At 44.6% G+C, this 72089-nt stretch overlaps 4 protein-coding genes and 2 pseudogenes across 5 annotated transcripts; 3 read left to right on the top strand and 3 right to left on the bottom strand.

Moving 5' to 3' along the window:
* Positions 1-26991: 26991 nt before the first annotated feature.
* LOC123441086 lies at positions 26992-27980 on the bottom strand. Its single transcript, XM_045117607.1, has 2 exons — positions 27537-27980; positions 26992-27388 (listed from the first exon to the last, which is right to left on the bottom strand). Exons 1-2 carry the CDS (start codon positions 27558-27560, stop codon positions 27080-27082), a joined length of 333 nt encoding a protein of 110 aa, XP_044973542.1. The 5' UTR covers positions 27561-27980; the 3' UTR covers positions 26992-27079.
* LOC123442263 lies at positions 27883-29795 on the top strand (annotated as a pseudogene).
* Positions 29796-32526: 2731 nt separating this feature from the next.
* On the top strand, positions 32527-34112 carry LOC123442262 (annotated as a pseudogene).
* Positions 34113-36026: 1914 nt separating this feature from the next.
* Positions 36027-37556, top strand: LOC123442261. The gene has a single exon (XM_045118296.1). The coding sequence runs from the start codon at positions 36027-36029 to the stop codon at positions 37554-37556; it is 1530 nt and encodes a 509-aa protein (XP_044974231.1).
* Positions 37557-39526: 1970 nt separating this feature from the next.
* Positions 39527-44295, bottom strand: LOC123441085 (glutamate decarboxylase-like). The gene is made up of 7 exons (XM_045117606.1): positions 44100-44295; positions 43784-43988; positions 41277-41477; positions 40972-41186; positions 40542-40795; positions 40406-40458; positions 39527-40286 (listed from the first exon to the last, which is right to left on the bottom strand). Exons 1-7 carry the CDS (start codon positions 44183-44185, stop codon positions 39807-39809), a joined length of 1494 nt encoding a protein of 497 aa, XP_044973541.1. The 5' UTR covers positions 44186-44295; the 3' UTR covers positions 39527-39806.
* Positions 44296-49491: 5196 nt separating this feature from the next.
* On the bottom strand, positions 49492-52164 carry LOC123441084 (F-box/FBD/LRR-repeat protein At1g13570-like). Of its 2 annotated transcripts, XM_045117605.1 has the most exons (4): positions 51922-52164; positions 50325-51170; positions 50074-50229; positions 49492-49969 (listed from the first exon to the last, which is right to left on the bottom strand). In XM_045117605.1, the coding sequence occupies exons 2-4, from the start codon at positions 51147-51149 to the stop codon at positions 49694-49696; spliced, it is 1257 nt and encodes a 418-aa protein (XP_044973540.1). In that variant the 5' UTR covers positions 51150-51170; positions 51922-52164; the 3' UTR covers positions 49492-49693. The 2 variants fall into 2 exon arrangements, with proteins under 2 accessions (XP_044973540.1, XP_044973539.1); XM_045117604.1 differs by lacking the exon at positions 51922-52164 and having other exon boundaries at positions 50325-51245.
* Between the last annotated feature and the right edge of the window lie 19925 nt (positions 52165-72089).

The following is a 72089-nucleotide window of genomic DNA, read 5'->3' as shown; positions in this document are numbered from 1 at the left end:
ACTGATCGGCAGGGTCGTAGATGTACCCAGCAGCAGCGTCAGTCTCGGGGTCTACCGGTAAGAAGAGGGGGAAGAAACAATAAATAATAGCACCGATACAACACAAAGCATGACATGGCAAGATGCAGGCTAGACATGAGCTAACGCAGCAACATCCGTCATAGACGGGTCGGAAGAATATCTGACGATATTTTCCGGGTCTCGGGCTACTACTGGTTATACAGGAAACGATGGAAAAGTTCCAAATTTGCTATGCTAGGGACGCGTGACACACGAACGGGCCGTGTATCCGGGTTCGTCTCGTTTTGCTGATCAACTTTCATGTTAAAATTATTTTGATCTGACTTACGGATTATTTAATATTAATTTTTAAAGTTTTATTAATTATTTAAGAATTAAAAACAGATTTAATTATTTTAATAAGATCCTATTATGACATCATCACGATGTCATGCTGACATCAGCAGTTGACTGGTCAACTGACCAGTGGGTCCCGAACGTCATAGGCACAAGTTTTAATTAAGATTAAATATTAATTAATCAGATTAATTTAGTGGGGAACCCACGTGTCATCCTCTCATTCTGCTAATTAATTAATTTAACTAATATATCTATTTATTTATTTAATAAAAACATTAACATTATTTTTATTATTATTATCTTTAGGGACATGAGGCCCGCATGTCATCGGGACAACGAGCACACAAACACTACACACACATACACAACACACAAACTCACACATCTAGTAATATCTATTATACGTATATACATGCATAAATTCATACATACATGATTTTTTATATACATACATATGCATTTTATTATTAACTTTCTCTCTTCTGCATCTCTCTATACAACTCTCACTGCTCCTCTCTCAACAGAGAGGAGGAAGGTGACAACCTCATCTCCACCTGCACGACCCTAACGGCGTCGGAATGCGGCGACGTTCGTCGGAATGGATCCGGAGGGCAGAGAGGAGAAGAGGGGTTGTTCTCACCGAGCCCGTAGAGGTGCAAAGCGGGCTCGAGGGAGGGCGATGGCCGACGTGGTGTTGCAGTCCGGCCAGACCGATCCGGCGGTGGTGAAGTTCCGGCGACGGAGGCGGTCGACGCGGGTACAGCATGGGCCCGGTGCGGTTCCAGCGCGAGGGGGAGCGGAGGCGTCGCCGGAGTGGTGGGGCTCGGGCCGGAGGCATGCGGCCGTATGGGGGGTCAGGGCGCCGGAGGGGCACCGCGGTGTAGGGGCCGGCCGGCGCGGGCTTCGGCCTGGGCGAGCGGAGGGAGGCCGAGGCAGGGCCGCCGTGGCCGGTGGGGAGAGGCGGCCAGTGAGGGCGGCCCTAGCGACGGGGGTGCTCGGCGAGGGAGCAGGAGGCGACGGGAACGGGAGGTCGCCGGCGTGGGGTGAGCAGGGAAGGCGAGATGGGGGCCGCCGGAGTGGAGAACGGAGGGAGAGAGCCGGAGGGGGAGGGTGCCGGCGGGAGGAGCGCAGGGGGGGTGAGCTCGGCGAGGATCTGGGAGGGAGAGACGGGAGACCAAGAGGAGGGAGGATCGTGGGGGAGGGAGATGGGGTCTGGTGCGTGGGGGACTCTCGTGGGAAGGGGGGTGATTGCGAGAGGGGAGGGAGAGGTGGCGGCGGGGTGGGGGAAATCGGGAGGAGGCAGTGGGAGGGGCTGGCGTGGTGGCTGCCTAGGGTTTCAGGGGAGTGGGGGGGGCGATGCGGGAGGGCCTGGCCAGCTAGGCCACTTGGCCTAGCTCGGCCAGGGGGGGGTTAGCTTTGCTTTTTTTTTTAATTTCTTTTCTATCTTTTATTATTTAATATATTATTTAACTTTCTTTTTAAATACTTTTTTATACTTCCTTTTATCACTATGATTTTCTTAATACTTTCTTTTTACATATATATTCTTTTGATATTTAACATGAATTTATAAAATACTTTTCTTTTGTTTTCAAATTTTTGGATCCGGACAGACTCGAATCAACGCGGGTCTGAGATGGGAATTCGATGACGTGGCATCATTAGCGGGTGATGACTGTAGCTTAATCACAATAATTACTGTTGCAAAAGTCGAGAATGTCACAATTCTCCCCTACTAACAAGAATTCTCGTCCCGAGAATTAAGAGGTAGAAGGAAAAAGCTCGGGGTATTCATCACGAAGATGATCCTCGCGTTCCCAAGTGGCTTCATCTTCAGAATGATTTGACCACTGCACCTTAAGGAACTTGGTGACCTTGCGACGAGTCTTACGTTCAGCTTGGTCGAGAATGCGGACCGGATGCTCTTTATAAGAGAGGTCTTGTTGTAGTTCAAGCATACCGTGATCCACTGCTCGAATAGGGTCCTTGAAGCAGCGACGGAGCTGAGAAACATGGAAGACATCGTGAACCTGAGAAAGGTTCGCCGGCAGTGCCAATTGATAAGCCACTCTTCCACGCCTTTCGAGAACAGTGAAAGGACCAATATAACGAGGAGCTAACTTGCCCTTGATTCCGAAACGGTGTGCACCTCTCATTGGTGTGACACGAAGATAAGCCTTTTCGCCAGGTTGATAGACCATATCTTGATGATAACGGTCATACTGACTCTTCTGACGAGACTGAGCATCCTTCAGATTCTCATCAATAATGCGGACTTGATCTTCAACATGTTGGGTTACATCTGGACCACAGAGTGATCGGTACTTTGAACGGTGGCTCGGGAATTTCATACGAAGCCAAGTATAAGGGATACGTGGGAATCAAAGATGTACAGGAGAGTCAGGTTTCAATCCTGTGGAACTTTGGGTTATGGGTCCACCATGTGGCCCGAGAGTAGGCCGAGGGATGACATCTTACATGGTCTTGGTAGCAAGACATGTGAGAGGATAGCATGTCAGTTATGTTGGTAACAAAATCGGTACCAAGGGCGGAGGACGACTAGAACCATTTTACTGCTCGTTGAAACGAGACGGACCGATAGGCAAGGTTCTCGTCCACCGGCAGCTACCAGAACGTTACCCACAATAGTAACACGGTCTTACTGACAGAGTTGTACACCAAGAATTTTACCTAAACAGGGAATTAACACTGCTTAGATAAGTTATGCCACAATAAAAGTCAAACAGGCCAATGGGAAGGAAAAATGTATTCACACACACAAGTATTAAAGTATACCATTCCCGAGGAAAACATAGAGTATGGTATACATGATAGGTCATCCAGTACATAACCATTTTGATAAAGAGTTAAGAAGAATCATGATGTTTACCCATACCACGCGGTCTGGATAATTGATCAGGAACAATCTAGCCTTGCGCTTCCAATGTTCCCGTTGACAATTGAAGTACCACATTCATGCTTCGAGGTAGCATCGACATGGTCATCAGGTAAGGGCCGGACCAATGGGTACAAAAAGAGGATTCATGAGGAATAACTTATGAAATTATTCATACAGTTTTCGCATGGAAGATGACAAATCTTTCATATGGAAGAATTTACAACAATAGGTCCTTCGGCCCGGTGTTCCATACAAGACATCACCATACCGGTTACATAAATACCAAAGTTATAATTATTGGGAAAATGTTCCAACCATCATATCTGCCCGAGATTCAGATCTGATTGGTCTTACGGTACCTCAAACTCAAGATGCCTGAGAAGAAAGATGAAGATGCAAGATTCTCATGATATGAGCTACACAAGCAATTCATGAATCATGAGTTCGATTGCAAGACACATGAACACAATGACAAGACATTCGTGCACACATAGAACTCTTACAACAAAATGCACCTGATATCTGGTTTGAAAACCATCATCGAGGATATCAAGGCCCTTGTGTGAGCTGGATTAATTCTTAGGAAGGAACTTCTTTTTCTTGATCAAATCAGTCAGTGGCTTGGGGTGCTAAGAGAAATTATATGGGGTGAAGATAGCAAATCTTCGAATCATACAACACTTCGCTCGTGCTTGAATGATTTGGTATTTCCCAAGAGGAAGCGAAACAAAACTTTCACGTATTCACGGTGGAAAGAGTGCACGTGAACTTTGGGAAAATACACTTCTACTATCCACATATTCTTCATGAGCTAGGCACAAGGGTAATGATTTCAAGAGCTTCATCGTGGAACATAGAGAAGTTGAGGGTGTGGCCGATGTGCTCAACAACAATCCCTCAAAATTTTGACAGCCAAAATTATAATATCAAAGAGATAGCATTTGTCAAATCAAATGGTATAATGTCGTATGCTCGAGGGAACAACAACAATTAAACATTGGTAAAAGGGTGCACTCGGAAATACTTAGTGAGTAGCACGACCAATGCTAAAATGATGAGTCAACACCCAACACACTAAGGAGGAAACAATCAGTTATTAACCTCAAGGTGATAGGGTTGACAAAAGTATTGGAATCACACATCAGAGTTCACTTGTCGGTATACCGGTTAGAAACAACTTGGGACCAAGAAATCAATGGTGATGGTGAGAGGTATTACTATGTCAAGGATTCTTAAGAGGTGCAATGATGCTCACAACATTCTTGACAGAAAGGATAGTAATACCCCAAGGTAGAAGGTGACATAAGCTCAATTGGCAAGGAACTCTAAGGACAACACAAAACGTGATCAAGTTTGTGTTGGAAGGAATGCAATAAGGTTTGTCGATGATAACACAGATCATCGAGGGGCAACGATGGTATTTCTCATCATGCCTCCGATCGATGCCCTGTAAGAGCTCGAGAAGTTGATGATGATCATGACACATTTGTCGAGAAGCTTCACGAAGATGTAATCGATCAGCAACGACATCAAGCAAGGGAATGGTGAAGCGAGAGGTTCTCGGAACAACAGACAAGACTGCTAACTCAGAATAAAAATTGCCTTTCAAAACAACCAATACGATGTGGAAAAGCTCGAGGTGAGCTTAACGCACCGTTGCAAATGTGCTCCAGAGATGGAGGACACAGACAGCATGGTCAAGGTCCAACATGACAATGATGGTGCAACTTAACAGCTTGGAATGACACGATCAAGTACAAACTCGTAAACAAGGAAGATTACTAAAAATTGTTGAATCGTAATGCGTACTCGATTCAGTTATCGATGTACTCACGTGTCCAACAACTCAAACACGAGGCAACTGGAATTAAGAAAGATATCATAGTTGATAAGGAGCTCACAAGAAGTTCCATAGCTCCGCGATATCCTCGAGCTACAAGGAATAATACTCGGAGGTAGATCAACCTTACGGTTTGGACCGGCGTGTCGATCTAAAGAAGACAAGTACTTTAACTCGTCCGAGAATGAAATCAAGGTACGACAACATGGTCGGAACCACGACTGCAAAGGATAAGATCACAGATCCCATATTTAAACTACAGAATGAATTGATTATTTATACGAGAAGTTTCTATGATAGGATCAACGTCGTTTCCATGGGCATGAACACAAAGTTCAAGGTCGACTCCCACTTCATCAATGCATCACCTGCCATTTATTCCTCGCCTTTGATCAAGTTGTAGCTTTGAAAGAACATTTGGCAAAACACCAGAAGAGAAAGACTTGTGAAAACTCTTCACGTCATATTGATTAAGGAAGGCACATGTTCAACCCATCGGGGCATCTTAGGAACATATACCACAAATTTCAAGAGTACATAACATATGCTTGAAGAGCATGGCTGACAAGGCAGAGGATGCAACTCATCAGAAGGAGAAGACACAATTTACCAAATGCATCATGTGTCAGGGGAAACAATCACAAGAATTTTCTAAAGCAAAGGATGCCGTCGGATAATAACACAACAATGGGTCTAGCAATCCACAAAGGATCTGATGTGAGTATCGGTACTCAATCAGAGGGAGACATGATGAAATGCATCGGTTTCTAGAATATCTGAAAAATATCGATACTTATTTACCAAAGGAATTAGTATTTCCAGGTTGGTGTATCATAATCAGATACTCCGATCAAATACAAGTAAACTGAATGGATTTAGATGGATAACCACCACAGTTGATCTGTCCAAAACCAGCTCTGTCTGGAAGGACGTCTGAGCCGGAAGATAATTCATGAGTATCTGCAGATGATTGTGTGCATTCACACAAAGGTAGAATCAATAAGATCAGAGGAAAATCACCAAGGATTTTAATGGATGCTGCTAGACATATGGATTTAACCATAACACAAGCATATGAGAAAAGTCAAAAGCAATAGGCTACGGAGGATTCCGGAAGATCGAATAGCAGTTCGAAGAACTTTCGAAACCCATGACAACTGATGACGGACGGATCCCTGATAAGATAATTCGTTGCATCTTGTAAAACATGAGCAATTGGAAAAGAAAGTATGGACGACATTTGTATGTAGTCATCCATAGTGGTAGATGGAGGAAGAGAAGTCGCAAGAGCGATGGGCACAAGTTCTCGATAGAAACATCGGAGAGTATCATCAGGGTCTTCTGACGGATCAAGTCATTATGAGGAATGAGAGACTCTTCGGAAGGAAGTATTTACGAGAACCTAATGTTAGAGTTAGTAAAATCTTTAACCCGAAAGAGAATAGAGAGTAGAGCCCAGAGCATAGGAAAGGAGTAAAAGATACTAATACCACCCAATTGAGATGTGGGCCCGTAAGCCACAACACCAATGTTAGTAAAGTTTTTCAAACACTAGACTCAACTTCGGCCAAGGAGTTGGAAAGGGGGCTACCTACAGGCAGTTGGCTCTGATACCAACTTGTGACGCCCTCGATTTAATCGTACGCTAAACATACACGCAAATGCGTACGATCAAACCTAAGGACTCACGGGAAGATATCACAACACAACTCTAGACACAAATAAAATAACATCAGCTTCATATTACAAGCCAGGGGCCTCGAGGGCTAGAATACGAAAGCTCGATAAACACACGAGTCAGCGGAAGCAACAAATATCTGAGTACAGACATAAAACATGGGGTGCCTTAGAGAAGGCTAGCACAAAAGATACAACGATCGAACGAGGCGAGGCCTCCTGCCTGGGAACCTCCTAACTACTCCTGATCATCAGCGACCTCCACGTAGTAGTAGGCACCGTCGGGGTAGCAGTCGTCGGTGGCGGGGATCTCCATCTCCTGGGCTCCAACATCTGGTCGCAGCAAACGGATCAAGGGGACAAGGGGGGAGCAAAGCAGCGGTGAGTACTCATCCAAAGTACTCGCAAGTCTTACATCAGAACTATTCTAAATATGCATCAGTATCAAAGAAGGGGTTATATGTGGACTGACGACAGCAATGCGAGAATAGAGAGAGAAGGTCTAGTCCTATCGAAGACTAGCATCTTCAGGGTCTTGCAGCAAAAGACGAGAGTAGAACAGGGGGTAAAACATTAATAGTCATATTGTTACAGCAATATTAAAGTGAGGTCACGCCTAAAGATCCTCCCTCGACTCCCTGCGAGGAAGCAATCCCGAGGCAAACTAATTCCAATTAAGTAACAATTGTAGTTGTAAAAGATCGGGGCACAACTCCAAGTCGTCCTGTAACCGTGGACACGGCTATCCGAATAGTTAATTTTCATCCCTGCAGGGGTGCACCACATGTCCCGTCACGCTCGATAACACTCTGGCCGGACATACTTTTCTGGGTCCTGCCCGGCCTCGGAATATCGACACGTCGCAACCCCACCTAAGACTAATCAGAGAGGCCAGCCCGCCGGTCTAAATCCTAAGCGCAAAGGGTTCATGGGCCCAGTTCCCCTTCACGCTCGTGCACGTGGCGTGGGCGGCCGACGTCAGTCCTAGCATCCCTTAATCACAAGCGCGATGCATCTCCGGACCACTCGGGCGCGCGCCGCTACATTGTTGACATCTGAAAAGCTTCGGCTGATACCGCGACGCCGAGTACCCATAATTCTTCCCGCGTAGCCGGTTAGTGCGAAAAGGTCTCCGACCAACCCAGATCAAATACCCAAATCCATTAACACTTTAATTAGGCCAGCAACACAGTCTCACGGGAATCCACCCGTCTTACACTAATCACCAAAGATCCCAGTAACATGGTCGAGTAACTGTGTGGTTGTAACATCGGGGGGGGGGGGGATCCGAGGTATCACCCTCGTTGGATTCCGAACAATGTACCCGTCAAGGTGGGCTTAGAGGAATCACCCTCGGGGGTCCCTGTTGGGGAACGTCGCATGGGAAACAAAAATTTTCCTACGCGCACGAAGACCTATCATGGTGATGTCCATCTACGAGAGGGGATGAGTGATCTACGTACCCTTGTAGATCGTACAGCAGAAGCGTTAGAGAACGCGGTTGATGTAGTGGAACGTCCTCACGTCCCTCGATCCGCCCCGCGAACAATCCCGCGATCAGTCCCACGATCTAGTACCGAACGGACGGCACCTCCGCGTTCAGCACACGTACAGCTCGACGATGATCTCGGCCTTCTTGATCCAGCAAGAGAGACGGAGAGGTAGAAGAGTTCTCCGGCAGCGTGACGGCGCTCCGGAGGTTGGTGATGACCTTGTCTCAGCAGGGCTCCGCCCGAGCTCCGCAGAAACGCGATCTAGAGGAAAAACCGTGGAGGTATGTGGTCGGGCTGCCGTGGAAAAAGTTGTCTCAAATCAGCCCTAATACCTCAATATATATAGGAGCGAGGGGGAGGGAAGAGGCAGCCTCAAACCCTCAAGGTTTGGCCGAAATTGGAGGTGGAGGAGTCCTACTCCAATCCTAGTTGGAGTAGGATTCCACCTTCCCACTTGGAAACTCTTTCCACCTTGTGTTTTTTTCCTTCTCAAACCTTATGGGCCTTAGTGGGACCTTATTCCAGCCCACTAGGGGCTGGTTTATCTCTTCCCATAGCCCATGAGACCCCTTGGGGCGTGACACCCCTCCCGATGGTCCCCGGTACCCCTCCCGGCACTCCCGGTACACTACCGATGAGCCCGAAACTTTTCCGGTGACCAAAACAGGACTTCCTATATATCAATCTTTACCTCCGGACCATTCCGGAGCTCCTCGTGACGTCCTGGATCTCATCCGGGACTCCGAACAACATTCGGTAACCAACCATATAACTCAAATACGCATAAAACAACGTCGAACCTTAAGTGTGCAGACCCTGCGGGTTCGAGAACTATGTAGACATGACCCGAGAGACTCCTCGGTCAATATCCAACAGCGGGACCTGGATGCCCATATTGGATCCTACATATTCTACGAAGATCTTATCGTTTGAACCTCAGTGCCAAGGATTCGTATAATCCCGTATGTCATTCCCTTTGTCCTTCGGTATGTTACTTGCCCGAGATTCGATCGTCAGTATCCGTATACCTATTTCAACCTCGTTTACCGGCAAGTCTCTTTACTCGTTCCGTAATACAAGATCCCGCAACTTACATTAAGTTACATTGCTTGCAAGGCTTGTGTGTGATGTTGTATTACCGAGTGGGCCCCGAGATACCTCTCCGTCAAACGGAGTGACAAATCCCAGTCTTGATCCATACTAACTCAACGAACACCTTCGGAGATACCTGTAGAGCATCTTTATAGTCACCCAGTTACGTTGCGACGTTTGATACACACAAAGCATTCCTCCGGTGTCCGTGAGTTATATGATCTCATGGTCATAGGAACAAATACTTGACACGCAGAAAACAGTAGCAACAAAATGACACGATCAACATGCTACGTCTATTAGTTTGGGTCTAGTCCATCACATGATTCTCCTAATGATGTGATCCCGTTATCAAGTGACAACACTTGCCTATGGTCAGGAAACCTTGACCATCTTTGATCAACGAGCTAGTCAACTAGAGGCTTACTAGGGACAGTGTTTTGTCTATGTATCCACACAAGTATTGTGTTTCCAATCAATACAATTATAGCATGGATAATAAACGATTATCATGAACTAAGAAATATAACAATAACTAATTTATTATTGCCTCTAGGGCATATTTCCAACAGTCTCCCACTTGCACTAGAGTCAATAATCTAGTTCACATCACCATGAGATTCCAACGAATCCAACACCCATATAGTTATGGGGTCTGATCACGTCTTGCTCGTGAGAGAGGTTTTAGTCAACGGTTCTGAAACTTTCAGATCCGTGCGTTCTTTACAAATCTTTATGTCATCTTATAGATGCTGCTACTACATGCTATTTGGAAATGCTCCAAACATCTACTCTACCATACGAATCCGTTTCACTACTCATAGTTATTCGGATTAGTGTCAAAACTTACATCGACGTAACCCTTTACGACGAACTCTTCAACCACCTCCATAATCAAGAAAAATTCCTTAGTCCATTAGTTACTAAGGATAAATTTTGACCGCTGCTAGTGATTCAATCATGGATCACTCTCTGTACCTCTCAACATACATTGAGTCAAGGCACACTTCAGGTGCGGTACACAGCATGACATACTTTAGATTCTACGGCTAAGGCATAGAAGACGACCTTCGTCTATTCTCTTTATTCTGCCGTGGTCGGGTTTTGAGTCTTACTCAAATTCACACCTCACAACGCAACCAAGAACTCCTTCTTTGCTGGTCTATTTTGAACTCTTTCAAAACTTGTCAAGGCATGCATCTTGTTGAAACTTCTATTAAGCGCTTTCGATCTATCTCCATAGATCTTTGATGCTCAACGTTCAAGTAGCGTAATCCAGGTACTCCTTTGAAAACTTCTTTCAAACAACCTTGTATGCTTTACAGAAATTCTACATTACTTCTGATCCACAATATGTCAACCACATATACCTATCAGAAATTCTATAGTGCTCCCACTCACTTCTTTGGAAACAGAAGTTTCTCATAAACCTTGTACAAACCCAAAATCTTTGATCATCTCATCAAAGTGTATATTCCAACTCCGAGATGCTTGCACCAGTCCATTGAAGGATCACTGGAGCTTGCATACTTGCTAGTATCTTTAGGATCGACAAAACCTTCTGGTTGTATCACATACAATGTTTGCTCAAGGAAACCGTCGAGAAAACAATGTTTTGACATCCTACGTGCAATATTTCATAAATAATGCATCAACAACTAACATAATTCTAACAGACTTTTAGCATCGCTACGAGTGAGAAAGTCTCATCATAGTCAACTGTTTGATCTTATCGAAAACATCTTTGCGACAAGTCGAGCTTTTCTTAATAGTGACTTATCACCATCATCGTCTGTCTTCTTTTAAAGATCCATCTTTACTCAATAGTCCTATGACCATCAAGTAGTTCTTCCAAAGTCTACACTTTGGTTTCATACATGGATCCTCTCTCGGATTTCATAGCTTCCAGCCATTTGTCGGAACCCGGGCCCACCATCGCTTTCTCCATAACTCGTAGGTTCACTGTTGCTCAACAACATGACCTCCAAGACAGGGTTACCGTACTACTCTGCAGCAGTACGCGACCTTGTCGACCTACGAGGTTTTGTAGTAACTTGATTCGAAGCTCAATAATCACCATCATCAGCTTCCACTTCAATTGGTGTAGGCGCCACAGGAACAACTTCCTGCGCCCTGCTACACACTGGTTGAAGTGATGGTTCAATAACCTCATCAAGTTCTACTACCCTCCCACTCAATTCTTTCGAGAGAAACCTTTCCTCGAGAAAGGATCCATTTCTAGACACAAACACTTTGCTTTCGGATCTGAGATAGGAGATGTACCCAACTGTTTTGGATACCCTATGAAGAAGCATTTATCCGCTTTGGGTTCGAGCTTATCAGACTGAAACTTTTTCACATAAGTGTCGAAACCCCAAACTTTCAAGAAACGACAGTTTAGATTTCTCTAAACCTCAGTCTATACTGTGTCATCTCAACGGAAATACGCGGTGCCCTATTTAAAGTGAGTGCGGTTGTCTCTAATGCATAACCCATAAACGATAGTGGTAATTCGATAAGAGACATCATAGTATGTATTATACCAAATAGTGCGTGGCTATGATGTTCAGACACATCATCACACTATGATGTTCCAGGTGGCATGAACTGCGAAATAACTTCCACATTGTCTTAACTGCGTACCAAAACTCGTAACTCAGATATTCATTTCTATGATCATATCGTAGACAGTTTTATCCTCTTGTTACGACGAACTTCACTCTGAAACAGAATTGAACTTTTCAATATTTCAGACTTGTGATTCATTAAGTAAATACTCTAGTATCTACTCAAATCGTCAGTGAAGTAAGAACATAATGATATCCACTGCGTGCCTCAGCACCCATTGGACTGCATACATCAAAATGTATCACTTCCAACAAGTTACTATCTTAATTCATCTTAATGAAAACAAGGCCTTGCTCATGTGGTATGATTTGCATGTCACTAGTGATTCGAAATCAGGTGAGTACAAAGATCCATCAGCATGGAGCCTCTTCATGCAATTTATACTAACATGACTCAAGCGGCAGTGCCACAAGTAAGTGGTACTATCATTATTAACTCGTATCTTTTGGCACCAATGTGTAACACTACAATCGAGATTCAATAAACCATTGAAGGTGATTATTCAAGCAAATAGAGTAACCTTTATTCCCTTGAATGAATAATCGTATTGCAATAAACACGATCCAATCATGTTCACGCTTAACGCAAACACCAAATAACAATTATTTAGGTTCAACACCAATCCCGATGGTAGAGGGAGCGTGCGACGTTTGATTATATCAACCTTGGAAACACTTCCAACACGTACCGTCACCTCGCCTTTAGCTAGTCTCCGTTTATCCCGTAGCTTTCATTTCGCGTTACTAATCACTTAGCAACCGAACCGGTATCCAATACCCTCGTGCTACTAGGAGTACTAGTAAAGTACACATCAACATTATGTATATCACATATATACTTCTCTCGACTTTTGCCAGCCTTCTTATCCACCAAGTATCTAGAGTTGCTCCGCCTCAGTGACTGCTCCCCTTATTACAGAAGCACTTAGTCTCGGGTTTGGGTTTAATCTTGGGTCTCTTCATTAGTGCAGCAACTGTTTTGCCGTTTCACGAAGTATCCCTTCTAGCCCTTGCCTTTCTTGAAACTTAGTGGTTTTACTAACCATCAACTATTGATGCTCCTTCTTGATTTCTACTTTCGCAGTGTCAAACATCGCGAATCACTTAAAAGATCATAGTATCTATCCTTGATATGTTATAGTTCATCACGAAGCTCTCATAGCTTGGTGGCAGTGACTTTGGAGAACCATCACTATCTCATCTGGAAGATTAACTCCCACTTGATTCAAGCGATTGTCGTACTCAGACAATCTGAGCACACGCTCAACGATTGAGCTTTTCTCCTTTACTTTGTGGACAAAGAATCTTGTTTGGAGGTCTCGTACCTCTTAACAAGGGCACAAGCATGAAATCACAATTTCATCTCTTCGGAACATCACTTATGTTCCGTGACGTTTTACAACGTTTTCGGCGCCTTGCTTCTAAGCCATCAAGTATCTTGCACTGAACTATCGTGTAGTCATCAGTAACGTGTATGTCGGATGTTCATAGCATCCACAGACGACGCTCGAGGTGCAGCACACCGAGTGGTGCATTAAGGACATAAGCCTTCTGCGTAGCAACGAGGACAATCCTCGGTTTTACAGACTCAGTCTGCAAAGGTTGCTACTATCAATTTTCAACTAAATTTTCTCTAGGAACATATAAAAACAGTAGAGCTATAGTGCAAGCTACATCGTAATTCGCAAAGACCATTAGACTATATTCATGACAATTAGTTCAATTAATCATATTACTTAAGAACTCCCACTCAAAAAGTACATCTCTCTAGTCATTTGAGTGGTACATGATCCAAATCCGCTATCTCAAGTCCGATCATCACGTGAGTCGAGAATAGTTTCAGTGGTAAGCATCCCTATGCTAATCATATCAACTATACGATTCATGCTCGACCTTTCGGTCTCATGTGTTCCGAGGCCATGTCTGCACATGCTAGGCTCGTCAAGCTTAACCCGAGTGTTCCGCGTGTGCAACTGTTTTGCACCCGTTGTATGTGAACGTTGAGTCTATCACACCCGATCATCACGTGGTGTCTCGAAACGAAGAACTGCCGCAACGGTGCACAGTCGGGGAGAACACAATTTCGTCTTGAAATTTCAGTGAGAGATCACCTCATAATGCTACCGTCGTTCTAAGCAAAATAAGGTGCATAAAAGGATTAACATCACATGCAATTCATAAGTGACATGATATGGCCATCATCACGTGCTTCTTGATCTCCATCACCAAAGCACCGGCATGATCTTCTTGTCACCGGTGCCACACCATGATCATCCATCAACGTGTTGCCATCGGGGTTGTCGTGCTACTTATGCTATTACTACTAAAGCTACATCCTAGCAAAATAGTAAACGCATCTGCAAGCACATATGTTAGTATAGAGACAACCCTATGGCCCCTGCCGGTTGCCGTACCATCGACGTGCAAGTCGATATTTCTATTACAACATGATCATCTCATACATCCAATATATCACATCACATCATTGGCCATATCACATCACAATCATACCCTGCAAAAACAAGTTAGACGTCCTCTAATTTTGTTGTTGCATGTTTTACGTGGTGACCAAGGGTATCTAGTAGGATCGCATCTTACTTACGCAAACACCACAACGGAGATATATGAGTTGCTATTTAACCTCATCCAAGGACCTCCTCGGTCAAATCCGATTCAACTAAAGTTGGAGAAACCGTCACTTGCCAGTCATCTTTGAGCAAAGGGGGTTACTCGTAACGATGAAACCAGTCTCTCGTAAGCGTACGAGTAATGTCGGTCCAAGCCGCTTCAATCCAACAATACCGCGGAATCAAGAAAAGACTAAGGAGGGCAGCAAAACGCACATCACCGCCCACAAAACCTTTTGTGTTCTACTCGAGAAGACATCTACGCATGAACCTAGCTCATGATGCCACTGTTGGGGAACGTCGCATGGGAAACAAAAATTTTCCTACGCGCACGAAGACCTATCATGGTGATGTCCATCTACGAGAGGGGATGAGTGATCTACGTACCCTTGTAGATCGTACAGCAGAAGCGTTAGAGAACGCGGTTGATGTAGTGGAACGTCCTCACGTCCCTCGATCCGCCCCGCGAACAATCCCGCGATCAGTCCCACGATCTAGTACCGAACGGACGGCACCTCCGCGTTCAACACACGTACAGCTCGACGATGATCTCGGCCTTCTTGATCCAGCAAGAGAGACGGAGAGGTAGAAGAGTTCTCCGGCAGCGTGACGGCGCTCCGGAGGTTGGTGATGACCTTGTCTCAGCAGGGCTCCGCCCGAGCTCCGCAGAAACGCGATCTAGAGGAAAAACCGTGGAGGTATGTGGTCGGGCTGCCGTGGCAAAAGTTGTCTCAAATCAGCCCTAATACCTCAATATATATAGGAGCGAGGGGGAGGGAAGAGGCAGCCTCAAACCCTCAAGGTTTGGCCGAAATTGGAGGTGGAGGAGTCCTACTCCAATCCTAGTTGGAGTAGGATTCCACCTTCCCACTTGGAAACTCTTTCCACCTTGTGTTTTTTTCCTTCTCAAACCTTATGGGCCTTAGTGGGACCTTATTCCAGCCCACTAGGGGCTGGTTTATCTCTTCCCATAGCCCATGAGACCCCTTGGGGCGTGACACCCCTCCCGATGGTCCCCGGTACCCCTCCCGGCACTCCCGGTACACTACCGATGAGCCCGAAACTTTTCCGGTGACCAAAACAGGACTTCCTATATATCAATCTTTACCTCCGGACCATTCCGGAGCTCCTCGTGACGTCCTGGATCTCATCCGGGACTCCGAACAACATTCGGTAACCAACCATATAACTCAAATACGCATAAAACAACGTCGAACCTTAAGTGTGCAGACCCTGCGGGTTCGAGAACTATGTAGACATGACCCGAGAGACTCCTCGGTCAATATCCAACAGCGGGACCTGGATGCCCATATTGGATCCTACATATTCTACGAAGATCTTATCGTTTGAACCTCGGTGCCAAGGATTCGTATAATCCCGTATGTCATTCCCTTTGTCCTTCGGTATGTTACTTGCCCGAGATTCGATCGTCAGTATCCGTATACCTATTTCAACCTCGTTTACCGGCAAGTCTCTTTACTCGTTCCGTAATACAAGATCCCGCAACTTACATTAAGTTACATTGCTTGCAAGGCTTGTGTGTGATGTTGTATTACCGAGTGGGCCCCGAGATACCTCTCCGTCAAACGGAGTGACAAATCCCAGTCTTGATCCATACTAACTCAACGAACACCTTCGGAGATACCTGTAGAGCATCTTTATAGTCACCCAGTTACGTTGCGACGTTTGATACACACAAAGCATTCCTCCGGTGTCCGTGAGTTATATGATCTCATGGTCATAGGAACAAATACTTGACACGCAGAAAACAGTAGCAACAAAATGACACGATCAACATGCTACGTCTATTAGTTTGGGTCTAGTCCATCACATGATTCTCCTAATGATGTGATCCCGTTATCAAGTGACAACACTTGCCTATGGTCAGGAAACCTTGACCATCTTTGATCAACGAGCTAGTCAACTAGAGGCTTACTAGGGACAGTGTTTTGTCTATGTATCCACACAAGTATTGTGTTTCCAATCAATACAATTATAGCATGGATAATAAACGATTATCATGAACTAAGAAATATAACAATAACTAATTTATTATTGCCTCTAGGGCATATTTCCAACAGTCTCCCACTTGCACTAGAGTCAATAATCTAGTTCACATCACCATGAGATTCCAACGAATCCAACACCCATATAGTTATGGGGTCTGATCACGTCTTGCTCGTGAGAGAGGTTTTAGTCAACGGTTCTGAAACTTTCAGATCCGTGCGTTCTTTACAAATCTTTATGTCATCTTATAGATGCTGCTACTACATGCTATTTGGAAATGCTCCAAACATCTACTCTACCATACGAATCCGTTTCACTACTCATAGTTATTCGGATTAGTGTCAAAACTTACATCGACGTAACCCTTTACGACGAACTCTTCAACCACCTCCATAATCAAGAAAAATTCCTTAGTCCATTAGTTACTAAGGATAAATTTTGACCGCTGCTAGTGATTCAATCATGGATCACTCTCTGTACCTCTCAACATACATTGAGTCAAGGCACACTTCAGGTGCGGTACACAGCATGACATACTTTAGATTCTACGGCTAAGGCATAGAAGACGACCTTCGTCTATTCTCTTTATTCTGCCGTGGTCGGGTTTTGAGTCTTACTCAAATTCACACCTCACAACGCAACCAAGAACTCCTTCTTTGCTGGTCTATTTTGAACTCTTTCAAAACTTGTCAAGGCATGCATCTTGTTGAAACTTCTATTAAGCGCTTTCGATCTATCTCCATAGATCTTTGATGCTCAACGTTCAAGTAGCGTAATCCAGGTACTCCTTTGAAAACTTCTTTCAAACAACCTTGTATGCTTTACAGAAATTCTACATTACTTCTGATCCACAATATGTCAACCACATATACCTATCAGAAATTCTATAGTGCTCCCACTCACTTCTTTGGAAACAGAAGTTTCTCATAAACCTTGTACAAACCCAAAATCTTTGATCATCTCATCAAAGTGTATATTCCAACTCCGAGATGCTTGCACCAGTCCATTGAAGGATCACTGGAGCTTGCATACTTGCTAGTATCTTTAGGATCGACAAAACCTTCTGGTTGTATCACATACAATGTTTGCTCAAGGAAACCGTCGAGAAAACAATGTTTTGACATCCTACGTGCAATATTTCATAAATAATGCATCAACAACTAACATAATTCTAACAGACTTTTAGCATCGCTACGAGTGAGAAAGTCTCGGGGTCTACCGGTAAGAAGAGGGGGAAGAAACAATAAATAATAGCACCGATGCAACACAAAGCATGACATGGCAAGATGCAGGCTAGACATGAGCTAACGTAGCAACATCCGTCATAGACGGGTCGGAAGAATATCTGACGATATTTTCCGGGTCTCGGGCTACTACTGGTTATACAGGAAACGATGGAAAAGTTCCAAATTTGCTATGCTAGGGACGCGTGACACACGAACGGGCCGTGTATCCGAGTTCGTCTCGTTTTGCTGATCAATTTTCATGTTGAAATTATTTTTATCTGACTTACGGATTATTTAATATTAATTTTTAAAGTTTTATTAATTATTTAAGAATTAAAAACATATTTAATTATTTTAATAAAATCCTATTATGACATCATCACGATGTCATGCTGACATCAGCAGTTGACTGGTCAACTGACCAGTGGGTCCCGAACGTCATAGGCACAAGTTTTAATTAAGATTAAATATTAATTAATCAGATTAATTTAGTGGGGGACCCACGTGTCATCCTCTCATTCTGCTAATTAATTAATTTAACTAATATATCTATTTATTTATTTAATAAAAACATTAACATTATTTTTATTATTATTATCTTTAGGGACATGGGGCCCGCATGTCATCGGGACAACGAGCACACAAACACTACACACACACACATACACAACACACAAACTCACACATCCAGTAATATCTATTATACGTATATACATGCATAAATTCATACATACATGATTTTTTATATACATACATATGCATTTTATTATTAACTTTCTCTCTTCTGCATCTCTCTGTACAACTCTCACTGCTCCTCTCTCAACAGAGAGGAGGAAGGTGACAACCTCATCTCCACCTGCACGACCCTAACGGCGTCGGAATGCGGCGACGTTCGTCGGAATGGATCCGGAGGGCAGAGAGGAGAAGAGGGGTTGTTCTCACCGAGCCCGTAGAGGTGCAAAGCGGGCTCGAGGGAGGGCGATGGCCGACGTGGTGTTGCAGTCCGGCCAGGCCGATCCGGCGGTGGTGAAGTTCCGGCGACGGAGGCGGTCGACGCGGGTACAACATGGGGCCGGTGCGGTTCCAGCGCGAGGGGGAGCAGAGGCGTCGCCGGAGTGGTGGGGCTCGGGCCGGAGGCATGCGGCCGTATGGGGGGTCAGGGCGCCGGAGGGGCACCGCGGTGTAGGGGCCGGCCGGCGCGGGCTTCGGCCTGGGCGAGCGGAGGGAGGCCGAGGCAGGGCCGCCGTGGCCGGTGGGGAGAGGCGGCCAGTGAGGGCGGCCCTAGCGACGGGGGTGCTCGGCGAGGGAGCAGGAGGCGACGGGAACGGGAGGTCGCCGGCGTGGGGTGAGCAGGGAAGGCGAGATGGGGGCCGCCGGAGTGGAGAACGGAGGGAGAGAGCCGGAGGGGGAGGGTGCCGGCGGGAGGAGCGCAGGGGAGGGTGAGCTCGGCGAGGATCTGGGAGGGAGAGACGGGAGACCGAGAGGAGGGAGGATCGTGGGGGAGGGAGATGGGGTCTGGTGCGTGGGGGACTCTCGTGGGAATGGGCGGTGATTGCGAGACGGGAGGGAGAGGTGGCGACGGGGTGGGGGAAATCGGGAGGAGGCAGTGGGAGGGGCAGGCGTGGTGGCTGCCTAGGGTTTCAGGGGAGTGGGGGGGGCGATGCGGGAGGGCGTGGCCAGCTGGGCCACTTGGCCTAGCTCGGCCAGGGGGGAGGTTAGCTTTGCTTTTTTTTTCTATCTTTTATTATTTAATATACTATTTAACTTTCTTTTTAAATACTTTTTTTTATACTTCCTTTTATCACTATGATTTTCTTAATACTTTCTTTTTACATATATATTCTTTTGATATTTAACATGAATTTATAAAATACTTTTCTTTTGTTTTCAAATTTTTGGATCTGGACAGACTCGAATCAACGCGGGTCTGAGATGGAAATTCGATGACGTGGCATCATTAGCGGATGATCACTGTAGCTTAATCACAATAATTACTGTTGCAAAAGTCAAGGATGTCACATTGGTGGTCAGAGATGGAGATGGGGTTGCTGGGGATGTGAGAGATGGATGGATAAGCTTTCATGCGTGATCTCTCTAGAGCGAGGCATACACGTGACGGGAGGTGTATGTGTCGGCTTGAACTAACCAACATTATTTTTATTAGCTGATTGATTTTTTTAAAATCCCACACAAAATAGGACATGCACAATGCATTTTTTTAGCAAATGAACGTATGGAAGAGACGCATGAGAAAAAAAACCAAGCCCAAATAGTGAAAGGACCATTAGAAATGAAATATAATATTACAAATAAAAAATCTACAAAAATTAGGCTAAAGAATATTTACAGAATCAAAATCATTGGATTTGAACGTTTCGATAATTCTATAAAAATCATTTAAATGAATTACACTCTATGTTTCTTTATGAGCGGCGTGTAATGGCACCCTAAGTATGTTTTTGTTAGAATAAACCTTGCGAGTTCAGCAGGGTTTACGGCCGTTGTTTCGGTAGCGTTATGTTTCCTCTACCAAATCTCCATAATTAATGGGTTAGCGAGATTAGTTTGGGTGTTTAACCCACAAAACTGACGCATATGTCATATTGATGTATTTGTGGGATGCACAAGGGTTATGGATCGTAATAGCAAAAATTCAGGTGTAATGAGCCCATTTCCTTTGTTGTAATCTCGAATAAATTCAATAAAAAAACAGAAAAGTTGCAGGATTTTAAGTAGGCAAAAATTAATCTTCCACATTTGTCCATTAGCGTTTTATATGTGATTTCATAAGTTTTATTTTATGTCTTTTTCGGTTGCAACGCACGGACATATTTACAATATTTTAAAAGAAAACATTTAACATTATTATACATATTTTTTTAATTAATATCACATAATAACACAACAAGCAGATTATATATTTTTTTCTTGCCTGGTGCAACGCACGGGCATTTGTACTAGTCTCCCCTAATAATAAACCACGGATCGCTTCTGTCATACGTCGTCGGTACTTTTGCACAAAACCCCCTCCACTTTTAGGTATTCAACCCGCAGTCCCTTCATAGGTGGATCTGAAACGAAGCTCACCTCCCATGCGGCGGCGACCCTGTCCCGGCGGCTGTTGACCCGCCCTCCCCGCTTTTGCTCAACTCCCTCCTCGCCGCCTCCGCCGCGGCCTCCCACCCCGCCATCGCGCTGCGGCTCCTCGCGCTCATCCGCGAGCACAACTTCCTCCCAGACCTCGCCTCCTACTAGCACCTATTCGCATCGCTGCTCAACACGCGGGACCCGCCCGACGCCGCCATCCTCGAGCGCCTCCTCGGTGACCTCAGGGACTCGCGCCTCCAGCCGGACGCGCCCCTCTTCTCCGACCTCATCTCCGCCTTCGCGCGGGCCGCGCTCCCGGACGTAGCACTCGAGTTCCTCGCCTCCGCGCAGGCCATCGGGCTCACGCCACGCTCCAATGTCGTCACCGCGCTCATCTCCGCGCTCGGCATCGCCGGTCGCGTGCCCGAGGCTGAAGCGCTATTCCTGGAATTCTTCCTTGCCGGGGAAATCAAACCGAGGACACGCGTCTACAACGCGCTGCTCAAAGGGTATGTCAAAATTGGGTCGCAAGGGTGGTGCAGCGAGGCGGCCGCGAGTGGCGCTGGCAGGCTCAGGCTGCGCGGCCGGCGGTACATGGGGGGAGGGAGAGGAACGTTGGCTGGAGGAAGAAGATGAATGGTAGGCCGTGGGATGTTTATCGGACGAATGAGATTTAGATCGGGAAATTTACTGACGACAATTTCTTTTCAGGTACCTGACAGATAGGCTCTCCCCTTAGGGCTTGTTTGGTTAATCCCTTTCATAAGGGGATTGGAGTGGATTGGAGGGGATTAAGGTGAATTTTGACTTGCAGGGGATTTAATCCCTTTCAATACCCTCCAAACCCCTTTAAATTTCGACAAACCAAACAAGGCCTTAAATGTTTCATTGGGTTTTGCTTTGAGGTTATTTGATTGAAAGAGCTCGGCCTCTCCTTATGCTGGAGTTTTGATAAGAAATGAGAAGCATCGTACCTGTTGGAGCTATCACAGAGCCCGAGCATCTAAATTGGTATCACCATGGGCGAAGATGGAAAAAGTAGGTTCATGCGAGTCATAGGTGTGATTCACACAAATTATCTATTATACTGGACAAATGAGAAGTATGTGAGAAGACAAGGGAATGGGCAAAATGATGGCCTCTTGTCTCAGATATGCAAACACCTGGGTTACCCGAATTTGTTGCCACAAGGTAACATCCTGAACACCTGGGTTACCACTTACCATAATTATTGCCACAAGGTAACATCCTAAACACCTGGGTTACCACTTACCATAATTATTGCCACAAGGTAACATCCTGAACACCTGGGTTACCAGAATTATTGCCACAAGGTAACATCTTGAACACCCAGGTTACAAGCATTTATTGCCACAAGGTAACATCCTGAATATGTGCAGCAAAAAGTTTCACCTATGTCATGTAAACCGCATTATCTCTGTTCATTATGCCTCATTTACCTCAAGAATCAGGACCAAGCATAGATGATGCATACTCATAATCTCTGTCCATGCATGCCCCCATGTATATCATTCAGATATAAGATCAACAAAGTTGTGGATTTTCTTTTATCTGCTGGCCTCAATGCAACGAACATAGCCATGCATGATTGCTTTTCTTTTTATCCAGAGCCATGATTACTTTATATAATGTTGAACTTACAGTCTGACAATGATACGTATAAAAACATCCAATTAGATAATTGTATAGAGTCCATGACTAGACATGAACAAAAAGTGCCTTGGAAATTTGGGAGAGGAAAATAGAATTTCTGCACCACCGAGATAATCAACCTCTCTTAAACATAACCTTTTCTTATCCTACAGCCCTGATCCAGTAGTTATTCTTACTGTAATCACATCAAATATCTTGTATTTTTTCCCCTTTATTTTTGGCAAAATCTGGTATGCCGGATAGTTACCATTTTCACAGGAACTTTTGACCAAGTGCGCCATATGTGGTTTCCGAATAATATGAACAATGATCTTAACTGGCAATGACTAGGTAAGAGTATGTGGTGATACTCCACCTTTCAGTTATGAGCAAGGATAAGTAAGAAATTGGCATACTTTCAGGGTGCATCTTTCTTGTTCAACTTTTCCAAACATTTATATGGCATGTATATGAATATCTTGCTTGTTCAAGTTTGTCTGAATTTTCTTGCTTCCATTATCTCCTACTCCATTACAAACACCTAGAACTCAGAGATATGCTAACCTGTTCAGCTGAATCATACTACAATGCTAACTTTGGCTTACCTGAAAACAGATAATCAGAGTATCAGGTGCCACTCAAGATTTACCCAAATCTGCTGTATCAATGTCCATGGTGTGAATCCAAAACTTATTTAGGTAGGCAAGCTTAAGTTGAAGCAGCTCCGGAATGGAAAGGTGGCCTTCACAAAAGGGGCATACTACTTGGAAGATGGTGTGGTCGGTGGAGTAAGGGTTTTAGGGAGCTTCTTGACCTTCTGTCCGTGTATCGTAGCAGGTTTGGTGGTCTTGAAGTAGTGGAGAAGTTTCAGACGAAGTGCAAGAATATGCAGAGTGCATAAGTTTGTATGTGAACGTTCACCCTGGATGTGAATATGTGATCATGCAGATCCCTGTTCCATGAGTGAGTTATCGTATTTACCGAAATACTTTCTTGCATCTTTTTTTCTATTTATTCTTAATTTTATTCGAAATATCGGAATATATGTATAATATAGTATGTCCTTGTAAAGATAACGAAGGTCGTATCTGCTTAGAGCCTGCTGATCTTATCACAACCTGAACTCAAGCTACTTGATAAGGCATGGGAAGGATCTACAACGCAACTTAGCGGTACGGACGCGGGCTCTGGAGATTGGGGGGCGATTTTGAAATCCCCCTCGATCTGCACGGCGGTTTAGCCGGAGGATGGCCGGAGGATGGCCGGAGCTGTTGGCAAGCTCGCCTGGTGTGCTGGTCCTGCGGCCAACGCCACCGCTGCATCGCGCCAACCTGGGTACCATTACCGACTCAAAAAATCCGAATTTTAACAATTAAATACCAGTAATGTGGTCTCACCGAAACTACGAAAATATGAAATTTTGGAGTAGTCTATGTAATCGAGTTTTTAATTCAGTTCCATTGAACTGAGCAATAATGTTGTTATTGTTGGATTTTTGAATGTAAATTGCACAAAAGTACCACAATCCGGTCATTAAATACAGATTGCTATCAAGATTGGTAATTTTTATATGTTAGTATCAAGTCTGGGACAAGCCGTTACGAAAAGATCTAAACCAGTATAAATATATTTACCTACTAATTACTAATAAAGCAATTAATGCTTCTGTCGTCCGTCATTAATAAATCGGCGGTTCCTCTCCTTCAACAGGAACAGATCCACCAAAATATAACAACAGCACGGCCATCCCAAGTGGTTGGAGCTGCGCGCTTAAAACCTGGAGACGCGGGTTTGATCCCTCTCCATCACACTTTTCTCCCCCTATTTTGTCTGTCGCCAGACTGGGCCGGTCCAATATGACCTTGAGCACTTATTTTTCTTAATTATTTATTTTTGTTTTATTTGGATATATTTTGAATATTTTATTTATAAAAATCACCTATATATGCAAACTTTGATAAAATGTTAATCATGCACTGAAGGAATGCCAAAATTGAATTAAAAAATCATTATATAGAAAAAAGGTACAACGCGTAATGAAAAATAACTATATAATTTTTAATTATTTTTGAATTTTTCGATCATGCATTTAAAAAATATTAAATGTGCATATAAATGTTTCCAATGTATAAAAAACATACAGAAAAAAATACAATGTATATGTAAAAAATTAGACATAACAAATTAATATGGAAAGAAAATGCTAATCATGTACTTGGAAAATATCAAACACATATAAAAAATATTCCTGATGTATACGAAAAAATATAAAATTTGTATAAAAAACTTAATATCAAAACTAAATATGGTTTGATAAATTTTGACCATGAAATTGAAAAATGTTAAACATGTAAATATAAAAATATATAATGGCTTAACTTCTGATTTTCATATTGTCTAAGCATATTTTTTTTCAACTGTCTAAGTATATATTTTTTTTGTACACCCGATGCAACGCACGGGCCCTTTTGCTATCTTACCTACTAATAAAGCAAATAATGCTTCTTACGTCATCCAAATTGCCCTTAAAGTTGACTAGAATTACCCACCAATGTCACCTATAAGTCATAAAAAACATTTAAACAAGAAAATCTTCTGACTGGGCCGGTCCATGTAGGCACCTCCTATATTACACTCTAGGCGTTGGACAAAATATGCAGCACACCTGTTTGGGCCGGCCCATGCGTGGGCGTCTGTTTTTTTAGTTTAATTTTTTTTATTTTTCTTTTTATTTCCATTTTGTTTTTCTACTTTAGAGAATGGAAAACTCTTCCCATCAACCGATCGATTTGTACTATCGCATCCACCGTCTCTCCCACCAGACGCGTGTCCTGTGATGGACGACCTCGCGTTCTCCGCCACCGCGCCCCGCCCCGCCCACAGGTCTCACCAGTGGTTAGTCACCACCGCACCCCACCTACCCCCGCTCCTGCAGCTAACCCCGCGCCCGCCCCGTCTCTCTTCTAAACCCAACTAAATCCCGCAGCAAACGCCGCAGCCCAACCAACCCCACCCCGAGAATTGGCGCGTGAGGAAGAGGAGGCCATGGATTTCCTGCAGGGGCGGAGCGTCGAGACCATGGTGGCCGTCGCAGTCATTGTCGTCGCCGTGGGCGGCGCACTCCTCCTCCGCTCCGACACCCTGCATCTCCTCCTCGGTTCGACCTTGAGCTCGAGCTCCATCCCTCGAGGAGATGTGCAACTAAGTTTCTGCAACAACGATGTTGTTGCGATTGCCAGCGGCGAAGCTAGGCACAATGACGAGTTTCTGCAACTTGGACTCTGTTTCAAAAAATTAGAACAACGATCTTTTTTTGCAAAAGTTTTCTGCAGCCTGACCTATGTTGCAAAAGTTTTTTACAACATGACCTTTGCAACACGATCCTTGTTGCAGAAAATATTCTATAACAAATTATATTGTAAAAATATATATATAGACGTTTTCGCAACATGCTCTTTGTTGCAAAAAAAATTGCAACATAATTTATGTTGCAAAAGACCCGTCAGTCACTTTTTAACCCGTAAGCCGGACACGTAGCAGCATGCTTGTTTCTGCAACTAGAGCATTGTTTCAGGATTTTACGTGATGAGGGGAGGCGACCGAGCTGGTAATCTGACGGTGCATGCGCGTACATCGAACGGCTAAAAAGGTGATGGATGATTACTACAAATCCACCGGTGGATGCCTAGCAGTCCCCTTAAATAATTTAGAACTTCAAACAACTTTTCTCAATTTTAAGAAACTGAGAATTTCGAAATAAAATATTCAAAAAAACATATTTTTTTTGAGAATTCAAAAACTACTCAGGAGTTTTGATTTTTTTTTCATATAAATAAATGTTTAAACTTTGAGAAATTGTCCATAAAATAAAAAAGTCAACGATTTTAAACAAAAGTCCGTGTAAAAATCTTAAAAACAGTTCGTGCCTCTGTTTTTAGTCTCATTTTTTATTTTCATTTTTCTGTTCCATTTTTTAGTTTAAATAATATAGAACTTTGAAAATCTTTTGCAATTTATAAAACTGGCAATTTTGAAATAAAAGTTTGAAGAAAATATAAAATGTTTGTGAATTCAAAAAATGCTCAGGATTTTTATAAAAATATTCACATATTCAGAAAAATGTTCATAATTTTGAGAACAATGTTGATGAAAACAATAAAAGTCCATGATTTTGTTTGTGTGTTATTTTTTGAGTGCAATTAAAAAAAATGTTTGCTAATTCAAAAAATGTTCATGCATTTCAAGAAATGTCCTAAAATTTTAAAGACATAATATGATCAGCATCAGTGGAGATTGTAATTGTTTTTCTCCCGTTGCAACGCACGGGTCCTTTTGCTAGTAATAATAAAGCACGGAACGTTTCTGTTGTACGTCGTCGACACTTTTGCACAAAAAGCCCCTCCATTTTTAGGTATTCAACCCGCACTCCCTCTGTAAGTCGATCTATCCTATTCACACGAGAACATGACGGTTCCTCTACCGCGCCCCCATCTATCCTATCCAGTAGAATCCCCCGCATCTCGAGCTCCCTCGATGCGCGCGCCTCCAACATTCCGGGCATCGCGGCCACCTCCGTGGGCTGGGGGGGGGGGGCCTGGATGGCTGCTGCTGCTGCTGCTGCTTGTGGTGGGCGAGGAGGTCGTCGTCGCCGCCGAGGCTGGCGCGGGAGAGCTCCTTCTTGTTTTGCTTGCGCATCTCCCGGATCGTGGAGAAGTCCATGGAGTAGTCCGGCATGGCGCCGTTCTTCATGTCCCAGTCCCCGAACGCCGGCACCGTCATCCACGCCGTCGCCCCCTCCCCCTACACGCACGCAAGCATCGGAATCTTCCATCAAGCCTCAGCACAACCAGATCGCGAAAAAGGAAAGAAAATCCATGGACGGATGGATAGCAGGAGGATTCGATCTCCCCGCAAGGATTCGTCGGGTGGGGATGGGAATTGTGTTCACCTCCTTGTGGATGTCCTTCTCCATGGATGATCTGGCTCTCGGAGACGCACAGATATTTTCCTCCTCCTGCTGCTGCTGGAGCCGTGGAGCAGATTTGGAAGCTAAGCTAAGCTAGGCGAAAAGGCGAGCTAGATGGAGCACCACAGCACAGTGCGGGGCTTGTCTAGCGCTCCTTTGGATGAGAGAGGGGTGGTACAAAACTACAAATGTGTGTGGACAGTGACTGGGCAGAGGAGGAAGGGGATCGACCGGAGCCCTACTTATATAGGTTGACGGCCAACGCAGAAAAGAATCAAAGATTTTTACAATTCACACACCCACACACAGAGAGCTGGTGATTAGCTGACGCACGGCGGCCAAATCCCAGGGCCGCGGACGACCTCCAGCGCACCGCCTCCCACCCTTCGACGACACTGAAGACGACACCACCGACGTCGTGGCGGCCGACGGCAGCGCGGGAGGGTACGCCTCCTTCGTGGACGCCGGGTACCCCTCCTTCGCCGAAGCCGGTCCCGAGGAGGAGGAGGAGGTGGTGGTGGACGAGGAGACCGTCCGTCACGTCTCCGGCGGGTACGCCCCCTCGCCCTTCTTCCGTACGCCCCCTCGCCCTTCTTCCCCGACTCGGACTTCGGGGGCGGGGACGACGACGGCCCCGTCCTGCTGCCGCTGGCCGAGATGGGCAGGGAGGAGGGCGCCCTCCTCCGCAAGCGGCGCAGGTGAGCACCCCCCCCCCCCCCCCCCACCCGGTCCCTTTTGGCATGTTGCTTTCCTGTCCGTGCTTCCACCAAAGCTAGGTTCCGATGCTCGGAGTTAGATCTAATCGGACGCTCTGTTCCTGCTATTGTCGCCTAATATTCAGTTAATTCAACATACTGTCCTGGAGGCGCTAAACTCAGTTGTAATTTTTGTTTGTACGGGGGCCTTTATTTTTATGTTTCCTCGATTCGATTAGGGTGAGAATAGGAAATTGAGTAGAAGTGTTGGATGTGCATTCATCTTTTTTTAGGATCATTTGTTTAGTTCCTTAGAGTAAATTGGGGATTACCTTTTGGTTGGTAAAGATGCAACTGCACAGCTGGGGGGCATAAGCATAAATGTAGTAGCCTTGTGAAGCTGTCTAAGCTACCTTGTATGCTACCGATAGTTTGGTATTTTGGTGATATCATGCTCAGTACCCCATGATGATGAGCTGTACACATCGTCTCTTTCAGTTGCTTATGTCCGGTAGTTTAACTGATACTTTACCTTCATCACATCAGTTTGCTGTGCCAGCACACAAAAAACCAAACAAACTCCAATAAAATCGATCACTAAAGCTGTAATAGTGTGTGCTAGCTGAAACACAATGCAGCCGCTTGTCTGCCAGTGGCCGAGCATGCATTATTTGTGTTTCTGAAGTGTGGGCCCGAGTGGCATATCCTTGTACTCTGAACTTGCATTGCTTTTCTGAACATTTTTTTTGGTAATTTGCTGCATGCCTATCGGCAACTATAGTTCTGTATTGAAGACGGCAAGATTATTAGTACTAGAATTGATGAATTTGTGTTTGTACTCCCCCTGTTCCTAAATATAAGGTGTATTAGTTTTTCAAAAAGTCAAACCATGTCTATGTTTGACCAAGATTATAGCAAATTATATAATGATTTATAATACCAAATATATAAAATATAAAAATATATTTCATGATGAATCTATGCTCCTCCGGCAAGGCGAGCTATGGCGGTGGGGTTGGGCGTTCGCCCTGCCGACGCAGCCCCCAACCTCCCGCGTGAGCAGGAAAGGGCTCCAGGAGGCGGGGAAGCACCGGAGGTCGGCGCGAGGCGGATCCGGTCAGGATCCAGCGCGGCCGCTGATTCATTCAGTCGACGGAACGGCTCAGGTATCGCCCTATCCCTCACCTCTTGATTCCCTCTGCTATCTTGAGATGCACCTGTATGTGGGTGATTTCATGGCCTTCATGGCTTTTGAATCGGCCTCATCTCTTGTTCAGAATGAGTTGAGGATGTTTTTCCTTCCTAAGGATAGGACTGCACCTATAGATTCAACTCCATGAGCTCATATTCGCACATGTGCTACAGGTGAACGACCTACGTCATCGACGGCAGAAAGAATGATAACTATGAGATGGATGGGTGGCCGTATTCAAGTGGATGAAGCAGATTGTGTGTGCGATGATGGATTTTGATGTTATTATTTTTCGCCCGGTGCAACGCACGGGCATTTGTACTAGTAATAATAAAGCGCGGAGTGCTTCTGTCATCCGTGGTGGCGTTTTTGCAAAAAAGTCCCTGTCATTTCAGGTAATTAACCCGCAATCCTTCTATAAGTCGGGTCGAACCGTTTTTTTACTTTTTTAAGAAACCCCCCCCTCTATTTAATACAAACTAACCCACGGTCCCTACATCATCGGTGATTGAGCAGACGAGGCTGGGCCGCTGGGGACAGAGGGCAGGAGGAGCACACGACGTCGGCGGTGGCCCGTCTAATCTGGCGACAGTAGGAGCACACGAGGCCGTCGACGGTCGCGAGACCACCACAGCAGGCCGCCGCCCCGCGCCGTGTTGGAATTATGCCCTAGAGGCAATAATAAATGTATAGTTATTATTATAATTCCTGTATCAAGATAATAGTTTATTATCCATGCTATAATTGTATTGAATGAAGACTCATTTACATGTGTGGATACATAGACAAAACACCGTCCCTAGCATGCCTCTAGTTGGCTAGCCAGTTGATCGATGATAGTCAGTGTCTTCTGATTATGAACAAGGTGTTGTTGCTTGATAACTGGATCACGTCATTAGGAGAATCACGTGATGGACTAGACCCAAACTAATAGACGTAGCATGTTGATCGTGTCATTTTGTTGCTACTGTTTTCTGCGTGTCAAGTATTTATTCCTATGACCATGAGATCATATAACTCACTGACACCGGAGGAATGCTTTGTGTGTATCAAACGTCGCAACGTAACTGGGTGACTATAAAGATGCTCTACAGGTATCTCCGAAGGTGTTAGTTGAGTTAGTATGGATCAAGACTGGGATTTGTCACTCCGTGTGACGGAGAGGTATCTCGGGGCCCACTCGGTAATACAACATCACACACAAGCCTTGCAAGCAATGTAACTTAGTGTAAGTTGCGGGATCTTGTATTACGGAACGAGTAAAGAGACTTGCCGGTAAACGAGATTGAAATAGGTATACGGATACTGGCGATCGAATCTCGGGCAAGTAACATACCGAAGGACAAAGGGAATGACATACGGGATTATACGAATCCTTGGCACTGAGGTTCTAACGATAAAGATCTTCGTAGAATATGTAGGATCCAATATGGGCATCCAGGTCCCGCTATTGGATATTGACCGAGGAGTCTCTCGGGTCATGTCTACATAGTTCTCGAACCCGCAGGGTCTGCACACTTAAGGTTCGACGTTGTTTTATGCGTATTTGAGTTATATGGTTGGTTACCGAATGTTGTTCGGAGTCCCGGATGAGATCACGGACGTCACGGGGGTTTCCGGAATGGTCCAGAAACGAAGATTGATATATAGGATGACCTCATTTGATTACCGGAAGGTTTTCGAAGTTACCGGGAATGTACCGGGAATGACGAATGGGTTCCGGGAGTTCACCGGAGGGGGGCAACCCACTCCGGGGAAGCCCATAGGTTTTTGGGGGACACACCAGCCCTTAGTGGGCTGGTGGGACAGCCCCAAGGGAGCCTATGCGCCAAGATAAGAAAATCAAAGGAAAAGAAAAAAAATAGAGGGAAGAAGTGGGAAGGGAGGGGGACTCCTCCCACCAAACCAAGTCCAACTCGGTTTGGGGGGGGAGTCCTCCCCCCCCTTGGCTCGGCCGACCCCTTGGGAGTCCCTTGGACCCCAAGGCAAGGTCCCCCTCCCTCCTCCTATATATATGGGGCTTTTAGGGCAGATTTGAGACGACTTTCTCACGGCTGCCCGACCACATACCTCCATAGTTTTTCCTCTAGATCGTGTTTTTGCGGAGCTCGGGCGGAGCCCTGCTGAGACAAGATCATCACCAACCTCCGGAGCGTCGTCACGCTGCCGGAGAACTCTTCTACCTCTCCGTCTCTCTTGCTGGATCAAGAAGGCCGAGATCATCGTCGAGCTGTACGTGTGCTGAACGCGGAGGTGCCGTCCGTTCGGTACTAGATCGTGGGACTGATCGCGGGATTGTTCGCGGGGCGGATCGAGGGACGTGAGGACGTTCCACTACATCAACCGCGTTCTCTAACGCTTCTGCTGTACGATCTACAAGGGTACGTAGATCACTCATCCCCTCTCGTAGATGGACATCACCATGATAGGTCTTCGTGCGCGTAGGAAAATTTTTGTTTCCCATGCGACGTTCCCCAACACGGCGTCCCGAGGCGACGTGCATGCAGATCGGGGTTGGCGCGAGACGCAGATTGACAGATTCCGTTTTCGCCTTCCCCAAAAGCCGACAAGGCAGCGTCGCCGGCCGACGACGGCATCCACGAGGAGCTGCCGGCCTCCGCCCAGAACGGGAGGCCTGGATCCGAGCCGGCGGCCGCGCCTGAGGTGGAGATGCAGCTCTTCCGCCGCGGCCGGGGGCCGACGACCACGCCGCCACCACCGCCTCGGCGGCCAGGCTCGCCATGGCGGAGGAAGCCCCGGGCGCCGGCCCGGCCGCGGTGTCCATCTCCCTGTCGCCGCTCCTCCCGCCGCCGCAGATGGTGGTGGTGGCGCAGACGCCACCCGCGACCACCGCGAGGTGGAGGTCAGGATGTCGCTCAGGGCGCTCGTCGTGCGGGGCGACATACTTCGCGGCGGCGACTCCCTCCTCGGGCTCGGCGTTCTCCACTCCGTCACCAATCCGAGTGAGGGCCGAGCTCCCCCTTTAGTTTGATCAAACCAATTCAGACCATCCAAAATGCATTGACCCAATGGAGCCTGCATTAGTGATTGTCTTATGATGGCTTCTCACACTTCTCTTGATTGAATCTACGATCTTAGTGCAACAACTTTACTTCTTTTGTTTCTTGACAGATATATCAGGAGACTCGGTTTTGAAGGAGGACATATTGTTGATCCTCATCTGGTAGTTTCTACTGATGCATTAGACAGTTGTCTTCTTTCTTTTGTTAATTATTATGCACTTACACCTAGCTTTGTACAGGGAGAGTTGCTGTGTCCAGTGTGTCGCAGATTTGCAAATTCCATTCTTCCAGCATCGCCCGATTTCTCTGGTATAACTAGGAAGGCGATGCCAATTGCTCAAACCACGCCTACTGAGGCTGCTGCAAGTATACATAACTTACAGTCCCCTCGTGCCCTGGCCCTCCTTGAAAGTGCCAGAAAAATTGTTGGACAAAGCACATTTCTAAAAGATTTTCCTGGGAATGTGAATGACACTGCGGAGCCAGCTTTAGATCCTTCCCTTCGAAGACTCGCTATGCTTTACTATCCTTGCAGCAAAAGCAGCTTTTCAGCATCTGAAAGGCTAAGCCCATCCTTGTTTCTCTCGGAAACACTTCGGTACTCTGTGGTTTCTACAGAGATCGCTTCTCGTGATAAAATGTCAAGCTATTCTGCTTAATCGAAGTCTTGCTTAGAATCTCTTCACAGCGAATTGAATTCATCGAGTGGATTCATATTGTCTCTGTTGTTTCGTGTTTCTCACTCTGCACGTGTTCTGAACCGCCGTGAGGTTCTTCTGAGATTTGAAGGTATCCAACTGTTAGCAGGGTCTATTTGCTCTGGTATTTCTGGCGATAAAGATCTTTTGGATGGTACTAAGCGAAAAGGTATGTAGGGCACCTTGGCCCCCTTTGTACAATTTTCCTACATCATGGATTTTTCCTCATGCTATTTCTTAGAATTCACCTACTTTCACTTATAAATTCCAATAGGTATCACGGTAAATTATATAGTTATTAAAAACATCAAATGGGTAACTTGTATGCTGTACCTATTTTTGTGTTTTTGATTCCTGTTTACTGGAAATTCAAATCACTATACCATATTTACGTGCAGGAATATACCATATTTATGTATCCTCTTTCTCACATTTCTGTTTTTAATAGGCACTTCGCTACCTATGGTTGACCTGGAAAGTGAGGGTGAAATATTTCCTGATATTCAATTTTGGAAGCAGTGTGCTGATCCTGTCCTGGCTCAAGATCCATTTTCTTCATTGATGTCAGCACTTTTCTGCCTGCCCATTGAAGTTTTGACCTCCACAGAATTCTTCATCCCTATTGTTCATCTATTCTACATTGTTTGTGTCATTCAGGTATGCTGTTCTGCAATCTCCCACCACCTACATAGTTCTGCTATGGTGTATTTCTTTGTAACATATGTATTGCGCTGTAGGCACTAATAACATGCTATGGACAAGAAGCTTTTGACAGATCAATCTTCCGTGGCTGCCTTCTTAATGATGTTTGCCAGGAGATGTTAGGATATGATATTGCTAGAGAATATTTTGTATCTAAGCACATCGATCCCTCTTGTGAAAAATGCCCAATCTCAATCTATATAAGAGAGGTGATTACTCAATCTCAATGGCTAGAAAAGTACTCATGATTTTCGTTCTTTGCATATAAATTTGACATAGAAATCATAAAAATTCTATGAACAAAAAAAAATCATAATTTTTTTACATATTCGATCTTTGCATATATATATGAACATACAAACATGCATACATAAATCTCCTCCAAAACGTCTAATTCAGCACACAGTGATGATTATATTGTTGTAGTGTCAAAGCTACCAATAAATGCATAGCATGGAGAGGTGCAGTGGACATTCTTTGTCGAAATGTCGAAAAAGTTTGCACTGAATCTCTTTGTTGGATGTAAACATGAATAACGTTTCAATTAGAAATAAAATTTGGAAGCACAAATATTATTTGAAAAAACCCTGATTTGTTTCTGAATGTGTGAACTATATTTGTAAAACAGGAGTGTTTTTGAGTTAGTGGATATTATTTTGAAAACAGGTTCATTTTCTAAATTTTTGAACAAAATTTGTAAAAGCGAGACTTTTTGGATCTCTTAGCAATTTGTTTTTTGCGGATACAACCTGGAGCTCGGGGCAGGGCCTTGTCGTCGGCGACGCGAGGCCGAGGGGCGGTGTGCGGGCACGAGGAGGCAAGGTCGAGGAGGGATGGCGCGTGGGCGCAGGAGGAGAAGGAGGCGGGGTCGACGAGGGCGGCGTGCGGGCACAAGAGGATGCTGGCCGTCGGCTTCCAGCAGGGGCGAGGAGGCGGCGCACGTATGTGAGGAGGCAGGGTCGAGGAGGCGCAGGATGACGTCAGGAGGCGGGGACGAGGAGGCGCAGGATGACGTCGGGAGGCGGGGTCGAGGAGGTGCAATAGGATGCCGGCATGTGGCGCTCCGGCGAGGGCTTGGCGAGGGCGGCGCCGGTCGCGAGGGCTTGGCGGCGGCCGACGTACTACTTGGTCCCCTCGATACTCCCTAAGACAGAGGACACTACTGTGGCAGAGCAGGCCGAGGCGAGGCGACTTGTGGGATGCGCCTTGACGAGGCCGAGGTGGCCTCCTCGCGGTCAACGCGAGCAGATGAAGAAACCAGCATGAAGCGACGGTCCGAATCGGGGTCGGACGCGTGAGGCTGCTGGACGGATTGGTAGCGTAGGACGACGACTTGGCGGGCCAGATCGGACGACGGCAGAGGAGGAGCTCGAGGATGAGGCGGGCAGGTGACACATGCTTCTGGGCGGTCTGAATCCGGCGACTTGACGAGGGAGTGCCGACGGCAATTTTGAACTCCATGGTGGCAGTGTCATTTTTGTTCGTCTGAGTCCCCTTGTTCGACAGAGAAGAAAGATGGTGAGAATAGAGATGAGATTTATGGTTGGATTGGGAGGGAGAAGCGCAGGGAAGAGCCGACTCATCGGCGTGGTCCTGTTGTTGTTGCCCGCTTCGTAATGGACGAGGGCATGAGGAGGTGTGCGTGCGCGGTGAGATCTGAGAAAAAAGAAAAGATTGCAGTATGCCGCTGTTTGCAAGTCCCTCGATGGGGAATTAATCTAATCCGCCTGTAGCCGGCTTGTGCGTGATACACACGGCGATATGAGGGACCCACGCATCGGTAAATCATCTCGCGAGGTCCATTGCTTTTTTTCCCAACGATTCCCATTCACATGTGACCTCTCTCCTTTATAACACCCGTACAAACACCAAGTGCACACAAGTTATTTTAACAATAGATAAGAAAGCTGCAGCCGGACCCCTATTTCATCCCTAAACGCCCGAACGTTTGTCCGGTGCATAAGCTAATCACACACTTTATTTATTGCTCAATAATATATTTTTATACATGAAATAAGTTGTGTCTTTTTTATACATAAAATAAGTTGTGTCTTTTTCATACCCGGTGCAACTCACGGGCATTTGTACTAGTAGATACCTACACGCAGAGGATACGCCGCAAGCGTTGGTCTATCCCGTGTGGATCTCTCTAACCCACCACGATGCACCCGACATTGCCGGATCTGCCGCCGGAATTGGTCCGCGAGATCTCCGGCCGCCTGCACGACGTCGCCGACTTCGTGCGCTTCCATGCCGTGTGCAAGCCATTGCGCGATTCGCACCATCCAACGACGGATCAGTTCCTGCCCTGGCTCCTCGCGCCCAGCAACAAGGGCGACGACTTCCTCAAGTTCAGATGCGTCTTCTCCAACATGAGCTACCGTGCCCCGCCGCCGCCGCCACCAATATCCGGAACCGATGGCCAGGTAAACTGGGTCGCCAGCGCCAACGGCACCGCCATCGGCTACTTCACCGCTTCCCCCGATCGCGACGGCCCGACCCTCCACAACGTTCTCACCGGAGAGCTCATCACCGACCTGCCTCCGTTCCCAGACGAGGATGTCGACGGACGGTTGGGGGAGAATCCCAGTGGCATCGTCTACAACGACGGCACCGTGCTTCTGTACAACAAGCATGACAACAGGGTAGAAGACACCGCCGAGTTCAAGACGGCGCTCCTGTGTCCTGGAGACGATGAGTGGACCTTCGTCAAAAGGACCCTTGAATCCCCCAACTACGGCGAGTTCTGCATCGCGTATCATGCCGGAAAAATCCTTGTGACCGTGACCGATGACCTCTGGCTCGTCGTCACAACACCATCTAATTCTGCAAGCAGCGACCAACTGCTGATCCCCAAATTGTCATGGATGCCGCGCGAGCACGATGGTAACTACTATGAGTACAGCTATGTGCTCGAGTCCCGCGGCGAGCTTTTGTGGGTGTCGGTGCACATCAAGATTGATTACTTGGAGAAGAGTAGCACGGGCGTCTGCGACCTGGTCCAGGCACTCTCGATGTCGATACACGCACTTGAGGAGGTCACAAAGGGACCGGAGAAGTTGCGGTGGGTGAGGAAGGTTGGCCGGAGCCTGGCTGACCGTGTCCTATTTCTGGGGTGGCCCAATAGTTTTGCTGTGGACGCCTCAAGGCTAGGTGTGAAGGGCGGATTCACCTACTTCTTGTTCTATGACAACCACCGGCTAAATAAGAGACGTGGCGTGTTCAGGTACAACCTCATCGACAACACGACCGAGCTCATCGAATGGCTGCCCCAAGGATGGCACAACGAGATGTGCGCATGGCTCGTCCCCCAACCCACCATTGCTCCAATCGATCGAGGTCCAGCTACCACTCCAAGGATCAATAACATGATTTTCATCGAAAGAAGCTATAGCCCACAATTCCGGGTGTTTGTGCGTAACCTACCATCTAACGCGAATGACTCTCAGTTGCAACAGTTGTTCGGTAAGTACGGTAGGGTGTCCGACGCCAAGGTGATCAAATACAAGGACACCAAGGCCTCACGGGGCCTCGTCACAATCGCAACAATGCACATTTGTCAGGATGACACACTCGCCGCTCTGGATGGGTTGATTTTAGATGGATGCAGGCTCGAGGTTATCTCGGTCAGAGGCACGCAACAACGAGATGATGACAACGACGACGTATCGTCTTCTATTGCAGCAGCGTAGAATATGGTCTAATTGCTTGTTGACTATAGTACTATAACCAAATATTGTGGCTTCGGTGCATGATGAATTTATCTCCATGAGATTACCTCAAGAAAGAAAACAAAATGCTGGTGTAGCACATATATATTTGTTCATGTACTGGAGGCCGATTAATAGAAGACCAGCAATTTCTGTCTTCTAGTTGGGTATGGAACTAGGGTTGAACACAGATCACACATGGAAATGTGCTTACTTGTTATGGTTGCAGTGCCGGTGGAACAGGTCCGTGCGATGGAGCAAACAAGGTGTTTTCCCATTGCCACCGTCGGACCAAGTCTAATTCTACATGCCGGTCTGAGTTGTTTGTCCATGAAGGATCTGGAGACCTCGCAGGCTAGATCCGGCGTATGCAGGCAGAACCGAGTCCGTCCGTGAAGACGTCATTCCATTTGCTTGCACAATATACAGAGTTCGATGAAATTGATTGGTATCTATTAGTGATGTAACAGGTGAAGATCTGTGACTGTACATAGGCTTATTACTGATAATAAAATTGATCTGTTTGTAATATAAATATGTCTTCATGTGCCCTCTAATTTTTACTCATATCAGCTGATTAGCATTACAAAATATATATTTCATTAGAAACGAATTGGCATCTCTAGAAGATTACGAGGGTGTTTGGTTGGGCTTCCAACCAGCTTTCGTCTACCGGCTTCTAAGCCAAAAGCTCCTATTTAGGGGATTCGGGCTGCAGCTGTGGCTTTCGGCCTTGTCACAGCCGGAGCCGAAAGCCCCTAAATAGAAGCTTTTGGCTTCGAAGTTGGCTGGAAGCCCAACCAAACACCCCCGTACACATCATGACAGATAAGAACATATCAGGTACCACATATCAGTTTACGTATTGGAGCCGATTGATAGAGGACCAGTAATTTATTTTTAAAGAAAAGACTCCCGAGCCCGAGATAAGGCTCGAGTTGAGTTTGACTTCCAGTTGACAAAGCCATTAGCAGATTAGGATTACATCCAACACCACCTTAGAAACACCAGGAAATATAAAACGAAATCGGGGATGCAACCCTACAAGGCATATATACAAGGTGAAGAAGGAAAGCTAACAACTACAAAAGTAGAAGCACAAGCAACATCATCGAAGTCTTGCCCGTTGGCACGTTCGTACCAGAGGGAGAGGCAAAGTCTTGGGGAAATCAAGCCACCGAAGGAAGGTCCACCCATCTTTCGCATCCACATGACCAGACGGTGTCACCGTGCCATCGCCTCCATCATCGAAGAAGATCACAACCTTCTCGCCTTGGATCCGAGTGTGCAGCACCTCAGCAAGGAAAAGAAGCTCCTCGAGGACACGCATGGACATGAGACAATCTACCGATGGCTTGCAACATCAAGGACGGTCACCTCACCACAAGAAGAGACAAAAGACAATCGTCCGATGCCCATAGACACAATGGACGTAGAAATAGAAATAGGTATCTACCAAAGACACGACGTGATAGCTGAGAATGATGCCATGGAACCACCCCGACACTCGCCAGGATCATGGGCTCCAAGCACCATTGTCATATGACAATTGCCGGATAAGGGATCCCAATCGCCTCTCGTACATGCTCAAGGGTGATGTACCGCTTGACCAAATGGGTCGCACGGGGTAGGGAGCACAGAGTTTTGAGGAGCCCCTCTACGGTACGATTTTTTCATGTAGCCAGTCACATTCTCAAAATAATTTTGACATGTTAAATTAGCTTTTGGCTTTTAATTAATGTGGTTATGTCATCTGATTTGACTCTTTTCAGTATGCACCTAGCAACTCCACTTCTCCTACCAAATTAAAAACATCCAGTTATAGGGTCGACCTGACCTTTACGTGTGCATCCATGTTTGAATTCTGTTTATGGGTTCACCCCATGTATCCTGAAATGTTATTCTTGAATTGACCACAGACAACGCGCGCATCTTGTTGAAGGGAAGCTTTTCCAATCAGACAACTATCATGTCTGTAAATTCCCAGCATTTATAAGGTGCAAAGCCCAACAAACCACATGTACAATCATCTCAGTACAGAAGTAAAGGATGCACAGCAAACACGCAACATCTCGAAACAAAACTAAAGCAAACAACAAATACTAACCTGCATCGAGAGGTGTCATGTACACAACCACAGACCATGCTGAAAGGGAGTGGAATCCACGTAGTACAAAATAATTATAGATACACAGATGTAACGACCTTGAAGCGTGCGTCTGACCATGTCCTTCAGCAGACTCCAGTCTTCTTCCTTACCAGGGACATGCATGCCGCAGCGAACTCCTTCTCGGTGTCCAGGACGCTCTTCTGTGTCACCTTGCCGTTGTCTGCGGCGGCGCCCTTGCCAGTTTGTGTCGCGGTGGCCTTAATGGCATGGACTGCATGGGCGTCCAGCTCGTGCAGGACCTTATTGATGTCCGCGAGGAGCCGCTGGGCGAGGCTCCGGCTGAAGTCTTCCCTGATGACAATACGGAGGACCGCGACGTGCTCCGCGTCTGGAGCCATGGTATAGGCCGGCACGATCCATCCGAATCTCCGCAGGTTCTCCGAGACGTCGAACACGCTAAAGTTGGTGCTGTCTTTGAGTGAGGCGGCGACCAGGGGCACGCCGTCCTCCTTGGACAGGATGCTGAATCGGCCGGTGGCCTCCATGCCCTCCCTCAGCACGGCTGCATTCGCCTGGCAATTCTCCATGATGTGCTTGTATCCCTGCCAACAAGTCAAAACCAATACATCACTAATGGCAAATGTACACAACATTCATTCATATTATATGACCAAAATTATCTGATGTCTATCATTGAGGAAAAATGAAGGCGGACGCATACCTGGAAGCCAAGGCGTATCAACTGATAGTATTGTGCAATTATCTGGCTTGCACCTGAAGAAAAATGACATGTACTCAAGTTATTGCAATGTTGTAGTGGGAGGATTCACGCTTATTCTGTCAAAATAAATACTGACCTTTGGAGAAGTTCAATGTAAATGTGGGCTGATCTGTCCCTAGATAGTTTATATGGAAGATGAGTTCTTCGGGCAAATCGCCTTTGCTCCGCCAAACGACCCATCCAACACCAGGGTAAACAAGGCCGTACTTGTGCCCACTAACATTGATGCTCTTCACCAATGGTAGCCTGAAGTCCCACTCAAGCTCAGGATGAAGAAAAGGAGCAATAAATCCTCCACTAGCAGCATCAACATGGATCGGCACATTCCACCTGCGTTATGTGTATGAAGTTAAGACATATGACAGCCGTGTTTCATTGCTATACTTCACCAAAACAATTTAGTCATTAGATCCTGCTGACTAAACAACTATGATGCATCTTTTCTGAACATCTTCCAAGGCAATTTGTCTAATTAGGATCAAATTGTGAACAGATAAAATGCATACCCTGTTTCCTTATTCTTTTCCACAAGAAGGTCATTCAATAGTTTAACGTCTTCATACTCTCCAGTGAGAGTAGATCCCAAGATGGCTGCAACACATATGGTGTTCTCATCCACCATTTCAACAGCCTTCGAAGGATTCATAACATAGTATCCTTCAGTTAACTTGACCTCCTTTAGTTCTACTTCGAAATATCTAGCAAACTTTTCCCAGCACACCTATGAACATGAGAGGTTACAGGAGGTATCTTTCAGGTACATAAAGTGACAAAAATCAAAGGATTTTACTGCACAGAACATAAAAAATACCTGAACATTTGCACCAGTGACAATGTTAGGTTTGTCATATGGCTTCCCCTGCTCCTTCCTTTTGTTTGCCCACTTCCTCTTAAACGCCAGGCCGGCAAGCATTATTGCCTCCGAGGATCCCACTGTTGAAACTCCAATAGCTTTCTCATCCTCATTTATTGGTGCATTGAATAAGTGAGCAATCATATTGACACAACGGTTCTGCGAATTGCAAACACAGAATTAGAAAATGCATGTAATGCTGACTGTTAATAACTTGTCCGTTCATTCCAATGATGCATATCAATGTAACATGCATACATACATAGGAATATCGGTATCTAACTGCAGCAGCGGTAGCAACAAAAACAACAACACAACTGCTGGAATACAACAACAACAACTGCTGCAACACAACAAAAACAGCTAATTGTTGGTGCAATGACTGCTGCAACTTACCTCTTTTCATAAGCTGGTCGGAGTGAAGAAGCTAGCTTAATTGTTTTTCAGAGAGAGGGATACTACAAAACGATTTTCTAGTGAAACTGGTTTCTAACGGAGTCCGCTCAGCCAATCGGGGACGGCCACCTACAACGTATCTTTATACCATACCAAGTATTTGATTCATTCCCTTATTTTTTGTTGTTGTTTGTCCTTTTTTCTTTTCTAGGACCCATCCACTGTGCAGGGCAGAAATGTGTTGTACTCTGCTTATTTCTATTGTTATCCTATTGTTTCACTTTCAACCGGGAGCCATACACGTATTCTCTCGTTTAATTCTAGAAGTTGTAGCATTATTATATTTTTAACTAAAGATACGATTTACTGTCTGTTTAAATTTTATTATTCATGACAGTTACATCTTTAAAATGAGATTAGTTTAGAAAAACAAAATCAAATTGCAAAATCATAATTGAACTAGAGGTTTTTGAATATGTAAACACCATGTATGCCAATATGTAAATGTATATTAATTAGGAATTTGGTTTGGGATATAAATTTGATGCAAGCTATATAATCAAACTAAAAAGCATTGGTGGATGGGTGCCAGAATTACCTTTTGACTCCAAAAGTACCCGCTAACCACTTGTTGTTGGACCTCTAGGCTAAACCTGGTCATGGGTAGCCAAGCTCTAAAAATGGGCTGGGCCGGTTGGGTTGCTATTCGAGCTGGGGCCAGGATCTGTTTTACAACCCAAATGTTCATTCAGATTGGCCTTGGGCTTCAGTTTTGTAACATTTTCGCGTCAGACTTACACGTGCATGCTCGAAAAATGCAGTGTTCATGTCGGGCTTTCGGCTTCGGGCTTGACAAAAATAATACTTTTGGGCCTAGCTTGAACTTGTAGGCTAGGGTTTGGTATTTTAAAGCCAATACCAAACCCATCTCGGGCTAACATTTGTTTACTTGAGGCTAAATATCCCACATGTCACACGATAAGGTAAAGAAGGTATAAGTAAACCTGGACATACCCCGAACCTGGCTTAAGAAAACCCAAACTGAAAAACTCAAGCCCGAGCCAGGCCCGGCTATCGAGCGTAATAAATCGGGCCCGATCCCGACAAAGCCCGGTCGGACCGGCCTGACCACGGCTAAAAAATAGTTTTTGCCAGCCCGATACCGGCCCGGTCTTCCCGTCGGGCTCACTTTCTAGGCCAGAGCACGGCCCGTTGGTATGATCATCTCGGCCTAGCCCAGGATTTTTAGACTGGGTCGAGTCGAGCCGTCTAGGATGGGTTGCCCATGCCCAGGTCTAGGTAGACAGATTGGGGAAAAGAAAATGTGGTATAATGTATGCGTAAAGCAATGAGAAAGGTGTGATAGCTCCCCGGTGACTAGACACCCTCTTTGAACAGTAAAATCAAAAAAATAGAAAACAAAATCAAAAAAATCTAAAACTTTACAGCATCAACGATGATCAAACTTTATAGGTTCCTACAAGTTTTCATATCAAAATACCATGTAGAGAAAGATGTACAAACAAGTTTCAGATTACAGCGCTAAAAGTGCTCAAATCTTCAAGCATTGAAATATTTTCCGTGTGTAGAGCTCCTCGAATAGTTTTTTGACATGAAACCTTGCAAACACCTACAAAATTTCATCATCTTTGATGCTGCAAAGTTTCACATTTTTCTTATTTTGTTTTCTATTTCTTTTGATTTTACTGTTCATAGAGGGTGCCTAGGCACCCGGGAGCTAAAAATCCACTCTCTAAAGCAATACATGGTATATCAACTAAAAGGGCACACTTCCCAAACGAAGATCAACGGTGGAATCTTGTCCGGTAGAAACCTACCTCTCTCGAGGGATACCGTCAACTATTTCTTGAGGGATACTTGTGCACAACAGCTATATCTAAGTTAGCTGAATTTGTCGGTAGGTCGATTTTGTCGGAGGAAGAAAGCTAGAGGAAGATGAAAGAAGGACGACTGTTGGATCTTAATCTGATGGCACACGACAAAATTAACCTACGTACCAAAAATAAACAACTCACAAACATGCAATGTTGGGAACAGTGATGACGGACCTGGAGCTCGGTGGTGACGGGGTACTCGTCCATGTCGACGTAGTTCTTGTTGATGGAGTCCATGATGAGCCTGTCGCACTCGGGCTCCATCCACGTGGTGACGAAGGATGCCAGGTCCAGCCGCGGGTTGCCGTCCAGCATCAGCTCGTCGGTGATCATCTGGTACGCCGTCTCCTTGGGGACCGACTTCTCCGGCATCCGGTACCTGATCGGTCGAGGCAACAAGCACTCGGCGTGTCAGATGGATCATATATATATATATATCGCCTCCGCGTCGAGAGAATCGGTGGCTGGTCGGGGATGAACGGATGGTCACCTCGGGAGCTCCACGCGGGCGTAGCGCGACGAGAAGGTGTTGTACGCGGACTCGCCGGCGCCGGAGCTCGAGTGCGAGATCACCATGGCCGCCGCCGCTCACTGCTCTCCCCTCCCCTAGCTGCCTGGCTTGTAGTCGGATGTGTGTGTGTGTGTGTGTTGCTTGTGGTGGTGGACTGCTGGCCGTGCAATCCTACTATAAATAATGCAAGAGAGGGCCGGCTTATCCCGCCGGAGTATCACCGGCATGTGTGCATACGTGTAAGGTGTAGCGGGTGGCGAACAACGGAGAAGGTGCAGTTGCTGCTCGGCCAGCCGGTCGCTGCCAGTCAGCATGCAGCACCATGGATCGTTCTCGCTGTCAAAGCCTCGAAGGCACGACGGGGATCGATCCATCGCCAGAAGGAAGCAAGGTGGCGGTGAGCTTTCGGCGAGGCACACGTATGCGCGCTCTGTCGCACCCGTGGCGCGGCGAGGTGGCCTGCTGAGGGATGACATGCACACTTGTTAGTATTTTATATGAAGGAGAGAGAATGGTATGGCCTCGGTGTGGTGACACGCGTATCGAGATCAGCTGTTCCAAAGGTATGGTCTACACTACACTACCAACCGCATCAAAACATTCCCACAGGTCGCAAGCCAACTTTCCGTCTTCTTCCTCTTGATACCTACCTTGTTTTTTTTAATAAGTGTATCAACTCCATACTTCCTCCGTTTCAAAATAAAAAGCCTGTTCGGTAGGCCTCCACTTCCCACTTTTTAACTTTCAGCCCCATCTAAACACGGAGCGTGTGGAGCGTCATATTTGCAACTCTGAAAAAATGACCTACAAACCGCTCCACTCCACTCTGAAAGAGCACAGAGCCAACGCGTTCGGCGCCGCTCCGCAGCTCCTCCAGCCCCTCCAGGAGCGGAGCTACGGAGCAGAGACCTGCCGAACAGGCACTAAGTGTCTCAACTTGCTCTAGTACAAAATTATATTAAAGTTAAGACATTTATTTTAGAACGGAGGAAGTATATAGTTTAAGACATTTATTTTAAAACAAAGAAAAAATACTGTATTTAAACATTATTGTTACGTTTTTGAGCAAAAAGCTTACACACTGACGTGGACACAGACGGTGCACTCATGGAAGGATTTCTTCCGATGAAATTGTGGTTTCAATTTTTTCGAAACAATTGGAACCATTACTTTAAACAGAAACAGTAGTAGAGTGTACCCTACCCTACCCTACCAATCCCACCGACCGTTTCACCTAACAGATTCGCACAAGCCAACTTTTCATCTTTCTGACAAGTTTACATTTTACTTTCACATGATTGCTAGGTAAAAATATGACAGAAAAAAACAGGAGAGGAAAAAACGAGAGAAGTTTATGGACAAAGATCTTACACACTGACGTGGAGACAGGTGCACTCATGAAAGCATTTTCTGCTATAAATGTGGTTTCAATTATTTTAGAACAGTTGGGATTGCTATTTCAAAGTATTATGAGTGCTATTTCTACAGCTGAAATAAGTGATTTCTGAAGGGGGCGGTAGGTAATGTTGAATGATTTCATTGTCCAAGGTTGCCAAGGTTCATCTGGTCACCCAACCAATACAAAAGTATTCCATTGTCTTGGCTATATTGCATCTCGGGCAGCAAATGAGTCAGAATTCGAGCGAGTTGGACTAGGCTCGACTCAACCTATAGTAAAATTTAAGCGAGCTTAGTTTGCTTGAGTCGATCTTGAGCTAGTATTGAGCTAAATAACATGATTTATTTTTCTCTCAATTGAAGGCTAGTAATTAATAACAAATTATCGTCGATAAAGGAGCAAAAGAAGAAACAAAGGCGTGTCTGCTCTTAAACTTTGGCAAAAAATAGTAGGATATTTAACACACGACTGATCGTGTACCATATTGAGGCTTAACTGTTCTCCATGTTAATTAAGCTTCATGTTTGCTAGTAGATAAAATGAACAAAATCATACGCAACATACATGGCAATAAATTATCATATCTCCTTAATATATAATAATTAGTGTTATTTTTAATAATGAACATAGTTGCAATTATTTATTTTTTGAAATGATGTTTTTTCTAACATCACTATTTCAAAACACTGAAATAGTGAAAATTATGTCAATTGACATTACTATAATAGAAAGTGATTGTTCGTATAATTTATAAACTCGATAAATTTTCATTTTTAATTGCATGATTGAAGTAAATTCAAAATTCCATTAATGATTACAGTTGTTAGTGATTTCACCAATTTTAAGATATGCTTTCAAATTGTAAAAAAACAAATATTTGAAAATGGTGCTTAATTTCAATTATTTACTTTTTGAGATAATAGTTTCAATCATTTCAAAAAACTGACTTCAATTATTTCAAAACAGACGTAATCATTTTTTTGGTATGTCTTAATTAATACTCATACAATTTAAATAAGTGAAGGAAAATTTTGAAACAAATAATACATATTCTTGCAATTGAGTGAAATACTCATACAATTTAAACTGATATATGTTTTTTTATAAAATTGAGTGAAATGAGTCAAATAAATAATATCAAACAACCAAAATAAAAGGTGGCATATGTCATATTTAGTTGAAATGAGTGAAATGAACCAATTACAATTACCAAAACTACAATTTGAATGAAATTTGTCTTATATGTCTTGTCTTGAGAATTTCAAATATAAAAATATCTTCAATACATATTTTACCTAAGGAGGTATTAATAATTTCAAAAATCAAAAAGAAATTTAATGCATGTCTTTTATTTAGGTGAGAGCAGCAGGAGCTACCCATGCAACCGTCCTTTTTTTGTGCATAAGCCCTAACCTCGTACAATGGGAGATATGCTGGCGCCGTCGCAAAAATTGGGTCGACCCTTTCAATATAGTGCAACAATGTGATTTCTAGTCAGGTTCTAGGAAACTTCCATTCCAGTTTTTTTTCAGTTTTTTCTGGTATTTTAAATCAGGGCTTGTTTGTTTATTCATTATATTTTTTTTATTTTTTATTTTTTTTGCAGTTTTTTTTTTCAAATTCATGACCTTATTAAAATTTATAAACTTTTCTCAAATTTGTGATCTTTTCCAACTTCGTGAAACTTTTCTAAATTGCATGTATTTTTTTTCAGTTTTTGCTTACTTTCTTAATGAACTATTTTAAAATCCATGAAAAATTGAATTTCTAAAGAAAATAGCGAACTTTATTCAAATGAAAAAATATCAAATTTCCACAAAAAGTTTCTGTTAAATTTTTTCAAGTTTATGAACTTTTTCAATATTTTGCTAGTTGTTTTTAGTGATCTTTTTGAAAACTTCAGTAAAGTTTTTAAAAATTTGTGAACTTTATTTTTGATTTTTTTTTTAAATTCATAAACGGCTTTCAATATTTCATGATTTTTTTTAAATTCAGGAAGTGTTTAAGATTACCTTTTTTCAACTTTATGAACATTTTTTACTTCGTGATTTTCCCCCTGAAAATTATACAGTCAATAGACCTTTGTCAATGATCAACAGTTTATTAATCGTGGACGAGTCGACCGAGCGATTAAATAAAGGATCGATTTAGATTGAGCGAATGAATTGTGCTGCCGCGTTATTGGGCCAGCCCACGGAAGGTTACGCATGAGCGTTGGGTTAGTTAACTGGCGCGGAAGACGCCCAATAGCAGGCTATCAGCGTTGTCAACACAAATATGTGGGTGACGGTGACAATCGGTCTAAATGGCCATGCGATTTTCATTAGCATATATTTTGGAAGTGCTTTTCAACTCGTTGGGATGAGATAAAAATGATGATATTGTACTCATCAGAAGGGGCGAGTTCGAGTTGATATCCCAGAATATCACGGCGTTGACATGAACCTTTCCCCCAAGCTAGTAGTTTGAACCACAATGTTTTTACTTCCTGTTGTTTTGTTTCAGTTATGTATGTCTATACTATTGAATCCATGCTTCATTTAACTCATCTAAAAGTCAGAATTGATGTAGAGAAGCAAGCAAATATTTCAACACTCCCCTTCAAGTCTAGACTTACTTAGTCCTTCACGTGGGATAGATGTAGGGCGCAAAATCTTATTTTTAATAATGTGTTGGTGAAGTCTTGGATGCATTGGTTTCAGGTTGCAATGAATGTTGGGTTAAGACCTCTTTCTCAGTAAAGACCTCTTTCTCAAATTATTGAATTGATGCTCCAGTCAATTTATCCAAAAGTCTAAACCGATGAGGCAGGCGATATATTTCAACATATACCAACATATAATTAAGCAAAACAAGTGATGTTATTTTTTTTGATATACCACCGTATTTAGACATACCAAGAAGCGATTGACACTTCTAGTTAGTATAAGCATATTTATCTTCAATTAATTTAAAACTATGGACAATGAATACTAATTTTAGTAAATATTTTGAAGTCTCTAACAAATTAAGAAAATATTGTGTAAATTATGGAGACAAAATAAACCGAGGCAGGTATAACACAAGACAGCACCTTCGGATTTTTTCCTCTCGAGCCAAGCCCATGTGACAGAATAGGTTTAGGTGTGGTGCCTCGGGTGAACTAATTCATGAGTATATAAGTGAAATACAGCTATGGCCATTTAATTTCAGATATATAGAAATATAATACAATTAGGAGCAGATGCCATTAATCAAGTAGCCCTATAAGCCAGTTTGATGGAGGCACGAGGGGAAAGGCCGGAGTCCCGCCGCCACCGGGGCCGCCCGACCAAGGGCCAGCGCGGCGCACCGGCGACGGCAGGAGGAGGGAGGGAAGGGAGGGGCGAGTGGGCAGGAGGGTGGGGGGCGCGGCCCGACCACCGCGGGGGCGACGCGGGTCGCGGGAGGGGAGGAGGGGGAGGGGGGCACGGATCCGGGGGCCCTGGGGCGGCGGAGTGGGAGGGGAGGAGGGGGAGAGGGGGAGGGAGGAGGGGGAACCCTAGGGAACCCGCCTCGTTCCCTGCCTTTCAGTCTCCTCCTAGTTGTAGCTCATTCCAAGGATGAAATTTTATTAAGACGTGAATTAATAGCTCTGCATCGTTTTGAAATTATTAGAAGTAAAAACTTGATCCTGTTCACCTTTAACGAGAAAATTAGGTGAATAATATTGAAGCAACATATTAAAACCAGGTGATATGAAAATATTTCCTGACCGATAAGAAAAAAGGACACTGGAGCACCCAACATTCATTGCAACCTGAAACCAATGTAAACAAATGTGGAAAATGCTTTGATTTCCAAAAGTATACTGATTCAGGCATGCGTTGCTTTTTGGTCTCAAGACTTCTGGCTTCATACATGCAGAAAGTACAGTATTTGACATCTTCGATTCAGTCTTGTTGACACATATTTGCTAGAACCATGCATTCAAAATATGAGAACACAGGGACAGAACTGGACAAACTAAACTGATACTGTCCCACCGGATGTTCGCAACAAAGTACACTACCTCTACCTGATGATTTGCTTCAAATGCACGTATACATTACATATAACCACCAGCTAGTCCTAGTTGGTACATTCACATAAACAAAGCCAAAATAATTCTACCTGCGGCAAATTAGATTGGCAAAGTGATGAGGGAGCATACTTATCATGTAATAATGATCTTGGCCCTGGGAGACACCCTCGGCAGAGCTAATAGCTTCGTAAGAACCATGCTGCGGTCAATTTTACCTTTCCACTCTAATTTCACTTCTTCCAAAGCAGGTGCCCAGCTCAGTAGCTTTGCCACAAAATCGACTTCGTAGTCCAGACCCCCAAAATGTTTCACATTGGCCGTTACGAGATGGTCCATTTGCATTTCCAGGGTGAGCTCTTGAATGATTGCCTGATCCTGATAGTGCTCCCATGTGATCCTAGGGTAACTCTGCATTTTTATTGTTTGTTCATAACCCATTAGCCATAAACAGAACGAACGAACATGGATTGGGTGATTGACCAAGGGAGAGAGTTTACTAGGGGCATACATACCCATAGCTCAACCATCTTTAAGTTAGGGGCATTCTGGAAAAATGAACAAATGGCCGAGGCTTGCCTCTGGTCCCAAATGCATATGCCAAGATAAATATTCTCCAGGCGATGAAACATGGCAGGGAACTTCGTAAGTATGCATCCTTTTATTAGATACTGCAAAAAGTAAAGAAAAAGAAGAAAGGAATACAAATTAGTAAAAAAAAGGCATAAGAAAGCTATTAGTAATGCTGGACTTTATAATACCTCACCTTCAGGAAAAGAGAGCCACTAACTGAAAGTGTTTTGACGTCACTTATGCTTTCCAATAACTGTTTGACATAGCCTTCCTTGTCATGCGCAATTGGAACAGATTGGTATGCTTTAGCTTTCTGATCAAGAGAGAAAATGGCCACCTCCAGATTAGGGGCATCCAACTTAATGTCTTCGAATTCCCCTTCAACATTAAGATATTCCAGTTTAGGAGCTTGAATGTTTAGACAGTCGATGCCCTCAACAGAAGTTAATATCAAATCAGTCAGGTCAGGGCAGGACGAGATCAATGTTTGGATATCCATGTCTGTGGAGTAGAAATTTTTCAAGCTGAGGTCCGTTAGGCTCTTGAAACCTTGGAATACCAGGGGCAAGCTGATGATGCAGTTTTCAAGTTCCAGAGACATCAGACCGTCGATAGAAAAGAGGTATGAGGGAATCCTATACCTTGGCCCTGAGTTCAACTTGATTATAACTGATTTTGGTGATCTCCTTGACAGCATGAGCATCCACCTACCGAACTCATCATGGTAACTTTTGTTACCTGAAATATCAAACTCTTCTATAATTCCCTTGTGCAGTAATAGCACCATATCAACCAAGGTAATGAACTTGGTTCGTGTAAAATTCCCATCGCACAAAGATATTTCTGGCATATCAGTCCATTCATCCCTCCAAGTAGTTGATAAGATGCTAGTCCTAACCGCTTCTTCGACATTCAAACGGGAGAGGATGTCGCCCTTTATCTCTGGAGGTAGACTGCTTAGTCTGTCTGAACTCACAATAGATGTAGCTTCTGCCCTGGCCTTTTTACAGGTACTCATTGTTTCAAAATCCAGATTAAACTGCCCTAGCATTTACAGAAGGCATGGAGCCTAAATCAGCGTGGATTCTACCACACATAACTAAAATTACAATACTTGCAGAAATTAAATGGTGCACTGAGTAATTAGCTTGTTCATGGTTAAATAACGAATAACCAACCGAGAGATGGGACTGAACTGGACAGCTGAAATCTGGATTATCATTTGACATGTGTCTAGTTACAAGACTCTAATTTGTGATCTTGCAGAGCAGACATGTGACATGCTGCAATTTGGCAAGGAGCAACATGTTATAGAAAATGCGGATTTAGCAGTTTTATCATTTCAGTTCAAACATTAACTATAGGCATGAATGATAGACATGCACTAGCTTAAACGGGTGGTTACTAGTCACGACTGTCTTAGTCGGATCAACGATTTTGCAAGCCAATACTAAGTACTCCCTCCATATCAAAATATAAGGCGTTTTTGTAGGCTAGGTACAGAGGTAGTAGCAGACTATATATCTTCCAACTGAAAATAAACTAATCTTTCTTGTCAAACCAATAGGCTAGCCAGGAAAAGAATAATTCTGCTAAATTAGCAGTGTGGATGCTAGAGAACTAGAAATGCAATGTGAATAACAGAGTACTAAACTGGATTCAGTTAAGCAACTGAAACTGAAATGCAATGTGAATAACAGAGTACAGTACGTACTAAACTGGATTCAGTTAAGCAACTGAAACTAAAGGAGCATGCCAACAGCATTAAGATTAAGTAAACCTAGTCGAACCTGCCTCCTTGCCACACACAATCTCGCTACTGATTGATTAATCCTCACGGGACAATCCGATAACCCACAGAACTTGGCTCCTCAATGGCTCATGAAGTCACTGAAAACAAGCCTCAAATTTCAACATATTGAACTAGGAAGCCAACGGAGTGCTGAAGAACGCTTTCTTCAATAATGAGATAGGGCATCCCCGCTCGCCTGCCGCGGCCGTGGGCGGGGGCGCTGCCAAGCCGGAGGGCGGAGGAGGCCTACACCGCGCCGTCGTGCCGTGTCTAGGGTTCGAACTGCGCCGTCGTGCGAACCAGGAGCATTCCAGAATTGGGGCTTGAGGACAGATCGGAACAGTCGTCGGTGCGCTAGCTAGTCCTTATATTGGGCCCTTATTTTTTCTTTCTTCGACGTGGTTACTTCTTGGGCTGGAGGCTTGAAAAAAAAATTCATATGCGTACACGGTTATATACGTTTTTTCTTCTAAAAGAAGGTTGTATACGTTTGGTCTCATTCACCATCCAAACAATTGGATCAAAAAGCGCGTCCCAAATTGTGTAGATATTGCAGCAGCGATATCTCAGGCCTGTGACAGCTTTCTTTGTTTTTTTGTTTTTTTTATTATCACGATATTAGCCAGTCACCTCCCGCCATGTATAGTTTTTGGGCACCGTTCTGCGTTGGCATTGGCGCGCCGGTCGGGCAGCAGCCATTCGATCTGAACTCCAATAGCCGTCAGATCTGGCATCTCGTCCGTTTTGCACCGGCGCACAGCCCCGCGCGCCTCCGACCTTTTGCCGCATGACCACCCCATCCTCTCCCCTGTCGTCACCGCTCGTCGCAGCACCCTCATGCCCTCTCCCTCTCTCCCATCGCTCGCCGCTCGTCGTCGTCGACGCTCATGCGTGCACAGGCTTGTCCCCCCGGTTGAAGCTATTTTAAACTCCGGTTGAAGCTTTGTTCACTTTGGTTAAAACTTTTTCCATGACGGTTGAAGCTAGTTTCGTTTGCTGATTGTAGCAAAAATGACAACCTTTTTTCTCGCCGGTCTATGGTTGAAGCTTTTCAAACATATGGTTAAAGCTTTTGTGTCAACGATTGCAGTTTTTTGTGTTCTGCTGTCGCCGGTTGAAGCTTTTTATATCGCCGGTTGAAGCCTTTTTTTAGCCGTTGAAGCTTTTTTCATCACCGGTTGCAGCTTCCTGTGGTTTGCGTGGTGGGTGGCCCTCGATTCCCGTCGTCTCTAGTTGAAACTTTCGACAATGCCGGTTGTAGCATTTTCGATCGCCGGTTGAAGCTTGTTTCGTCGCCGGTTGCAACATCGTCGTCTCTGTCATAGCTTTTCGTCTCCAACACCGGTGGCATCACGATGCGGCGCAACGGGGGATTTGTTAAGAAGGTGGCGTGGGAGGCGGTGGCCTGTTCGCCGGAGGAGAAACATGAAAGGGGATCGCCTCCATGCTGACGGTGGAGAGCTTGAAGCACTGTTGGGATCCGCCACTCGTGTCGTCGCCTGATGTTGCTCGTCGTCGCTGCTCGCCATCACTGCTAGTCGCCCCTTGCCGTGTTGCTTACCGGTTGCAACACCGGTGATCTTTTACATTTGTTTTTTCACTGTTTATTGTTCTTTTCCATTTTTTATTTTTACTTTTTACTTTTTCTTTTCTTTTTGCCTTTTTCTTTTTGTATTTTAATCCTTTATTCTCTTTACTAATCTTTTGTTTTCTCATGTTTCTGTTTTGTTTGATTCTAACGACATCAAAACCAAGCTACCTCTTTAGTTGCAAAAGAAATTCCGTGAGTTTTTTAGTTAAAAATTGCAATTTTGTTGAAACTCGGCTAGCTGGATTTGAACCATGATCAGTCACTTTTCTTGCTCTTCAATTGTCATGGTAAGATGCGTGATGGCTTTTATTATCGTGGGAGCCATGGGTGGGCGCCTTGTCTCTATGAGGGGCAGCCAATGTGCATGAGTTTTACCCATCACTGTTCTACGAGCTCGCAGACGAGCCACGAGTCACTTTCGCTTATTTGCATGAGCTGACCTATGAGATTTCTTCTTCTTTTACCCTAGCCTTTTGCATGTTTTGTCATTTGTTCACTATAGCTTTTAAGCGTAAGCTTTTTCTTTTCTTTTTGCAGGTGAGGGATAAGCTCTTTGTAATGACTTATTTTTACCCTTTTCTCATGATTTTTTTTTTTTTTGCTTTTTGACTTGCAAATCCATCGCTATACATGCAACTACAAGTGTTATAACATGATTGAAATTGCATGTTTTTAAGAGAGGCCGCAATTGCATATTTTAAGGTGGGTCGTAACTACATGTTTTTAATGCAGAGTCGCAACTTCATGTTTTGAAGACAGGGTCACAATTGCACATTTTTCAACAGGGACCGCAACTGCATATGTTTTAAGATAGGTTGTAACTGTATGTTTTTAAGATGGAATCACAATCGTATGTTTCTCAAGAGGGGCTGCAACTGCATGTTTTTCAAGAGGGACCGTAACTGTAGGTTTTTTAGAAGAGGACACAACTACATGTTTCTCAAGGTGGGTCGAAACTGCATGTTTTTAAGACAGCCGCAACTGCATGTTTTCAAGAGGGATCGTAAATGAATATTTTTAATCTGGGGTGGCAACTGCATGTTCCAACGAACGCTGGGGGGGGGGGGGGTCGCAACTACATGTTTTCGAAGCGGAATCCCAACTGCATGTTTTTAAGGCAGGTCATGACTGCATGCTTTGAAGAGGAGCCACAACTAAATGTTTTTAAGACGGAGTCACAACTGAATGTTTTTAAAACGAAGTCACAACACCATGTTTCAACAGGGGGTCGCAACACCATGTTTCAATAGGGGGTCGCAACTGCATGTTTCTCAGGAGATATTGCAACTGCATGTTTTGACGAGGGACCGCAACTGCATGTTTTTAAGAGGGGGACACAACTACATGTTTCTCACGGTGGGTCAAAACTGAATGTTTTTAAGATGGGCCGCAACTGCACGTTTTTAAGAGGGGTCACAAATGAATGTTTTTAAGTCGGGATCGCAACTGCATGTTTCAACGAGGGGTCGCAATTACATGTTTTCAAACCGAAATCTCAACTGCATATTTTTAAGGCGGGTCACGACTACGTCTTTTACAGAGGGGTCACAACTCAATGTTTTTAAGGCGGAGTGGCAGCTTCATATTTCAACACGTGATCGCAACTGCATGTTTCAACCGGGGGGTCGCGACTGCATGTTTCCAGACGGGATCATGACTGCATGTTTTTCAAGAAGGGTTGCAACCGAAAGTTTTTAAATGGGGTCACATTTGCATGTTCCCAAGGCATATCGCAATTGCATGTATGCCAAGGGGGGTCGCGACTTCATGTTTTCAATAATTTTGTTTTTTCCCTTTTTCATTCTCATTTTATTTTTGAAAAACTTGTGATTCTTCCCAAAATTCATGATCTTTAGAAATTCATGAACTTTTTTAATATTTAGAATTTTTTAAGTTCACCATCATCTTATTTGAATTCATAATCATTTTTTAAAATTTAAGAATATTTTTCAGATTTGATGAATATTTTTCAAATATGCGAACATTTTAAAATCGTCACACAATTTGCAAAATAAAAAGTTACATGGTTTAAGGGGAAATAGAGCAACATGAAGTTGATACAACTCTAACTATTTTACTTCCGGCACCATTTTTGCCAACGTGTTATAGCGAAATGCAACAGAAAAGGTAGATGAAAAGTCATGGTTAATTGGTTCTTGGTGTTAATTGTTCCTAATACAGCTTTTCCTACAAGTTCCACCTAGCTTCATCGTCGCTACAAACAACTAGTAGTACTGCTATTCAGTGTCGCAATAACAACTAGTAGTTCTCCTCGCGCCCCTTGCCGCACAACACGGAAAGTTACACCTAAAAAATGAGACAAGAGAAACTTCTAAGAAGAAGAGACAAGAAAACACATTAGGGTAGCCTAAAAAGAAAACACAAACGGGATACTATTAGGATGACATCATCTGAGATAAATGAGACCATAGTTATGTCTCAGCTAGATGCCTTTGTATATACATAATCTTTTGATAAAAACAATGCATATTTGGATGAATGCCCATGATATGAACCGACAATGGTATATAATTTTCAGGATCTAAGAGCATTTGGACATTGCAAATATGACCCCCTAAACGTTCGCGGACTCGCTCAGTCAGTGACTGGACGTGTTCCTTGTTTGTCTACCCACAAAGCTACACTCCTCATTTTCTTCCTCGTATGTCATGTCACTTGCACGTGATTGACGGAGAGGAAACGAGAGAAAGAAAATAATGAATAAAGAAAAGAGAAAGATGGTCCGGGGTGGAGCCGCGTCCTATGTGGCAGACTGAGCGGGCGCGTCCGGGCACGTCCGCTAGCCCTCATATCCTCCCCATATTTGAGATGGATATGAAGGTTCGCGGATAGCCCAGACGTATAGGGATGATATGAGGGGTCCAATTGGGTCACTATTTTCCTTGGCTTTACTGTACGGTCACTGACCGGACGCATCCATAGACGTAAGAGAGGTCATTTGAGGCGTCCCACTGTAGATGCTCTAACATATGTAGTTTTGGACATACTTTGCAATTCAAAAATGTAGGAGAATGATTTCCTCGTGCAAACAGAGCGAGCGAGACAACTTGGTTGGATGGATGCGGCATCTAAAATTATGTTCCTTGTTTTGTAACAGTTATACCCTTCGTCTTAAATGACTTAGTGCATAAATGAATGTATCTAGATATATTTTTAGCTCTAAATGCATCCATTTCTATCCATTTATGTGATAGGTAATTCGGGACAGATGGAGTATTTCCTTGCGGATTCACAACGCCTTGACTCTATTGTTTTCAATTATGTTGCCTCACCCTTCAACACACTCATCCACCTAGTGAGTTTATGATATCCTTGATTCATCGAGGTAGATCTTGGGCCCCTCACCCAACTAGTGTGTTTAACATACCAACCTCCTTTCCTTCTTATTTTGAACTATGTTATCAATGCATCATCTCAAAACTTAAACAAGGCATATTTTATTTTATCATCATCATGCACATGTGACACGACAATTGGCTCCCGGTGTTAGGGATAATAGCCATTTCTAGTATATCACATAATGATCAATGGTGTTTTAGTATTTTTGGAATTCGTAATACATCTGTTTTTGTCTGGAAATGAATCCCGAAATAAGATACAACGTAGACTACACGGAGTACAATAAAAGAAAAACATAACAACTAAAACTTGGGGTGGGGTTTTTGCCGAAGCCTACGAGAGCATGTGTGAGCACCATGCTGACTCGTCTCCACCAGCCGCCCCACCGCGATCCAGGGCCGGATATACTTGGTATTTTGTTATCACTTCATAAAGGCATGATTTCCAACTAAACAAAGTCATTAATCTCTTTAATTCACATTTGTCTGACTTCAATTAAAAATAAACAAATTAAACACGTTGCGATTGTGCTATATAAAAAGGATACACATGAATGACATTACGGGTTGAACAATCAGAACTTGCTGTAATTAGGAGAGATGATTTTTTCGTTACATGTAATCCGGTCCGGAGAGTAAGAGAGTACTGGGCCACGATGCATTACGCGACTTGGCTAGCCCTTATACTATTTCCATTCCTTTTCACATTAACAACATAATGGAGGAGTTGTTGCCACATGGTGTCCTTTAGAGGAGCTCTAGAGGAGTGATTTGCAGTGTTTACATATGCGTGCAGTTGAGCCAGACCCGAGTGTCTTTCTCGGTGATGACGCCTATCGACAGTCTCGGATCCAGGGTTAGAGAAACATGAGGCTTCACTAGGCCGTATTATTTCGGCGACGACTTCAATCTAGTATGTCTTACAAAATGGGTGTGTGACTACTACACCTCGTAAGGACTTTGGGGAACGAGGTTTTCCAAGTTCTCAAGAAGATGAACATATGAGCCATGTCGTAGCTCTCTCAAAGAAATAAGTCATGTCGTCCATTTCTACCACTACTAGGAGAAAGACTACCAGTAGCGCTGGTTTTACCCTTAGCAGTAGCGCTGGGGGCAGTGCTATTGCTAACGCGCTACAGCTAACCTGTTAGCAGTAGCGTTGGATCAAAGCGCTACTGGTATCTACGTTAGCGGTAGCGCTAGATTAAATAAAGCCCTGCTGCTAGGCCAGCGCTACTGTTAATATTCCTGCTTTCAATATTTAATTCCCGTCGTATTTATGTCCCCTCTACATATTTGTGCATGCTCTAAATAGTACTTTCATCATATCATACACATAAAATAGTCTCGTCATTTATACCATCATCATCATTATCCAACACATATATCCTTATCCAACACAAATATCATCAAATCTCAAAAATAGCGATACACACAAGTCAAGGCACAAAAGTCATGCCACAAATATCATGTCATATAACTCATCATCATCTTATGTACTCATCTAACAACTCATCATCATCTTAATCATATACCAAGTTAAAATCTCATAAAACAAAAAACATCATAATAGTCATCATATGCATGCATCCTAATCGATCATGTAAAGTTAATATAAACCAGAAAAATGTGTGTCTCATAATACCTAGTCCTCGCTCCTAGATATAATGTCATAAAACAGAATAACATCTATGTGTCCGTGATGAAGCGGAGAAATCCAACGGTCTCCAACTTGTGGCTTGCGATCCTTCTTTATTTCTCTCCATGCTTTAATTTGGAGCCTTTTTGATTTGCGGTCAGTAGAGTATGGAGCATCGAACTCAGCCCTCAGCGGGCTTTTAATTTTCATATGACCTTCTCGGTGCATCAGCAGAGGCACTACATCATTTGGCAGTTGCTCTTGAAGAACATAATAATAACCTAGTTAGCAATGTAATCAACACCATTTATGTAATAGTAGAGCATACTTAATTAGCAAACTCTTATCAAGATATTTCGACGAATGTCATCCGCCCTCAACCTATGCACTAGTGGCATGTAAAATGTATAATTTGGGCCAGTTCCCAAATTATACGGGAAGTTCTCCCTACCAATCAGGACACCAACAAGAAAGTAGAGAAGAACATCCTTCTCCTTCCAAGTTAGATGTGATCCATATGTGTAGTGTGTCGTGTCAATTAATTTCTGTAATTCACTCAAAGAATCGAAATAAGTTGTAAATTATAATTTAACAAAATTAGTATGTGAATGAACACCAACTATTTTTAAATATAGAATGCAAATTACTTGACAAATATGGTTGACAAACTTACATGGAGGTAAAATAGAAAGCATATGGACATCCACCCAAATATCATGTTACCTGACATATTATCTTCAGGACGAAGATCGAAGGTTATTTCCATACCCTCTTGAAATCCATATGCCTTGCAAAGATCTTCCCAAATTGGGCATCCTATTTCCGTGTTATAAACTGCATTCATTACTTTGATCACAAATGTGTGACATGTATAGTCCTCAGGTTAGCTCTTCTTGTCTCCATACTCTCGTGGTCTTCGAAACCGAGCCTCTCCAACACATACCTTCTTGCATGGCAAGGGAGGAACTAGTCGAATTGTATAAAATAGAAATTACACGTTGAAGCAAAGAAATAGAAGTCATGCATGCTTAATTACGAAAAAAAACACTTATCATCGTTGTGTACCATAGAAACTTCAAAGGTCTTGTCAAGCTTGATGCTGAAGAACCCGTCGTCTCGCAAGTGAGGCATGTCGCACAAACCCCGATAGTCGCCGCAATATTCACACTCCCAATAATCATCTTCACGCATTTCCTATTTTAATATGGTAATTTAACTTATAATCCGTGGAACATGTTTGTAAATGCGTAAACATCAACCGTGACACTATATCTAAAGGATTGAACATCTATATATAAACAGAAGCACGAATAATAAAAAGGGACTATATTTGGTCAGAATGTTGATTCATTCGCTTTTCCGGTAATTCACGAGCACTCAATATGTCCTAGTTTCTAGCACAAGTCATGCCGAAATTCACGAAAATTTTCGGCATGACCTTTGCTAAAAAGTGGACATATGGAGCGTCTGATATTTGCCGGAACAGAAATGAATTAATATTCTGGCAAAACATAGGCCACTCGAACATTCTGACAAAACTAAGGACACTTTTATTTTGAGTGACCATGGCAGAAATGACCAACATTACTGAACGGGGTACTTAATTAACACAAAACAATATGTGATGAATTAACACAAACTTAGCAAGCAAAATTAATACCAATAGCAATCAAATGACATAAAAACAGATTTAACCTAGCACACTAGCTAACCTATTCCTTCTTCTCCTCCTCTTCTTCTTCCTTTTCTCCTCCTCTTCTTCTTCTTCTTCTTCTTCTTCTTCTTCTTCTCCGCTTCTTCTTCTCCTCTTTTTCTTCTACTTCTCCTCTTCTTCTATTTTCCCTCTTCTTCTCCTCTCCTCCTCTTCTTATTCTCCTTCTTCGTCTTCTTTTCTTCTCCTCCTCTTCTTACTTTCCTTTTTCCTATTCTTATTTTCTTCTTCTCCTCTTTCTCTTCTTCTTTTTCTTCTCTTCTTCTTCTTCTTCTTCTTTTTTCTCTGCTTCTTCTTCTTCTTTTCTTATCCTTCTTCTTCTTCTTCTTTTCTTCTTCTCCTCTTTCTCTTCTTCTTCCTTTTCTTCTCCTCTTCTTTTTCCTTTTCTTCTCCTCTTCTTCTTCTCCTCCTCCTCTTCTTCTACTTCTCCTCCTCTTCTTATTCCTTTTCTTCTTCTCCTCCTCCTCTTCTTCTCCCGATCTCTAACTACACCACAACATGGGGAGGAGGGGGCGGGGGCGCCCGACGCGATGGATAGAGGCATGGGGAGGAGGGGGCGGGGGACTTACTAGAGCTGCAGGGGAGGGGAGTCGAAGGCGCGCACAAGGACGGGCACGGAGGGCTTCCGCGGGCGTCGGCAGCGACACATGAGTGTGCGGGGGAGAGGAGGGAGAGGGAAGGAGTGTAGGGAGAGTTAATTAGGGGATTTTGGAGCCAACACAGGAGCACACGTACCAGTAGCGCTTTTTTCAGGAAAGCGCTACTGTTAAGTGGGGCCCAATAACAGTAGTGCTGATTCCCCAAGAGCACTTATGCTATTCTACTTAGCACTAGCGTTTTTCCCAAGTGCGTGCTGCTACTACTGCTACTGTTGGTGGGCTCCTTGGTCCACGTTTAGCAGTAGCGTTGTTTACATATCAAGCGCTACTGCTAAGGCAATGACTAGTAGCGCTTGGCAGATCCAGTGCTACTGCTAAGTAGCAGCAGCCCGTGCCATATTCCAGCTCCTCTTCTTCTTCTTCTTCCTCTTCTTTTCTTCTCCGCTTCTTCTTCTCCTCTTTTTTTCTACTTCTCCCCTTCTTCTATTTTTCCTCTTCTTCTCCTCTCCTCCTCTTCTTATTCCCCTTCTTCGTCTTCTTTTCTTCTCCTCCTCTTCTTATTTTCTTCTTCTCCTCTTTCTCTTCTTCTTCTTCTTCTTCTTCTTCTTCTTCTCCGCTTCTTCTTCTTCTTTTCTTCTCCTTCTTCTTCTTATTTTCTTCTTCTCCTCTTTCTCTTCTTCTCCTCCTCTTTTTCTTCTTTTTCTTCTCCTCTTCTTTTTCCTTTTCTTCTCCTCTTATTCTTCTCCTCCTCCTCTTCTTCTACTTCTCCTCCTCTTCTTGTTCCTTTTCTTCTCCTCTTCTTCTTCTCCTCCTCCTCTTCTTCTCCCGATCTCAAACTACATCACATCATGAGGTGGAGGGGGCGGGGGCGCCCGATGCGAGGGACAGAGGCATGGGGAGGAGGGGTCGGGGGGCTTACTGGAGCTGCAGGGGAGGGGGAGTCGAAGGCACACACAAGGACGGCACGGAGGGCTCCGGCAGGCGGCGGCAGCGACACAGGAGTGTGCGGGGGAGAGGAGGGAGAGGGAAGGAGTGTAGGGAGAGTTAATTAGGGGATTTTGGAGCCAACACAGGAGCACGCGTAAAAGTAGAGCTTTTTCAGGAAAAGCGCTACTGTTAAGTGGGGTCCAATAACAGTAGTGCTGATTCCCCAAGAGCACTTCTGCTATTCTACTTAGCAGTAGTGCTTTTCCCAAACGCGTGCTGCTACTACTGCTACCGTTGGTGGGCTCGTTGGTCCACGTTTAGCAGTAGCGATGTTTACATATCAAGCGCTACTGCTAAGGCAATGACTAGTAGCGTTTGGCAGATCCAGCGCTACTGCTAAGTAGCAGCAGCGCGTGCCATATTCAAGTGATACTACTAGGATCCTACCTATAAGGTTTTTCCTACTAGATTACGTGCGACAGCTCGCGTAACAATGGTACACAAAGAGGTCGGTGTAGACCCGTATGCTTATTTTATTTTGTTTTCTAAAGTCTTCGGTATAAGATTGTTTGTGTCAAATACATAGACCTGTATTTAGAGCAACTCCAATGCAAAGTCCCAAACGGACATCGACTTTTGTCCATTTGAGTCCGTCTAGTGGGCATGCTTATCCGTTTTTATTTGGATCACGTAATGCATCCAGCGGTAGCTGGATGGCTGCATAGGTGGAAGAAGAGAGACAAAAAACAAGAATGATGGGATGAGATAGGTGGGTGGATGACACGTGGGCCACGTGGTGATTTTATGGGTGGAAGAAGAAAGAGAAAAGTGAGGAGAGAGATGGGATGGGATGATGGCTGAATGGCAAGTGGGCCATGCAGTACATGCAGTGGACAAGAACAGACAAAGTAAAGGTAGAAAATGTCCTTTTTGTGTCCGTCCGCGACTCAAATACGATCAAGTTTGGGACAGAAATAAATCCGCACATACATAGAGCGAACATAAAATAAAAATGGGTCTTCATGCTGGACTATCTTTTTATCTACGATGACCAAAAGGACGAAATGAATCATCCGATTAGAGTTGCTATTGCACTCTTCCGCTACTACTTGATGTAGCCTCATCCGCTCCGGCTCATACTCCATAAAAGAATTGCCCAAAAAAGCAGTAGGTGGATAAACCAAAAGGTATTGGCCCCTAGTTAACGTTAACGATAAAGTGGAAAATTAAGGAAAACTACCCTGGCGGCAGCCTAGGGTTTACCTCCCCTGGCAGAAACGACTAGGGTTCCAGCTTGCAATCCGACTACAACTCCCCTCCGGAGCGGGGGTACGACATCCATATAACCACACCAGGGTAGAGATCGTGACCTGTGCCGGAGTTGTGCTGCTGTTTATGGCGACGTCGGGATCTAGATCTTCGGTGAGTAGCACGACCATGGCGGATAAGGCGATGGGTGTCGATGATCTGATAGGAAAACTGAATCTACAAGAGAGAGAGGAGGACGATCTCAACTTCGATGAGGAATTCCCAGAGGAGACTGCGGGAGCGGAGTTCATGGTGATAGCCAAAGTTCATACCGAGAAACCCTTCTCTTGGGGAGTGTTCTATGAAAGCATGCGCGTGGCCTGGAGCCTGGCACAGGGGGCTACCTTCGGCGCGCTAGGAGCAAATCTCTTCTCGATCACGGTTAACTGCATGGGCGATTGGAAGAGGATTACAGAAGAAGGACCTTGGCTCTTCAGGGACCATGGGGTTTTGATGGAACCATACGATGGATTTACAAAATTTGACGAGGTGGCGCTGGATAAGCTGGCAGTTTGGATCCAAAGAGTTGTCCTACCTTCTATGTATAGGAAGGAACATGTGGTACGCTCGTTGACCAGGAAAGTTAGGGAGGTATCGAGTGTCATGCTAAACCCTAGATGGGGTAATGGAAGGATCGTCAGGGTCCGAGTCAGGCTGAATGTCAATGAACCAGTGATGAGGTTTGTCTCTATAACCAAAAATCAACGGAAATTTTATTACTCTATCCTTTATGAGAAAATGCCGGTGTTTTGTTACGTATGTGGACATATGGGTCATACATTCTTGGAGCATGGTAATGGGAAGCACGACAAAGAGGCCATGGCCTGGGGTGACTGGATTCTTGCCGCTAGATCGGGGGGTCAATCTCAAGGACCAAGGCAGCAGGCTACGGGGGGAAGTAATTTTAACCCCCAGGGCAGAGCTGAGAGTGGGAGGCCTTTGGCGAAGGACTTACAGGATGATGCTAGCAGCCCACACAAAGTTGGAGTTGGGACAATGTATGAAGGTGAGAAATCTCGAAAGAGATTAACATACGAAGTGCCGATGACAGAGCCTAATAATTAACTCGAAGCTGCCTCTCCTCTTGGAGGCTGCGGCTGTGGGAACAATACCAAGGGATGATCTGGAAGCTAACCCTGATGTAGATGGGGAGGAGGAGGACGATGTGTCGTCTCAGGACTCAAAGCGATCAAGAACAGGATGTAATACCGTCATGGATGCTAGTCATCAGATATCGGCGAGCTCCGAGAAGGAGCTCCACCGGACGCAATGAAATTATTGTGTTGGAACTTCCGCGGGATACGGAAGCCTGCGGCAGTGCATGCGCTCGTGGGGATTCACGGGCGAGTAAGACCAGATGTGCTTTTCCTGCCTAAGGCACATCTGAACAAAGCGAAGGCAGGTAAACTGATGAGACGTCTGGGTTTTGATCAAATGGCAGTATCAGAAAGCGATGGAAGAAGTGGTGGTCTATTGATGCTTTGGCAAGCTAATTTGGGAGTCACGTCGTTGGAGATACATGCAAACTTCATCGACATTCGCATCAATGAGAATTCCCCGGATGGATGGCGATTCACGGGTCTATATGGGGAACCTAGTGGAGAAAGAAAACACCTCACATGGGACTATCTAAGGCAGCTACATGCGATGATAAGCCTCCCCTGGCTTGTAGCGGGTGATTTCAACGAAATTCTGCACAACTATGAGAACGAAGGGGGTGCTTCACGACCGATTCGATGCTTGCGGGCGTTAGTGATGCATTGTCAGGTTGCGGCCTGGATGACCTAGGATATTTGGGTGACATCTTTACTTGGCATCAAGGAAATATCCGCGAACGTCTAGATCGAGCGGTGAGTAACATGCGATGGGCTGATATGATCCCAGACTACGGGGTTTCCAATGAGGAATATGACAAGTCTGGTCACCGTCCTATTCTAATTAATACGGAACATAGCACGATACTGCAGCAGAGGAAGAGACCGAGGGCTCGGAAGTTTGAGGCTCGGTGGCTAGCAGAGGAGAGCGTGGAAAACATTGTGCAGACGACGTGGAATAAGAGGAAGGACGAAGGTTTAGGCCCCTTGGCAGATGTAATTGCGGGGGTGCATGCTGACCTACATCATTGGGATAAAAATACACTGAAGGGACCGAGGTCGAAGCTAAGAAAGTTGCAAGCTGAGTTGAATGTTGTATTGTCGGGACCGTTAACTGACGAGGCAATAGTTCATCAGCAGAAAATCCATATTGAGATCGAGGAAATGCTCGAGAAAGAGGAGCTATACTGGATGCAACGAGGTAGGGCAGATTGGCTTGCAAAAGGGGATCAAAATACGGGTTTTTTCCACCGAGCAGCTAATGGCAGGAAGAAGCGCAATTCGATCATGAAAATCAAAGGGCCTAATGGCGACTGGGTAGAGGATCTTGATGATATACATGAGCACATCTCGACGTATTTTTCCACTCTCTTTACGGCTGGAGCACAAGGGGATGATGACAATCTTTTTCAGAAAGTAAACCCTAGGGTCACACTAGAGATGAACACGGAGCTGAATAAACCCTACACCAGAGATGAGGTGAAAAAAGCCTTGTACAACATCGGTGATTTCAAAGCCCCTGGCCCTGATGGACTTCATGTTGTTTTCTATAAGCGATTCTGGCACATCATAGGAGAGGATCTGGTTGATGAGGTATTGCAGGCAATACAAACCAAGAAAATCCCGAGGGGATGGAATAACACAACGATAGTTCTTATACCCAAGGTGGAAAACCCTGAACTTGTAACACAATTCAGACCTATTAGTCTCTGCAATGTCCTATACAAGGTCATATCCAAAGTGCTGGCAAGGAGATTGAAAATGGTTCTGTTTGATATCATCTCGCCTAACCAGAGTGCATTTGTTCCCGGCCGGCTCATTACCGATAACTTCCTTGTAGCTTTCGAGTCCTATCACACAATCAAGAGGAAGACCTCTGGGTATGGAACATGTGCGGTGAAACTAGACTGCCAGATTTTCCACCGAGCAGCTAATGGCAGGAAGAAGCGCAATTCGATCATGAAAATCAAAGGGCCTAATGGCGACTGGGTCGAGGAGCTCGATGATATACATGAGAACATCTCAGCTTATTTCACCTCTCTCTTTACGGCTGGAGCGCAAGGGGATGATGACAACCTCATTCAGAAAGTAAACCCTAGAGTCACACAGGAGATGAACATGGAGCTAAATAAACCCTACACTAGAGACGAGGTGAAAAAAGCTCTGTACAACATTGGTGATTTCAAAGCCCCTGGCCTTGATGGACTTCATGCAGTTTTCTATAAGCGATTCTGGCACATCATAGGAGAGGATCTGGTGGATGAGGTGTTGCAGGCTATACAAACCAAGAAAATCCCTAGGGGATGGAATAACACAACGATAGTTCTTATACCCAAGGTGGATAACCCTGAATTGTTGGAATTATGCCCTAGAGGCAATAATAAATGTATAGTTATTATTATAATTCCTGTATCAAGATAATAGTTTATTATCCATGCTATAATTGTATTAAATGAAGACTCATTTACATGTGTGGATACATAGACAAAACACCGTCCCTAGCATGCCTCTAGTTGGCTAGCCAGTTGATCGATGATAGTCAGTGTCTTCTGATTATGAACAAAGTGTTGTTGCTTGATAACTGGATCACGTCATTGGGAGAATCACGTGATGGACTAGACCCAAACTAATAGACATAGCATGTTGATCGTGTCATTTTGTTGCTACTGTTTTCTGCGTGTCAAGTATTTATTCCTATGACCATGAGATCATATAACTCACTGACACCGGAGGAATGCTTTGTGTGTATCAAACGTCGCAACGTAACTGGGTGACTATAAAGATGCTCTACAGGTATCTCCGAAGGTGTTAGTTGAGTTAGTATGGATCAAGACTGGGATTTGTCACTCCGTGTGACGGAGAGGTATCTCGGGGCCCACTCGGTAATACAACATCACACACAAGCCTTGCAAGCAATGTAACTTAGTGTAAGTTGCGGGATCTTGTATTACGGAACGAGTAAAGAGAATTGCCGGTAAACAAGATTGAAATAGGTATGCGGATACTGACGATCGAATCTCGGGCAAGTAACATACCGAAGGACAAAGGGAATGACATACGGGATTATACGAATCCTTGGCACTGAGGTTCAAACGATAAGATCTTCGTAGAATATGTAGGATCCAATATGGGCATCCAGGTCCCGCTATTGGATATTGACCGAGGAGTCTCTCGGGTCATGTCTACATAGTTCTCGAACCCGCAGGGTCTGCACACTTAAGGTTCGACGTTGTTTTATGCGTATTTGAGTTATATGGTTGGTTACCGAATGTTGTTCGGAGTCCCGGATGAGATCACGGAGGTCACGAGGGTTTCCGGAATGGTCCGGAAACGAAGATTGATATATAGGATGACCTCATTTGATTACCGGAAGGTTTTCGGAGTTACCGGGAATGTACCGGGAATGACGAATGGGTTCCGGGGGTTCACCGGAGGGGGGCAACCCACTCCGGGGAAGTCCATAGGTATTTGGGGGGGTCACACCAGCCCTTAGTGGGCTGGTGGGACAGCCCACCAAATCCTATGCGCCAAGGAAGAAAAATCAAAGAAAGAAAAAAAAAGGAGGGGAAGTGGGAAAGGGGAAGGACTCCCTCCCACCAAACCAACTAGGACTCGGTTTGGGGGGGGAGAGTCCTCCCCCCTGGCTCGGCCGACCCCTTGGGGTTCCCTTGGACCCCAAGGCAAGGTCCCCCTCCCTCCTCCTATATATATGGGGCTTTTAGGGCAGATTTGAGACGACTTTCTCACGGCTGCCCGACCACATACCTCCATAGTTTTTCCTCTAGATCGTGTTTCTGCGGAGCTCGGGCGGAGCCCTGCTGAGACAAGAACATCACCAACCTCCGGAGCGCCGTCACGCTGCCGGAGAACTCTTCTACCTCTCCGTCTATCTTGCTGGATCAAGAAGGCCGAGATCATCGTCGAGCTGTACGTGTGCTGAACGCGGAGGTGCCGTCCGTTCGGTACTAGATCGTGGGACTGATCGCGGGATTGTTCGCGGGGCGGATCGAGGGACGTGAGGACGTTCCACTACATCAACCGCGATCTCTAATCGCTTCTGCTGTACGATCTACAAGGGTACGTAGATCACTCATCCCCTCTCGTAGATGGACATCACCATGATAGGTCTTCGTGCGCGTAGGAAAATTTTTGTTTCCCATGCGACGTTCCCCAACAGTGGCATCATGAGCTAGGTTCATGCGTAGATGTCTTCTCGAGTAGAACACAAAAGGTTTTGTGGGCGGTGATGTGCATTTTGCTGCCCTCCTTAGTCTTTTCTTGATTCCGCGGTATTGTTGGATTGAAGCGGCTTGGACCGACATTACTCGTACGCTTACGAGAGACTGGTTTCATCGTTACGAGTAACCCCCTTTGCTCAAAGATGACTGGCAAGTGACGGTTTCTCCAACTTTAGTTGAATCGGATTTGACCGAGGAGGTCCTTAGATGAGGTTAAATAGCAACTCATATATCTCCGTTGTGGTGTTTGCGTAAGTAAGATGCGATCCTACTAGATACCCTTTGGTCACCACGTAAAACATGCAGCAACAAAATTAGAGGACGTCTAACTTGTTTTTGCAGGGTATGATTGTGATGTGATATGGCCAATGATGTGATGTGATATATTGGATGTATGAGATGATCATGTTGTAATAGAAATATCGACTTGCACGTCGATGGTACGGCAACCGGCAGGAGCCATAGGGTTGTCTTTATACTAACATATGTGCTTGCAGATGCGTTTACTATTTTGCTAGGATGTAGCTTTAGTAGTGATAGCATAAGTAGCACGACAACCCCGATGGCGACACGTTGATGGAGATCATGGTGTGGCGCCGGTGACAAGAAGATCGTGCCGGTGCTTTGGTGATGGAGATCAAGAAGCACGTGATGATGGCCATATCATGTCACTTATGAATTGCATGTGATGTTAATCCTTTTATGCACCTTATTTTGCTTAGAACGACGGTAGCATTATGAGGTGATCTCTCACTAAAATTTCAAGACAAAATTGTGTTCTCCCCGACTGTGCACCGTTGCTACAGTTCGTCGTTTCGAGACACCACGTGATGATCGGGTGTGATAGACTCAACGTTCACATACAACGGGTGCAAAACAGTTGCGCACGCGGAACACTCGGGTTAAGCTTGACGAGCCTAGCATGTGCAGACATGGCCTCGGAACACATGAGACCGAAAGGTCGATCATGAATCATATAGATGATGTGATTAGCATAGGGATGCTTACCACTGAAACTACTCCCGACTCACGTGATGATCGGACTTGGGATAGTGTAGGTGGATCATGAACCACTCAAATGACTAGAGAGATGTACTTTTTGAGTGGGAGTTTAGCATATAATTTGATTAAGTTGAACTCTAATTATCTTGAACATAGTCTAAGTCCACTTTGAATATATTTGTGTTGTAGATCATGGCTCACGCAAGTGTCATCCTCAATTTTAATACGTTCCTAGAGAAAGCTAAGTTGAAAGATGATGGAAGCAACTTTGTAGACTGGGCTCGTAATCTTAAGCTAATCTTACAAGCTGGAAAGAAGGATTATGTCCTTAATGCTGCGCTAGGAGATGAACCACCCGCTACGGCTGATCAGGATGTTAAGAACGCTTGGTTAACACGTAAGGAGGACTACTCGATAGTTCAATGTGCAGTCTTGTATGGCTTAGAACCGGGACTTCAACGTCGCTTTGAGCGTCATGGAGCATTTGAGATTTTCCAGGAGTTGAAGTTTATCTTTCAGAAGAACGCCCGGATCGAGAGGTATGAGACCTCCGATAAATTCTATGCTTGCAAGATGGAGGAAAACTCGTCTGTCAGTGAACATGTGCTCAAAATGTCTGGGTACTCAAACCGTCTAGCTGAACTGGGGATTGAACTCCCGCAAGAAGCTATCACTGACAGAATCCTCCAATCACTGCCGCCAAGCTATAAAGGCTTTGTGTTGAACTACAACATGCAAGGGATGAACAAGTCTCCCGGCGAGTTGTTTGCGATGCTGAAAGTCGCAGAGTCTGAACTCCGTAAAGAACATCAAGTGTTGATGGTAAGCAAGACCACTAGTTTCAAGAGAAACGGCAAAGGCAAGAAGGGCAATTCGAAGAAGAGCGGCAAACCTGTTGCCAATCCGCCAAAGAAACCCAAGGCTGGACCTAAGCCTGAAACAGAGTGCTTCTATTGCAAGGGTATGGGTCACTGGAAGCGCAATTGCCCCAAGTATCTGGCAGATAAGAAGGCGGGCAAAGAAAAATCAGGTATATTTGATATACATGTTATTGATGTGTACTTAACCAGCTCTCGTAGTAGTGCCTGGGTATTCGATACCGGTTCTGTTGCTCACATTTGCAACTCGAAGCAGGAACTGCGGAATAGACGGAGGTTGGCGAAAGACGAAGTGACGATGCGCGTAGGAAACGGTTCCAAGGTTGATGCAATCGCCGTCGGCACAGTGTCACTTCAACTACCATCAGGATTAGTGATGACCTTAAATCATTGTTATTTAGTGCCTGCGTTGAGCATGAACATTATATCTGGATCTTGTTTATTGCGAGACGGTTACTCTTTTAAGTCTGAGAATAATGGTTGTTCTATTTCTATGAGTAACATCTTTTATGGTCATGCACCGAATGTGAGAGGATTGTTCATATTGAATCTTGATAGAGATACGCATATACATAACATTGAGACCAAAAGAGTTAGAGTAAACAATGATAGCACCATATTTTTGTGGCACTGCCGCTTGGGTCATATTGGTGTAAAGCGCATGAAGAAACTCCATGCTGATGGACTTTTGGAGTCACTTGACTTTGATTCACTTGACATGTGCGAACCATGCCTCATGGGCAAGATGACTAAGACTCCGTTCTCCGGAACAATGGAGCGTGCAAGTGACTTGTTGGAAATAGTACATACCGATGTGTGTGGTCCAATGAGCGTGGAGGCACGCGGCGGATATCGTTATTTTCTCACCTTCACTGACAATCTAAGTATATATGGTTATGTCTACTTGATGAAGCACAAGTCTGAAACATTTGAAAAGTTCAAACAATTTCAGAGTGAAGTGGAAAATCATCGTAACAAGAAGATCAAGTTCCTACGGTCTGATCGTGGGGGTGAGTATCTCAGTTTCGAGTTTGGTACTCACTTAAGACAATGTGGAATTGTTTCGCAGTTAACACCGCCTGGAACACCACAGCGTAATGGTGTGTCCGAACGTCGTAATCGTACTTTGTTAGAGATGGTGCGATCTATGATGTCTCTTACTGATTTGCCATTATCTTTTTGGGGTTATGCATTAGAAACAGCTGCATTCACTTTAAATAGGGCACCATCAAAATCCGTTGAGACGACACCATACGAACTGTGGTATGGCAAAAGACCAAAGTTGTCGTTTCTTAAAGTTTGGGGATGTGATGCTTATGTCAAAAAGCTTCAGCCTGAAAAGCTGGAACCCAAAGCGGAAAAATGCGTCTTCATAGGTTACCCAAAAGAGACAGTTGGGTACACCTTCTATCTCAAATCCGAAGGCAAAGTGTTTGTTGCTAAGAACGGAACTTTTCTCGAGAAGGAGTTTCTCTCGAGAGAATTGAGTGGGAGGAAGATAGAACTTGACGAGGTTGTCGAACCTCTCATCCCTCTGGATGGTGGCGCAGGGCAAGGGGAAACCTGTGTCATTGCGACGCCGGTTGAGGAGGAAGTTAATGATGATGATCATGAAACTCCAGTTCAAGTTTCTGTTGAACCACGTAGGTCGACGAGATCACGCGCTGCTCCAGAGTGGTACGGTAATCCCGTCTTATCAATCATGTTGTTAGACAACAATGAACCTGCAAATTATGAAGAAGCAATGGTGGGGCCAGATTCCAACAAATGGCTAGAAGCCATGAAATCCGAGATAGGATCCATGTATGAGAACAAAGTGT

Source organism: Hordeum vulgare, chromosome 3H (genome assembly GCF_904849725.1).
Source record: "Hordeum vulgare subsp. vulgare chromosome 3H, MorexV3_pseudomolecules_assembly, whole genome shotgun sequence".
Lineage (NCBI taxonomy): Eukaryota > Viridiplantae > Streptophyta > Magnoliopsida > Poales > Poaceae > Hordeum > Hordeum vulgare.
The sequence above is the reverse complement of the archived record's forward strand: the minus strand, read 5'-3'. Positions and strand labels throughout refer to the sequence as shown.

Bases quoted from the DNA above. Each gene is read 5' to 3' on its own strand.
- LOC123441086 (XM_045117607.1), bottom strand. From the start codon at position 27,560: ATGGAGAAGGACATCCACAAGGAG. The intron at 27,389-27,536 runs GTGAACACAATT...GCGTGCGTGTAG, and splicing joins AGAAGGACATCCACAAGGAG to GGGGAGGGGGCGACGGCGTG.
- LOC123442261 (XM_045118296.1), top strand. From the start codon at position 36,027: ATGCACCCGACATTGCCGGATCTGCCGCCGGAATTGGTCCGCGAGATC.
- LOC123441085 (XM_045117606.1), bottom strand. From the start codon at position 44,185: ATGGTGATCTCGCACTCGAGCTCCGGCGCCGGCGAGTCCGCGTACAAC. The intron at 43,989-44,099 runs GTGACCATCCGT...TCGACCGATCAG, and splicing joins GCCCGCGTGGAGCTCCCGAG to GTACCGGATGCCGGAGAAGT. The intron at 40,796-40,971 runs GTATGCATTTTA...CACATAACGCAG, and splicing joins GAAAAGAATAAGGAAACAGG to GTGGAATGTGCCGATCCATG.
- LOC123441084 (XM_045117604.1), bottom strand. From the start codon at position 51,182: ATGCTAGGGCAGTTTAATCTGGATTTTGAAACAATGAGTACCTGTAAA. The intron at 50,230-50,324 runs GTGAGGTATTAT...TACTTTTTGCAG, and splicing joins GTGGCTCTCTTTTCCTGAAG to TATCTAATAAAAGGATGCAT. The intron at 49,970-50,073 runs GTATGTATGCCC...ATAAAAATGCAG, and splicing joins TAAAGATGGTTGAGCTATGG to AGTTACCCTAGGATCACATG.